This window comes from Lolium perenne, chromosome 5 (assembly GCF_019359855.2).
Source record: "Lolium perenne isolate Kyuss_39 chromosome 5, Kyuss_2.0, whole genome shotgun sequence".
In the NCBI taxonomy this organism is placed as follows: domain Eukaryota; kingdom Viridiplantae; phylum Streptophyta; class Magnoliopsida; order Poales; family Poaceae; genus Lolium; species Lolium perenne.
In genome coordinates this window covers 190,551,601-190,623,689 of record NC_067248.2, presented here as the reverse complement: position 1 = coordinate 190,623,689, position 72,089 = coordinate 190,551,601, and the positions used below count along the sequence as shown (strand labels likewise).

Genomic DNA, 72,089 nt, shown 5'->3' with positions numbered 1-72,089 from the left:
TTGGGAACTTGTGAATTGAAATGACTTTAAAAACCTTGGAATGATGAGTCATTCTATTGAAATATCTTGAAGGTGAACATGACTTGTGAATGACTTGGTGAATTTTACCAAAACTGATGGTTGGGTTCGGATGCGATACCATTCCAATCTTACAAGTACCCCCACAATATCTGAATCTGGGTAAGGCTTAGCTGGAAACTTAGGTATTTTAGTATGGGTTCCCTCTTAACAAGCGTCATAGGGGTTATGCCGAGGCTGCCTCCATTGAATGTGAAATGACGTGAAATGAGGTGAATGTACTACCCAAGCCCTGTGCAGTTCCCGGGTTGACGGTTTGTTTTCACCGGGAGGCCAAGCTCATGGGGAGAGGTGCCTATACTAGAGTATGTAAATGAAAGGTTAGGATTGGTAGTTCGCGTACTGCGTACGATAAATCAGGGCCAGTTACCCCTGACGAACTATTGCAATTGTTGTGGCACAAGTGTACAACCTCTGCAGAGTTTAACCTATTCGAATAGCCGCGTCCGCGGTTATGGACAGTTGGAAAGGCCATACTGTTCTGTCATCAGAACTTTTCGAAAAATATGAATGGTGACTTGTGACTTGAATTTGAAAGGTGACTTTGACTTTGAATCACAACTGAGTTTTGGGAATGACACTAATGTTCTCACTTGAGTTAGTTAAGCAAATGAAGAGTTTTGATTATTAAAGTGTTTATGAAATAAAACTGGCTTTATGCAAATGAAACTAGAGCTTAGAACCCCCTTACTACAGTTCATAGTATTTACCTTAGTATTAGTTTGCGAGTACTTTAAAGTACTCATGGCTGTGTCCCTGGCTATTCAAATGGCCAGACTATGAAGACGAGTATCAAAACCCGGAAGAAGGACAGCAGGACATCTACGACAACTAGGATCACTCCTGACGTCAACAGTTGCCTGTGAAATAGATGGACTACTGCTACGCTATTTCGCTTCCGCTATGTGTTATGTAATTGATCAATAGAACTTCTATTATTGTAATGAGACTGGATCATGTGATCCTTTATTTGTAAGACGATTATGTGTTGTAATAAATGATGTGTTGTGATATCAATCTATTATGTCTCGCAAAAACAATATTCCTGGGATTGCGAGGAATGGCATAATAGGCATCTGGACTTAAAAATCCGGGTGTTGATAATATGCCTCTAATGGAGAAGGTTGTGATGAATGCAGAGATGAGAGATGTTTCTTCTAGTGCAGGTAAGTCGTTGCCTCCTAAGTTTTCTATTGTTAATATACCTGATACGGAGATTATTCATAAGGCCGAACGGTTGGGTATTTCTTTAGGACAATCTGAAGGTGAGGTAGTGAAATCTATTAGGGGAATTAAGCTACTTGAAGAGGAACGGATATTAACTATTTTGCAGAAAAATGTAGATGAGTATGTGAATAAGGAGGAGGATCCTTCGACACTTGTGATGTCTAAAGTTTCTACCCTCCGTGATGATTTGGTTGAGGATGATTGCATCCCACTGGATTTAGATGATTATTTGGAACATCTGAACCCGGTAGTTAAGGAAAAGAAGACTAGGGTGAGGAAAACCTATGATACTAATAATATTCGTAAAAGTACTAGGAGAAGAATTAAAAAACAATTTTCATGATGCAGAATCTAAAAGGAATGAATTGGAATCCTGGTGGTTTTGGGGGTACCGCTAAGCATTTGTTTGTAAAAGAGGAAATTAGGGAACACAAATTAGATTTGTAGCCTTATTGGAGACTGTAAGATCTAATTTCTCTATTCCATTTTTAAATCAATTGCCGTTGGGATATAGCTATTCCTGGTTTTGTTTACCACCACATGGTCGATCAGGAGGCATTTTGGTAGGTATAAATTCTGACACACTCGAAGTGCTCAAAGTGAGTACTGGAGACTTTTGTGTCAAGCTTCATATTAAGTGTAAAAGGGATGGTTTTGAATGGATTCTAGTGCCAGTCTATGGGGCTACCCAAGACGCACATAAAGCTGAATTCTTAGCAGAATTAGTCAGAATATGTGAGGCTGAAACATTACCTATGTTGGTAGGTGGTGATTTCAATATTATTCAAAAGCGTGAAGAAAAAACAATGATAAGTTTAAAGCTCGTTGGCCTTTTGTTTTTAATGCCATTATTGAACATTTGAATCTGCGTGAAATTGCCCTATCGGGGAGACATTTTACGTGGGCAAGTCATCGGGATGTACCAACTTATGAGAAGCTAGATCGGGTGCTAGCCTCCATTTTTTGGGAACAAAAATTTCCCTTAGTCACTGTGCGTGCATTATCAAGGGCGGACTCTGATCATACACCGATTCTTATTGACTCAGGGGTGAAAGCACATTTGGGTAATAAGCCAAAGTTTTCCTTCGAGCTGCATTGTTGCGACAAGAAGGTTTTTTTGATATGATTGAAAATGAATGGAATTCTGTGTTAGTGGGTTTGAATCTGATGGATGTGTGGTTGAATAAACTAAGGCATATCAGACAGTTTCTTAAAGGGTGGGCAAAGAACCAAAGTGGGCAATACAAGAAAGAAAAGGATAGATTAATGGGTATTATTGATGTATTAGATGTGAAAGCTGAAACGAATAGCTTGTCGGTGTTGGAAAGAGAACCGCTTAAAAATGCAAATGAAAAGCTAAATAAATTAAGAAGAGAGGAAGAGTCTAAATGGGAGCAAAGAGCTAAAGTTAAACATATCCAATAAGGGGGAGCAATACGAAATACTTCCATTTGATTGCAAATGGGAAACATAGAAGAAAGAAAATATTTCAATTAGAACAACAAGAAGGAACTATTGTTGGGGAAGACAATTTGAAAGTCTACATTACTGAATTCTATAAAAAAATATTTGGAGCACCGGTTTCAGATAATATCTCTTTGGTAGAGGAGGAGGTGCAGGACATTCCCCAGATATCGACTGTTGAGAATGAGATCTTGACAGCTCCCTTTTCTGAGGAGGAATTCCATGAGGCACTTTTTCAAATGGAAGGTAATAAAGCGTCGGGGCCTGATGGTTTCCCAGCCGAGTTTGATCAAAAATTTTGGGTAGTAATTAAGGATGACTTGATGGTGCTATTTAATCAGTTGTCGCGACCCCGGAGGTCAGGGCTAGACAAACCCAGATATCAGATCTGGCATAAGCCTAACCTAGATCTTTAGGGCCTACAGGGTGAGAATCGGTAACACAACAGTGACTCTACGACTGAAAGCAAATATATCACCACTCTTAGCATAGTTAAGATCCAAATTTATTACACGCAGAGGTCACTGACCACAATTCAACAAGCAACGGAAAGCAAATTATGTTATCTAGATAACAAGACTGCAAAGGGCCTAAGAGGCCATAACATAAGGCGACGTCCCAGCCCATAAGTCGCAGGCTGCCGCCTGAGGAACTCCGAACTACTCTTCGACGTCAAGGTAGAAGCCACCATCAGTTGGAAGAACTTCGTCTGAAACAAAGCATGTAAGGCTGAGTACAGGGACTCAACAAGACTTAGTACAACCTGTTAGCAAAGCGGGTATGCGAGGCTTTATGTGGAGCTTATTTTGCGGAAAGCCAGTTTTCCTTTGTAAACAGGAGGGAGCAGAAGCTCGTCTATTCAGACCATTTTCAAAAGGGATAAGAGAGCGATATCAACTCTAGCTCTAAGATCATCATGTTGAATCCACCGAATCTTCATCATCACCTGAACCTATCACCTAGGATCACCCCTCGACACCCTGAGAAGGGATCCTTATTCACACATAATAGATATCAAGTTTTACGATCAGGTTCAAGTTGTCTATGATCATCACGTCCTTTCCCAAGTCGTCCTTAACCGTGGACACGGCTTTTCGAAAAGATTTACCATGCAGGGGTGTACAACTTTACCCACACGCGCCGACCGACTCTTAATGCCAGAACGTTAGCACACTTCCTTGGTGTGCCGGCAGAGGGTGGTCGACCAAAACCTTTCCCTTACTTCGCCTATTCCATGAGTCAAACTAACTGGGGAGCTCCGTCATCGTAGGTAGCCATTCTCCGAGGCGGTCCCGGTCATTGTGCGCAGGGGATCCAGTTCAATGCCTCCAGCATCCTTCACCCCGGCCACGCCCTGTATGATGCATGATACGTCTCCGACGTATCGATAATTTCTTATGTTCCATGCCACATTATTGATGTTATCTACATGTTTTATGCACACTTTATGTCATATTCGTGCATTTTCTGGAACTAACCTATTAACAAGATGCCGAAGTGCCGATTCTTTGTTTCTGCTGTTTTTGGTTTCAGAAATCCTAGTAAGGAAATATTCTCGGAATTGGACGAAATCAAAGCCCAGGGGCCTATTTTTCCACGGAGCTTCCAGAAGACCGAAGAACACACGAAGTGGGGCCACGAGGTGGCGACACCACCTGGCGGCGCGGCCCAGGGGGGGCCCGCGCCGCCCTATGGTGCTGCCCCCTCGTCTGGCCCCCGACTCTGCCCTTCCGCCTACAAATAGCCTCCGTGACGAAAACCCCAGTACCGAGAACCACGATACGGAAAACCTTCCAGAGACGCCGCCGCCGCCGATCCCATCTCGGGGGATCCAGGAGATCGCCTCCGGCACCCTGCCGGAGAGGGGAATCATCTCCCGGAGGACTCTACGCCGCCATGGTCGCCTCCGGTGTGATGTGTGAGTAGTCTACCCCTGGACTATGGGTCCATAGCAGTAGCTAGATGGTTGTCTTCTCCCCATTGTGCTATCATTGTCGGATCTTGTGAGCTGCCTAACATGATCAAGATCATCTATCTGTAATTCTATATGTTGCGTTTGTTGGGATCCGATGAATAGAGAATACTTGTTATGTTGATTATCAAAGTTATGCTTATGTGTTGTTTATGATCTTGCATGCTCTCCGTTGCTAGTAGATGCTCTGGCCAAGTAGATGCTTGTAACTCCAAGAGGGAGTACTTATGCTCGATAGTGGGTTCATGCCTCGCATTGACACAGGACAAGGATGTGAAAGTTCTAAGGTTGTGTTGTGCTGTTGCCACTAGGGATAAAACATTGATGCTATGTCTAAGGATGTAGTTGTTGATTACATTACGCACCATACTTAATGCAATTGTCTGTTGCTTTGCAACTTAATACCGGAGGGGGTTCGGATGATAACCTGAAGGTGGACTTTTTAGGCATAGATGCAGTTGGATGGCGGTCTATGTACTTTGTCGTAATGCCCAATTAAATCTCACTATACTCTTCATGATATGTATGTGCATTGTCATGCTCTCTTTATTTGTCAATTGCCCAACTGTAATTTGTTCACCCAACATGCTGTTCGTCTTATGGGAGAGACACCTCTAGTGAACTGTGGACCCCGGTCCAATTCTCTTTACTGAAATACAATCTACTGCAATACTTGTTCTACTGTTTTCTGCAAACAATCATCTTCCACACAATACGGTTAACTCTTTGTTACAGCAAGCCGGTGAGATTGACAACCTCACTGTTTCGTTGGGGCAAAGTATCTTGGTTGTGTTGTGCAGGTTCCACGTTGGCGCCGGAATCCCTGGTGTTGCGCCGCACTACATCTCGCCGCCATCAACCTTCAACGTGCTTCTTGGCTCCTCCTGGTTCGATAAACCTTGGTTTCTTTCTGAGGGAAAACTTGCTGCTGTGCGCATCATACCTTCCTCTTGGGGTTGCCCAACGAACGTGTGAAATACACGCCATCAAGCTCTTTTTCTGGCGCCGTTGCCGGGGAGATCAAGACACGCTGCAAGGGGAGTCTCCACTTCTCAATCTCTTTACTTTGTTTTTGTCTTGCTTAGTTTTATTTACTACTTTGTTTGATGCACTAAATCAAAATACAAAAAAAATTAGTTGCTAGTTTTACTTTACTTGCTATCTTGTTTGCTATATCGAAAACACAAAAAAAATTAGTTTACTTGCATTTACTTTATCTAGTTTGTTTTATTTACTGTTGCTAAAATGGCCAACGCTGAAAATACTAAGTTGTGTGACTTCACAACCACAAATAATAATGATTTCTTATGCACACCTATTGCTCCACCTGCTACTACAGCAGAATTCTTTGAAATTAAACCTGCTTTACTGAATCTTGTCATGAAAGATCAATTTTCTGGAATTAGTTCTGATGATGCTGCTGCACATCTTAATAATTTTGTTGAACTATGTGAAATGCAAAAATATAAAGATGTAGATGGTGATATTATTAAACTAAAATTGTTCCCTTTCTCATTAAGAGGAAGAGCTAAAGATTGGTTGCTATCTCTGCCTAAGAATAGTATTGATTCATGGACTAAATGCAAGGATGTTTTTATTGGTAGATATTATCCCCCTGCTAAAATTATATCTTTGAGGAGTAGCATAATGAATTTTAAACAATTAGATACTGAACATGTTGCTCAAGCTTGGGAAAGAATGAAATCTCTGGTTAAAAATTGCCCAACCCATGGACTGACTACTTGGATGATCATCCAAACCTTCTATGCAGGACTAAATTTTTCTTCACGGAATTTATTGGATTCAGCTGCTGGAGGTACCTTTATGTCCATCACTCTTGGTGAAGCAACAAAGCTTCTTGATAATATGATGATCAACTACTCTGAATGGCACACGGAGAGAGCTCCACAAGGTAAGAAGGTAAATTCTGTCGAAGAAACCTCTTCCTTGAGTGATAAGATTGATGCTATTATGTCTATGCTTGTGAATGATAGGACTAATATTGATCCTAATAATGTTCCATTAGCTTCATTGGTTGCACAAGAAGAACATGTTGATGTAAACTTCATTAAAAATAATAATTTCAACAACAATGCTTACCGGAACAATTCTAGTAACAACTATAGGCCATATCCTTATAATAATGGCAACGGCTATGGTAATTCTTATGGGAATTCTTACAATAATAATAGGAGTTCACCCCCTGGACTTGAAGCTATGCTTAAAGAATTTATTAGCACACAAACTGTTTTTAACAAATCTGTTGAAGAAAAGCTTGGGAAAATTGATATACTTGCTTCTAAAGTCGATAGTCTTGTTGCTGATGTTGATCTTTTGAAATCAAAAGTTTTGCCTAATGAGAATCATCATAATAAAATTACTACTACAGCAAATGCCATTCAAGTTAGAATTAATGAGAATATAAGATTAATGGCTGAACTGCGTGCTAGGTGGGATAGAGAAGAAAATGAAAAACTAGCTAAAGAGAAGAATATAGCTAAAGTTTGGACTATTACCACCACTAGTAATGCTAATGCTACACATGTTGCTGCACCTCCTACTCATACTAATAAAAGAATTGGTGTTAGCAATGTTTCCACTCCTAATGCAAAGCGCGAAAAACTGCACTAACCGCTAAAGCTACTTTGAAACTGCCTGTGATAAAGCTGCTGAAATTTTTTCCAACATTGGGGATGATGATCCCATTGCTTTAGATTATAATGGTTTGAATTTTGATGATTGCCACATCTCTGAAGTTATAAAGTTCTTGCAAAAACTTGCTAAAAGTCCTAATGCTAGTGCTATAAATTTGGCTTTCACACATCATATTACAAATGCTCTCATAAAAGCTAGAGAAGAGAAACTAGAGCGTGAAGCATCTATTCCTAAAAAGCTAGAGGATGGTTGGGAGCCCATCATTAAGATGAAAGTTAAAGATTTTGATTGTAATGCTTTATGTGATCTTGGTGCAAGTATTTCTGTTATGCCTAAGAAAATTTATAATATGCTTGACTTGCCACCGCTGAAAAATTGTTATTTGGATGTTAATCTTGCTGATCATTCTACAAAGAAACCTTTGGGTAAAGTTGATAATGTTCGCATTACCGTTAACAATAACCTTGTTCCCGTTGATTTTGTTGTCTTGGATATTGAATGCAATGCATCTTGTCCCATTATATTGGGAAGACCTTTTCTTCGAACTGTTGGTGCTACCATTGATATGAAGGAAGGTAATATAAAATATCAATTTCCTCTCAAGAAAGGTATGGAACACTTCCCTAGAAAGAGAATGAAGGTACCTTTTGATTCTATTATGAGAACAAATTATGATGTTGACACTTCATCTCTTGATAATACTTGATACACACTTTCTGCGCCTAGCTGAAAGGCGTTAAAGAAAAGCGCTTATGGGAGACAACCCATGTTTTTACCTACAGTACTTTGTTTTTTTATTTTGTGTCTTGGAAGTTGTTTACTACTGTAGCAACCTCTCCTTATCTTAGTTTTGTGTTTTGTTGTGCCAAGTTAAGCCGTTGATAGAAAAGTAAGTACTAGATTTGGATTACTGCACAGTTCCAGATTTCTTTGCTGTCACGAATCTGGGTCCACCTCCCTGTAGGTAACTCAGAAAATTATGCCAATTTACGTGCATGATCCTCAGATATGTATGCAACTTTCATTCAATTTGAGCATTTTCATTTGAGCAAGTCTGGTGCCATTTTAAAATTCGTCAATACGAACTGTTCTGTTTTGACAGATTCTGCCTTTTATTTCGCATTGCCTCTTTCGCTATGTTGGATGAATTTCTTTGATCCACTAATGTCCAGTAGCATTATGCAATGTCCAGAAGTGTTAAGAATGATTGTGTCACCTCTGAATATGCCAATTTATAATGTGCACTAACCCTCTAATGAGTTGTTTCGAGTTTGGTGTGGAGGAAGTTTTCAAGGATCAAGAGAGGAGTATGATGCAACATGATCAAGGAGAGTGAAAGCTCTAAGCTTGGGGATGCACCCGGTGGTTCACCCCTGCGTATATCAAGAAGACTCAAGCGTCTAAGCTTGGGGATGCCCAAGGCATCCCCTTCTTCATCGACAACATTATCAGGTTCCTCCCATGAAACTATATTTTTATTCCATCACATCTTATGTGCTTTTTCTTGGAGCGTCGGTTTGTTTTTGTTTTTTTTGTTTTGTTTGAATAAAATGGATCCTAGCATTCACTTTATGGGAGAGAGACACGCTCCGCTGTAGCATATGGACAAGTATGTCCTTGGTTTCTACTCATAGTATTCATGGCGAAGTTTCTCCTTCGTTAAATTGTTATATGGTTGGAATTGGAAAATGATACATGTAGTAATTGCTATAAATGTTTTGGGTAATGTGATACTTGGCAATTGTTGTGCTCATGTTTAAGCTCTTGCATCATATGCTTTGCACCCATTAATGAAGAAATACATAGAGCATGCTAAAATTTGGTTTGCATATTTGGTTTCTCTAAGGTCTAGATAATTTCTAGTATTGAGTTTGAACAACAAGGAAGATGGTGTAGAGTCTTATAATGTTTTCAATATGTCTTTTATGCGAGTTTTGCTGCACCGGTTCATCCTTGTGTTTGCTTCAAATAAGCCTTGCTAGCCTAAACCATTGTATCGAGAGGGAATACTTCTCATGCATCCAAAATACTTGAGCCAACCACTATGCCATCTGTGTCCACCATACCTACCTATGCTACATGGTATTTTCCGCCATTCCAAAGTAAATTGCTTGAGTGCTACCTTTAAACAATTCAAAATTTATTACCTCTGATTTGTGTCAATGTTTTATAGCTCATGAGGAAGTATGTGGTGTTTAGCTTTCAACCTTGTCATTTACTTTTGACGGACTCTCATATGGACTAGTGGCTTCATCCGCTTATCCAATAATTTTGCAAAAAGAGCTGGCAATGGGATTCCCAGTCCCAAACTAATTAACAAAAATAGACACTCCTCCATGGTATGTGATTGTTGGACGGCACCCGAAGGATTCGGTTAGCCATGGCTTGTGTAAGCAAAGGTTGGGAGGAGTGTCATCATCATAATAAAACTAAAATAAAAAGGCACTCCTTCATGGTATGAGATTGTTGGCAGGCACCCGAGGATTCGGTTAGCCATGGTTTGTGAAAGAAAGGTTGGAAGGAGTGCCACCCAAAAAAATAAATAAAATGGGAGCCGCTCTTATAAGTCCGGTTGGCGAGGTAGTTAGTGTACCCATTACCATTCGTTGACAACAACAAACACCTCTCAAAATTTTACTTTTATTGCTCTCTACATGTTTTCAAAATCAAAGCTCTAGCACAAATATAGCAATCGATGCTTTTTCCTCTATGAGGACCATTCTTTTACTTTCAATGTTGAGTCAGTTCACCTATTTCTCTCCACCTCAAGAAGCAAACACTTGTGTGAACTGTGCATTGATTCCTACATACTTGCTTATTGCATTTATTATATTACTCTATGTTGACAATATCCATGAGATATACATGTTACAAGTTGAAAGCAACCGCTGAAACTTAATCTTCTTTTGTGTTGCTTCAATACCTTTACTTTGAATTATTGCTTTATGAGTTAACTCTTATGCAAGACTTATTGATGCTTGTCTTGAAGTGCTATTCATGAAAAGTCTTTGCTATATGATTCACTTGTTTACTCATGTCATACACATTGTTTTGATCGCTGCATTCACTACATATGCTTTACAAATAGTATGATCAATATTATGATGGCATGTCACTCCAGAAATTATCTGTGTTATCGTTTTACCTGCTCGGGACGAGCAGAACTAAGCTTGGGGATGCTGATACGTCTCCGACGTATCGATAATTTCTTATGTTCCATGCCACATTATTGATGTTATCTACATGTTTTATGCACACTTTATGTCATATTCGTGCATTTTCTGGAACTAACCTATTAACAAGATGCCGAAGTGCCAGTTGCTGTTTTCTGCTGTTTTTGGTTTCAGAAATCCTAGTAAGGAAATATTCTCGGAATTGGACGAAATCAAAGCCCAGGGGCCTATTTTTCCACGGAGCTTCCAGAAGACCGAAGAACACACGAAGTGGGGCCACGAGGTGGCGACACCACCTGGCGGCGCGGCCCAGGGGGGGCCCGCGCCGCCCTATGGTGCTGCCCCCTCGTCTGGCCCCCGACTCTGCCCTTCCGCCTACAAATAGCCTCCGTGACGAAAACCCCAGTACCGAGAACCACGATACGGAAAACCTTCCAGAGACGCCGCCGCCGCCGATCCCATCTCGGGGGATCCAGGAGATCGCCTCCGGCACCCTGCCGGAGAGGGGAATCATCTCCCGGAGGACTCTACGCCGCCATGGTCGCCTCCGGTGTGATGTGTGAGTAGTCTACCCCTGGACTATGGGTCCATAGCAGTAGCTAGATGGTTGTCTTCTCCCCATTGTGCTATCATTGTCGGATCTTGTGAGCTGCCTAACATGATCAAGATCATCTATCTGTAATTCTATATGTTGCGTTTGTTGGGATCCGATGAATAGAGAATACTTGTTATGTTGATTATCAAAGTTATGCTTATGTGTTGTTTATGATCTTGCATGCTCTCCGTTGCTAGTAGATGCTCTGGCCAAGTAGATGCTTGTAACTCCAAGAGGGAGTACTTATGCTCGATAGTGGGTTCATGCCTGCATTGACACCTGGGACAGTGACAGAAAGTTCTAAGGTTGTGTTGTGCTGTTGCCACTAGGGATAAAACATTGATGCTATGTCTAAGGATGTAGTTGTTGATTACATTACGCACCATACTTAATGCAATTGTCTGTTGCTTTGCAACTTAATACTGGAGGGGGTTCGGATGATAACCTGAAGGTGGACTTTTTAGGCATAGATGCAGTTGGATGGCGGTCTATGTACTTTGTCGTAATGCCCAATTAAATTTCACTATACTCTTCATGATATGTATGTGCATTGTCATGCTCTATTTATTTGTCAATTGCCCAACTGTAATTTGTTCACCCAACATGCTGTTCGTCTTATGGGAGAGACACCTCTAGTGAACTGTGGACCCCGGTCCAATTCTCTTTACTGAAATACAATCTACTGCAATACTTGTTCTACTGTTTTCTGCAAACAATCATCTTCCACACAATACGGTTAACTCTTTGTTACAGCAAGCCGGTGAGATTGACAACCTCACTGTTTCGTTGGGGCAAAGTATCTTGGTTGTGTTGTGCAGGTTCCACGTTGGCGCCGGAATCCCTGGTGTTGCGCCGCACTACATCTCGCCGCCATCAACCTTCAACGTGCTTCTTGGCTCCTCCTGGTTCGATAAACCTTGGTTTCTTTCTGAGGGAAAACTTGCTGCTGTGCGCATCATACCTTCCTCTTGGGGTTGCCCAACGAACGTGTGAAATACACGCCATCAATGCACTTCGAAAACCTTTTCCATCTTCCCCCCCATGCGTATGGCAAATGGAACTCGCAAACTAATTGACTCATGGGTAAGCTAGGTAAGTTCGGGCCAAGGGGTTCCCATGGGCCCCGTGTGGTTGTACGCTCAGTCTTGGTTCCAGAGGCAAGAACTCAGGTCCTAGTATCGGCGAGAACGAGTCAAATCACCACATCCCCATGTGGCGGCCCATCCAAGCCTTTAGCATGTTTATTAACATCATCACTGATCTTACCACGTCATCCTGTCAAACTAGGTTCATTCGTAGCTGTGATTCATCAACCGGATGGATCAGACTTCAACAGCTAAGCATGGCTAAGCATAACACATATACGGCTCTAGCGATGCGAACAAGCTCAGACCTAGTTTTGCTGGGAGCGGTGGATCAGTAACTCTGGGCTACAAGGATGGAATTATGCACACATAGGATATCTACAACTGCCGATAAAACATATTTGAAGTGGATGCAATATGTAAGAACCAGAAGTAAAGCATTTCGAAACCATATATGAACCAGGTTAGGGCTTGCCTTGTCCCTCGTTGTTCTGGTGCTGCTCTTCGGGGGCGTTGATCTCAGGCTCGCGTTCGGTCCCTATCGAGAAGAACCAAATACCAGAAAGGAAGAGCACAATCAAGACATGGTATAATGCAATGCACATACAATATGATGACATGTCATATTAAAGGGATTCGGTTAACCCTAGGTGCATCGACGGAATTTAGAGGGGTTCGGCATCGATCCCGACATAAGAGAGGGGTCGATTTAGGGTTTCTACAAAGGCTCACATTTAATTGGTTCAAACATGTATGAAACATGGATAAACAATTAGGAAATGTTTTTCTGATCATTTTGATATATTATTTTATATTTTTCTGAATTAATATGAATTATTTATGAATTACTGAAAATAAGACATAATTAAATAAAACAATTACTGCGTCACGCTGAAGTCATGCTGACGTCAGCGTGACCTTGAGCTCGCAGGTGGCGCGGCAATCGGCCGATTGAGGCCGTAATCGAGCGGGCGCTAGGGGGGAAACGGCGCAGCTCGACGAGGCGAACCGTTTGGTGGCGGCGCCGCTCCATTTGCGTCGCCGGAGCATGGCCGGCGGCGATGGAACGCGGCGGCCGGGGCAGGTGCCATGGTGCCGCGGCGCTAGAAGGCGAGGGGGAGCAGGGCGAGGGCACGGGGAGGACCGCCTGCTCACCGTGAGCACGGGAAGCTTGGCGGCGAGGCCGGAGGAGCTTGGAATCGGCGGCGAGCGGTGGTTGCCGGAGACGAGAACGAGGACCCGATTCGCGCGATTGAGGGCTCGCCGGCTTGCGCTGCTTGTCGGGGAAGAACCAGGACGTCGCGGTGAAGCTCCTGGGCCGGTCGGACGAGCGCGGGGAGGTGCTGAGCGGCGGCAACGGCGAGTTGGCCGGACCTAGGGTTTCAGGCATGCGCACAGAAGAGAGCCAGAGAGAGGGGAAGAAGAAGTGGCGGGCTAGGGTTTGCCTTGGCGGCGGCGTAGGGGGTCTTGTAGGCGTCGGCGGGCGGTGGCGCGAATCTTGGCGCCGGCGAGCATCTGAAGCTCGACAGCGAGCTGCTTCCCTCCATCGTGAGGTTGAAGACAGTTTGCACTTTTGCGAAAAACCCCCTGTGGGTGGGGTTGGGCTGGTGGGTTGTGATACGTCTCCGACGTATCGATAATTTCTTATGTTCCATGCCACATTATTGATGTTATCTACATGTTTTATGCACACTTTATGTCATATTCGTGCATTTTCTGGAACTAACCTATTAACAAGATGCCGAAGTGCCGATTCTTTGTTTCTGCTGTTGTCGCTTTCAGAAATCCTAGTAAGGAAATATTCTCGGAATTGGACGAAATCAAAGCCCAGGGGCCTATTTTTCCACGAAGCTTCCAGAAGTCCGAAGGAGAGACGAAGAGGGGCCACGGAGGGGCCACACCCTAGGGCGGCGCGGCCCCCCCCTTGGCCGCGCGGCCCTGTGGTGTGGGGCCCCCGTGCCGCCTCTTGACCTGCCCTTCCGCCTATAAAAAGTCTCCGTGACGAAAACCCCAGTACCGAGAACCACGATACGGAAAACCTTCTAGAGACGCCGCCGCCGCCGATCCCATCTCGGGGGATCCAGGAGATCGCCTCCGGCACCCTGCCGGAGAGGGTAATCATCTCCCGGAGGACTCTACGCCACCATGGTCGCCTCCGGTGTGATGTGTGAGTAGTCTACCCCTGGACTATGGGTCCATAGCAGTAGCTAGATGGTTGTCTTCTCCCCATTGTGCTATCATTGTCGGATCTTGTGAGCTGCCTAACATGATCAAGATCATCTATCTGTAATTCTATATGTTGCGTTTGTTGGGATCCGATGAATAGAGAATACTTGTTATGTTGATTATCAAAGCTATGCTTATGTGTTGTTTATGATCTTGCATGCTCTCCGTTATTAGTAGATGCTCTGGCCAAGTTGATGCTAGTAACTCCAAGAGGGAGTATTTATGCTCGATAGTGGGTTCATGCCTCTGTGAATCTGGAGGAGTGACAAGAACCACTAAGGTTATGGATGTGCTGTTGCCACTAGGGATAAAACATTAGTGCTATGTTCAAGGATGTAGTCACTAGTTACATTACGCGCAATACTTAATGCAATTGTCTGTTGTTAGCAACTTAATACTGGAGGGGGTTCGGATGATAACCCGAAGGTGGACTTTTTAGGCATAGATGCAGTTGGATGGCGGTCTATGTACTTTGTCGTAATGCCCAATTAAATCTCACTATACTCATCATGATATGTATGTGCATGGTCATGCTCTCTTTATTTGTCAATTGCCCAACTGTAATTTGTTCACCCAACATGCTGTTCGTCTTATGGGAGAGACACCTCTAGTGAACTGTGGACCCCGGTCCAATTCTCTTTACTGAAATACAATCTACTGCAATACTTGTTCTACTGTTTTCTGCAAGCAATCATCTTCCACACAATACGGTTAACTCTTTGTTACAGCAAGCCGGTGAGATTGACAACCTCACTGTTTCGTTGGGGCAAAGTATCTTGGTTGTGTTGTGCAGGTTCCACGTTGGCGCCGGAATCCCTGGTGTTGCGCCGCACTACATCCCGCCGCCATCAACCTTCAACGTGCTTCTTGGCTCCTCCTAGTTCGATAAACCTTGGTTTCTTTCTGAGGGAAAACTTGCTGCTGTGCCCATCATACCTTCCTCTTGGGGTTGCCCAACGAACGTGTGAAATACACGCCATCAAGCTCTTTTTCTGGCGCCGTTGCCGGGGAGATCAAGACACGCTGCAAGGGGAGTCTCCACTTCTCAATCTCTTTACTTTGTTTTTGTCTTGCTTAGTTTTATTTACTACTTTGTTTGCTGCACTAAATCAAAATACAAAAAAAATTAGTTGCTAGTTTTACTTTATTTGCTATCTTGTTTGCTATATCAAAAACACAAAAAAATTAGTTTACTTGCATTTACTTTATCTAGTTTGCTTTATTTACTGTTGCTAAAATGGCCAATGCTGAAAATACTAAGTTGTGTGACTTCACAACCACAAATAATAATGATTTCTTATGCACACCTATTGCTCCACCTGCTACTACAGCAGAATTCTTTGAAATTAAACCTGCTTTACTGAATCTTGTTATGCGAGAGCAATTTTCTAGTGTTAGTTCTGATGATGCTGCTGCCCATCTTAATAATTTTGTTGAATTATGTGAAATGCAAAAATATAAAGATGTAGATGGTGATATTATTAAACTAAAATTGTTCCCTTTCTCATTAAGAGGAAGAGCTAAAGATTGGTTGCTATCTCTGCCTAAGAATAGTATTGATTCATGGACTAAATGCAAGGATGCTTTTATTGGTAGATATTATCCCCCTGCTAAAATTATATCTTTGAGGAGTAGCATAATGAATTTTAAATAATTAGATACTGAACATGTTGCTCAAGCTTGGGAAAGAATGAAATCTTTGGTTAAAAATTGCCCAACCCATGGACTGACTACTTGGATGATCATCCAAACCTTCTATGCAGGACTAAATTTTTCTTCACGGAATTTATTGGATTCAGCTGCTGGAGGTACCTTTATGTCCATCACTCTTGGTGAAGCAACAAAGCTTCTTGATAATATGATGATCAACTACTCTGAATGGCACACGGAAAGAGCTCCACAAGGTAAGAAGGTAAATTCTGTCGAAGAAACCTCTTCCTTGAGTGATAAGATTGATGCTATTATGTCTATGCTTGTGAATGATAGGACTAATATTGATCCTAATAATGTTCCATTAGCTTCATTGGTTGCACAAGAAGAACATGTTGATGTAAACTTCATTAAAAATAATAATTTCAACAATAATGCTTACCGGAACAATTCTAGTAACAACTATAGGCCATATCCTTATAATAATGGCAACGGCTATGGTAATTCTTATGGGAATTCTTACAACAATAATAGGAGTTCACCCCCTGGACTTGAAGCCATGCTTAAAGAATTTATTAGTACACAAACTGCTTTTAACAAATCTGTTGAAGAAAAGCTTGGGAAAATTGATATACTTGCTTCTAAAGTCGATAGTCTTGCTGCTGATGTTGATCTTTTGAAATCAAAAGTTTTGCCTAATGAGAATCATCATAATAAAATTGTTACTACAGCAAATGCCATTCAAGTTAGAATTAATGAGAATATAAGATTAATGGCTGAACTGCGTGCTAGGTGGGATAGAGAAGAAAATGAAAAACTAGCTAAAGAGAAGAATATAGCTAAAGTTTGGACTATTACCACCACTAGTAATGCTAATGCTACACATGTTGCTGCACCTCCTACTCATACTAATAAAAGAATTGGTGTTAGCAATGTTTCCACTTCTAATGCAAAGCGCGAAAAATTGCCTAAAACTGCTAAAACTGCTGAAACTGCCTGTGATAAAGCTGCTGAAATTTTTTCCAACATTGGGGATGATGATCCCATTGCTTTAGATTATAATGGTTTGAATTTTGATGATTGCCACATCTCTGAAGTTATAAAGTTCTTGCAAAAACTTGCTAAAAGTCCTAATGCTAGTGCTATAAATTTGGCTTTCACGCATCATATTACAAATTTTCTCATAAAAGCTAGAGAAGAGAAACTAGAGCGTGAAGCCTCTATTCCTAAAAAGTTAGAGGATGGTTGGGAGCCCATCATTAAGATGAAGGTTAAAGATTTTGATTGTAATGCTTTATGTGATCTTGGTGCAAATATTTCTGTTATGCCTAAGAAAATTTATAATATGCTTGACTTGCCACCGCTGAAAAATTGTTATTTGGATGTTAATCTTGCTGATCATTCTACAAAGAAACCTTTGGGTAAAGTTGATAATGTTCGCATTACCATTAACAATAACCTGGTTCCCGTTGATTTTGTTGTCTTGGATATTGAATACAATGCATCTTGTCCCATTATATTGGGAAGACCTTTTCTTCGAACTGTTGGTGCTATCATTGATATGAAGGAAGGTAATATAAAATATCAATTTCCTCTCAAGAAAGGTATGGAACACTTCCCTAGAAAGAGAATGAAGGTACCTTTTGATTCTATTATGAGAACAAATTATGATGTTGACACTTCGTCTCTTGATAATACTTGATACACACTTTCTGCGCCTAGCTGAAAGGCGTTAAAGAAAAGCGCTTATGGGAGACAACCCATGTTTTTACCTACAGTACTTTGTTTTTATTTTGTGTCTTGGAAGTTGTTTATTACTGTAGCAACCTCTCCTTATCTTAGTTTTGTGTTTTGTTGTGCCAAGTTAAGCCGTTGATAGAAAAGTAAGTACTAGATTTGGATTACTGCACAGTTCCAGATTTCTTTGCTGTCACGAATCTGGGTCCACCTCCCTGTAGGTAACTCAGAAAATTAAGCCAATTTACGTGCATGATCCTCAGATATGTACGCAACTTTCATTCAATTTGAGCATTTTCATTTGAGCAAGTCTGGTGCCATTTTAAAATTCGTCAATACGAACTGTTCTGTTTTGACAGATTCTGCCTTTTATTTCGCATTGCCTCTTTCGCTATGTTGGATGAATTTCTTTGATCCACTAATGTCCAGTAGCATTATGCAATGTCCAGAAGTATTAAGAATGATTGTGTCACCTCTGAATATGTCAATTTATAATGTGCACTAACCCTCTAATGAGTTGTTTCGAGTTTGGTGTGGAGGAAGTTTTCAAGGATCAAGAGAGGAGTATGATGCAACATGATCAAGGAGAGTGAAAGCTCTAAGCTTGGGGATGCACCCGGTGGTTCACCCCTGCATATATCAAGAAGACTCAAGCGTCTAAGCTTGGGGATGCCCAAGGCATCCCCTTCTTCATCGACAACATTATCGGGTTCCTCCCTGAAACTATATTTTTATTCCATCACATCTTATGTGCTTTTTCTTGGAGCGTCGGTTTGTTTTTGTTTTTTGTTTTGTTTGAATAAAATGGATCCTAGCATTCACTTTATGGGAGAGAGACACGCTCCGCTGTAGCATATGGACAAGTATGTCCTTGGTTTCTACTCATAGTATTCATGGCGAAGTTTCTCCTTCGTTAAATTGTTATATGGTTGGAATTGGAAAATGATACATGTAGTAATTGCTATAAATGTTTTGGGTAATGTGATACTTGGCAATTGTTGTGCTCATGATTAAGCTCTTGCATCATATGCTTTGCACCCATTAATGAAGAAATACATAGAGCATGCTAAAATTTGGTTTGCATATTTGGTTTCTCTAAGGTCTAGATAATTTCTAGTATTTAGTTTGAACAACAAGGAAGACGGTGTAGAGTCTTATAATGTTTTCAATATGTCTTTTATGTGAGTTTTGCTGCACCGGTTCATCCTTGTGTTTGTTTCAAATAAGCCTTGCTAGCCTAAACCTTGTATCGAGAGGGAATACTTATCATGCATCCAAAATACTTGAGCCAACCACTATGCCATTTGTGTCCACCATACCTACCTATACTACATGGTATTTTCCGCCATTCCAAAGTAAATTGCTTGAGTGCTACCTTTAAAATTCCATCATTCACCTTTGCAATATATAGCTCATGGGACAAATAGCTTAAAAACTATTGTGGTATTGAATATGTAATTATGCACTTTATCTCTTATTAAGTTGCTTGTTGTGCGATAACCATGTTTACGGGGACGCCATCAAGCTGTTCATTGTTGAATTTCATGTGAGTTGCTATGCATGTTCGTCTTGTCTGAAGTAAGGGCGATCTACACTGAGTTGAATGGTTTGAGCATGCATATTGTGAGAGAAGAACATTGGGCCGCTAACCGAAGCCATGTTCCATGGTGGAAGTTTCAGTTTTGGACAACAATCCTCAAATCTCTAATGAGAAAAGAATTAATTGTTGTTGAATGCTTAAAGCATTAAAAGAGGAGTCCATTATCTGTTGTCTATGTTGTCCCGGTATGGATGTCTAAGTTGAGAATAATCAAAAGCGAGAAATCCAAATGCGAGCTTTCTCCTTAGACCTTTGTACAGGCGGCATAGAGGTACCCCTTTGTGATACTTGGTTAAAGCATATGTATTGCGGTGATAATCCAGGTAGTCCAAGCTAATTAGGACAAGGTGCGGGCACTATTGGTACACTATGCATGAGGCTTGCAACTTATAAGATATAATTTACATGATGCATATGCTTTATTACTACCGTTGACAAAATTGTTTCATGTTTTCAAAATCAAAGCTCTAGCACAAATATAGCAATCGAAGCTTTTCCTCTATGAGGACCATTCTTTTACTTTCAATGTTGAGTCAGTTCACCTATTTCTCTCCACCTCAAGAAGCAAACACTTGTGTGAACTGTGCATTGATTCCTACATACTTGCTTATTGCACTTATTATATTACTCTATGTTGACAATATCCATGAGATATACATGTTACAAGTTGAAAGCAACCGCTGAAACTTAATCTTCTTTTGTGTTGTTTCAATATCTCTACTTTGAATTATTGCTTTATGAGTTAACTCTTATGCAAGACTTATTGATGCTTGTCTTGAAGTGCTATTCATGAAAAGTCTTTGCTATATGATTCACTTGTTTACTCATGTCATATACATTGTTTTGATCGCTGCATTCACTACATATGCTTTACAAATAGTATGATCAAGATTATGATGGCATGTCACTCCAGAAATTATCTGTGTTATCGTTTTACCTGCTCGGGACGAGCAGAACTAAGCTTGGGGATGCTGATACGTCTCCGACGTATCGATAATTTCTTATGTTCCATGCCACATTATTGATGTTATCTACATGTTTTATGCACACTTTATGTCATATTCGTGCATTTTCTGGAACTAACCTATTAACAAGATGCCGAAGTGCCGATTCTTTGTTTTCTGCTGTTTTTGGTTTCAGAAATCCTAGTAAGGAAATATTCTCGAATTGGACGAAATCAAAGCCCAGGGGCCTATTTTTCCACGAAGCTTCCAGAAGTCCGAAGGAGAGACGAAGAGGGGCCACGGAGGGGCCACACCCTAGGGCGGCGCGGCCCCCCCCTTGGCCGCGCGGCCCCGTGGTGTGGGGCCCCCGTGCCGCCTCTTGACCTGCCCTTCCGCCTATAAAAAGTCTCCGTGACGAAAACCCCAGCACCGAGAACCACGATACGGAAAACCTTACTGAGACGCCGCCGCCGCCGATCCCATCTCGGGGGATCCCGGAGATCGCCTCCGGCACCCTGCCGGGGAGGGGAATCATCTCCCGGGGGGCTCTACGCCAGCTTGGTCGCGTCCGGGGTGCTGTGTGAGTAGTCTACCCCCTGGACTATGGGTCCATAGCAGTAGCTAGATGGTTGTCTTCTCCCCATTGTGCTATCATTGTCGGATCTTGTGAGCTGCCTAACATGATCAAGATCATCTATCTGTAATTCTATATGTTGCGTTTGTTGGGATCCGATGAATAGAGAATACTTGTTATGTTGATTATCAAAGCTATGCTTATGTGTTGTTTATGATCTTGCATGCTCTCCGTTATTAGTAGATGCTCTGGCCAAGTTGATGCTAGTAACTCCAAGAGGGAGTATTTATGCTCGATAGTGGGTTCATGCCTCTGTGAATCTGGAGGAGTGACAAGAACCACTAAGGTTATGGATGTGTTGTTGCCACTAGGGATAAAACATTAGTGCTATGTTCAAGGATGTAGTCACTAGTTACATTACGCGCAATACTTAATGCAATTGTCTGTTGTTAGCAACTTAATACTGGAGGGGGTTCGGATGATAACCCGAAGGTGGACTTTTTAGGCATAGATGCAGTTGGATGGCGGTCTATGTACTTTGTCGTAATGCCCAATTAAATCTCACTATACTCATCATGATATGTATGTGCATGGTCATGCTCTCTTTATTTGTCAATTGCCCAACTGTAATTTGTTCACCCAACATGCTGTTCGTCTTATGGGAGAGACACCTCTAGTGAACTGTGGACCCCGGTCCAATTCTCTTTACTGAAATACAATCTACTGCAATACTTGTTCTACTGTTTTCTGCAAGCAATCATCTTCCACACAATACGGTTAACTCTTTGTTACAGCAAGCCGGTGAGATTGACAACCTCACTGTTTCGTTGGGGCAAAGTATCTTGGTTGTGTTGTGCAGGTTCCACGTTGGCGCCGGAATCCCTGGTGTTGCGCCGCACTACATCCCGCCGCCATCAACCTTCAACGTGCTTCTTGGCTCCTCCTGGTTCGATAAACCTTGGTTTCTTTCTGAGGGAAAACTTGCTGCTGTGCGCATCATACCTTCCTCTTGGGGTTGCCCAACGAACGTGTGAAATACACGCCATCAGGTTGCTGTTGGCTGGGCCGACTTGGGCCAGGCCAAAGAGAAAAGAGAGAGAAAGGGGATGGGCTGCGCCCAGGGAAGAGAGAGGGGAGGTTTCTCTCTTTTGTTTTTTTGGTTTTATTTCCTCCAATTCAAAACCAAATTCAAATCTGTTTTTTTGAATAGAGTTTGAAAACTCAATTTTTGCAGAAATCAATAGAAACACATGGCTTATTGAGATAACAACAAGGCCATGTTGCTTATTTTGAAAACTTGAGAGATTTTGAATGAGATTGAATTACAGGGATTTGCATAATTGAAAGTGGAGATGCAAACTTTGTTCAAACTCAAACTACATGCATGAGATGCACATGAACACTCATTTATTTATGATAACAAGGTTGGGATGTTACAACTCTACCCCCCTTACAAGAATCTCGTCCTCGAGATTCCTAGATTTTAGAAAAGAAGGAAGGGTACTCAGATCGTAAACGATCTTCTCGTTCCCAGGTTGCTTCTTGCTCAGAATGATTAGACCACTGAACTTTCAGAAACTTGATGCTCTAACATCGAGTTTTACGCTCGGCTTCATCAAGGATACGAACAGGATGTTCTCGATAAGTCAGATCCTCTTGAAGGTCAAGAGTCTCGTGATCAACACCACGGATAGGATCTTTGAAGCAACGCTTGAGTTGGGACACATGAAAGACATCACGAACTTCAGGAAAATTGGAAGGTAACTCCAACTTGTAAGAAACATTACCACGCTTGGCAAGGACGCGGAAAGGACCAACATAGCGAGGTGCTAGTTTTCCTTTGATACCGAAACGACGGACACCCTTAAGAGGAGTGACTCGAAGATAAGCTTGATCACCAATTTCATACTTCTCTTCTTGATGATGGCGATCATAATAGCTCTTTTGATGTGACTGAGCAGTTTTCAGACGCTCGCGAATGATGCGAACTTGATCTTCTGCTTCATTGATTATATCTGGTCCAAAGAACTTTCTTTCTCCAGTTTCGGACCAGTTCAAAGGAGTTCTACACCTTCTGCCATACAAAGCTTCAAAAGGTGCCATGCCCAGGCTAGATTGGAAGCTGTTGTTATAGGTGAACTCGGCAAATGGAAGGCACTTTTCCCAATCTTTACCGAAGGATATAACACAGGCCCTGAGCATGTCTTCAAGAATTTGATTCACTCTTTCGGTTTGACCACCGGTTTGAGGATGATAGGCAGTGCTGAAGGAAAGACGAGTTCCCATAGCTTTCTGAAAACTTTCCCAAAATTTGGAAGTAAACAAGCTTCCACGATCAGAGATGATCTTCTTGGGAACACCATGAAGAGTGACTATCCGGGACGTGTATAGATCGGCCAGTTGATTAGCACGAATATCTTCCCGAATAGGAAGGAAATGAGCAACCTTGGATAGACGGTCAACCACTACCCATATAGCATCTTTTCCATTTTTGGTCTTGGGGAGACCGGTAATGAAATCCATGCCAATTTCATCCCATTTCCACTCTGGAATTGATAGAGGTTGCAGAGTGCCAGCAGGTCTTTGATGTTCAGCCTTTACGCGACGACAAACGTCGCATTCAGCAACAAACTTAGCGATCTCTTGCTTCATCCCAGACCACCAGAATCTTTGGCGAAGATCCCGATACATCTTGGTACTACCAGGATGGATGGAGAGTGGTGATTCATGAGCTTCTTTAAGGATTAGCTCTTTGAGATCCGATTTATCCGGCACGACTAGACGCTTACCGAAATAAACGGTACCTTGATCATCGATGGAGAAACATTTAGCAACTCCGCTAGCAATGTTCTTCTTGATCTCGGTAATGCCAGAATCTTGCTTCTGAGCCTTATTGACCTGGTCTTCAAGAGAGGGCTTCACCTCTAGATTAGCAAGGTATCCACTAGGAACAATCTCAAGGTTGAGTTTTGCAAGTTCCTCATAGAGAGAAGGTTGCTCTTGCTTAACCATCAGATTGTTGCAATAGGACTTCCGACTTAGCGCATCAGCAACGACATTGGCTTTGCCGGGTTTATAGTTGAGACCCAAGTTATAATCTTTTATGACTTCTAGCCATCTTCTCTGTCTGTTATTCAGATCCGGCTGGGTGAAAATATACTTCAGACTTTGATGATCTGAGTACAACTCGCAACGATTACCATAAAGGTAAGGTCGCCATTGCTTAAGAGCATGGATCACAGCTGCAAGCTCGAGATCATGAGTGGGATAATTGAGCTCATGTGGTTTCAACTGTCGAGAGGCATAGGCCACCACATGGCCATCTTGCATCAACACACATCCGAGCCCTTGGAGAGAAGCATCGCAATAGACAACGAAGTCTTTGCTTGTGTCCGGAAGGACGAGCACAGGAGCAGTAGTCAGCTTGGTTTTCAAAACCTGGAAACTTTCTTCAGCCTTTTCTGACCATTCGAACTTCTTATCTTTCTTGAGAAGATCGGTCATTGGTTTGGCAATCTTGGAGAAATTTTCAATGAATCGGCGGTAATAACCCGCCAGACCAAGAAAACTCCGAATCTCCTTAGCTGACTTAGGTGTCTTCCAGTCAAGAACGGCTTGAGCTTTACCTGGAATGACTGCAACACCTTTTTCAGAGATAACATGACCAAGGAATATGAGCTCTTTTAACCAGAACTCACATTTGGAGAATTTGGCGTAGAGACGGTGCTCACGAAGTTTGGTTAGCACCAGACGGAGATGTTCCTCATGTTCATCTTCGGTTTTGGAGTAGATCAGAATATCATCGATGTAGACCACGACGAACTTGTCAAGATACTCCATGAAAACAGAGTTCATGAGCCGCATAAAAGTGGCTGGAGCATTTGTAAGGCCAAAGGACATGACAGTATACTCGTAAAGACCATAACGAGTTGTGAACGCTGTCTTCGGAATGTCCTCCTTGCGGATTTTGATTTGATGGTACCCTGATCTCAAATCCATCTTTGAGAAGACGGTGGCACCGGACAACTGATCAAAAAGGTCATTGATTAGAGGAAGAGGGTATTTGTTCTTGATTGTCACTGCGTTGAGCGGACGGTAATCAACCACCAGCCGCGGAATGTTGGTATCTCTCTTCTTGACAAAGAGGGCAGGGCAACCCCAGGAAGAAGTACTGGGTTGTATGAAGTTCTTCTCTTCTAACTCCTCTAACTGCTTCTTCAGTTCAACCAGCTCTTCCGGAGGCATACGATATGGTCTCCGGGAAACGAAGGCGATTCAGGAACAAACTCAATGACAAAGTCCACACTTCGATCAGGTGGCATGCCAGGTAACTCTTCAGGAAAGACATCTGGAAAGTCACGGACCACCCAGACATCGGAGATTTCTGGTTTAGGTAGGGCTTCAATGGCATATAACTCGGCTTCAGGAGTAAACCTTGCCGATGGAGGTATTGCGGATGGAGCCCAGTACAGAACACTTTTGCCAGAAAGATTGGTCAGCACAATAGACCTAGCTGCGCAATCAATGACTGCCTTATGCTTTACTAGCCAATCCATGCCCAAGATGACATCAATGTCAGTTGACTTGAGGGCAATGAGAGAGGTGGGGAACCATACTGGCCCTATACTGATTATGACCTCACGGGTAATCCAAATGGTTTGCCAACGAGACCCGGGAGTTGTGATCTCTAGAGGGGAGGGCATTGTCTCAAAGGGTATATCATGCTTTCTTGCAAACTCTTGAGATATGAATGTATGCGATGCTCCGGAATCAAACTGAACTGTAGCTACGATTGAGTTTATATAGAGCGTACCCATTAGGACGCTTGGATCCTCTTCAGCCTCATCAGCAGAGACATGGGTCAGACGGGCACGGCCAGAGGAATATTTGTCATCCTTCTTGGGCGGAGAATATCCACGACCAGCAGACTTCTGGGGGCACTCCTTTGAGTAGTGGCCAGGCTGACCACAGGAGTAACAAGCACCACTAGGCACAGTACCCATGGCAGGACGATAGCTTGAACCACCAGAGGGTGGCTTAGAGTTATTGCCAGAAGACCTTGGTGCATAGGGAGCACGAGGTACAGCACTGTAAGGGATCCAGACTCGACGCTTCTTGTTGTGAGAGAAAGACGCACGAGAATCACCTTCTTCACGCTTCTTGGATTTTTCCATATCCTTCCTCCCGTTCTCCATCAGAAGAGCACGGTTATGTAGGTCTTGGAATGACTGGAAGGTGAAAGGTAGCATCTCATAGCGAAGCTCAGGGTTAAGTCCCTTGCGGAACAGATCTTGCTTGTCAGCATCATCAACCACATCACGGGGTGCATAGCGAGACAGCTGAATGAACTCACGTCCATATGTCTCCACATCCAGCTTCCCCTGACTGAAGTCCAGGAATTCCCTCCTTTTGATGTCCATGACAGTCTTGGGGATATAGGCTGCACGGAAAGCTGTGACAAACTCCTCCCAGGTAACATCATGTCCTGGCACTTGAAGAGCCAAAAAACCTTCCCACCAAGAACCAGCTGCACCTTCTAACTGGTAGGTGGCGAAGTTCACGCGTTCACCTGGTGGAACATGAAGAGCGTTGAACTTGCGTTCGATGGTGCGAAGCCAATCATCAGCATCAAGAGGCTCCTTGGGGTGGGTGAAGACAGGAGGCAGTGCACGGATGAAGTCCCCAAGTGTGACACAGTTGTCGGGACGACGCTCTGTGTTTCGAGCTACATGCTCCAGGAGTTGTTCATTCCTCAGGCGGTTGGTCTCAATGTTGTTAAGAACCTGCGCCATTGTGGGAGGTGGCGGCAGTTCCGGTTCAGCATTGTTTTGTCCACGTCGGTTACGACCACGACCACGACCAGCCATCCTGAAGAGAAAGACAAAGACCATGAGAAGTAGATTCCTTGGAAAGGATTCAACGGAATGATAACATTCACTGAATGGAAGGAACAAGATTCATATCAACTGAGGTAACTTTAGGAACACTGAGCTAAGCAACCAAGTACGGAGTACTTTTTAGAGAAAACAACCCAAACCCGTAGATCCTATAAGTTTGGAAATAACAGGGTAGAGGTAAACCTTTTTCAATCAAAGCAAGGTAAGATGACTCAGCATTAGAGTGACACCAGATAAGGAGTAAAAAGAATCCTATTCAGATATTTTTGCAGATACTTTTAGGTTTCAAATAGTTTTCACAACTACTAGACCCAACATCGACCAGTTGAAAGGGTTCCTATAGGCAGTCCTGCTTTGATACCAAAACCTGTCGCGACCCCGGAGGTCAGGGCTAGACAAACCCAGATATCGGATCTGGCATAAGCCTAACCTAGATCTTTAGGGCCTACAGGGTGAGAATCGGTAACACAACAGTGACTCTACGACTGAAAGCAAATATATTACCACTCTTAGCATAGTTAAGATCCAAATTTATTACACGCAGAGGTCACTGACCACAATTCAACAAGCAACGGAAAGCAAATTATGTTATCTAGATAACAAGACTGCAAAGAGCCTAAGAGGCCATAACATAAGGCGACGTCCCAGCCCATAAGTCGCAGGCTGCCGCCTGAGGAATTTCGAACTACTCGTCGACGTCAAGGTAGAAGCCACCATCAGTTGGAAGAACTTCGTCTGAAACAAAGCATGCAAGGCTGAGTACAGGGACTCAACAAGACTTAGTACAACCTGTTAGCAAAGCGGGTATGCGAGGCTTTATGTGGAGCTTATTTTGCGGAAAGCCAGTTTTCCTTTGTAAACAGGAGGGAGCAGAAGCTCGTCTATTCAGACCATTTTCAAAAGGGATAAGAGAGCGATATCAACTCTAGCTCTAAGATCATCATGTTGAATCCACCGAATCTTCATCATCACCTGAACCTATCACCTAGGATCACCCCTCGACACCCTGAGAAGGGATCCTTATTCACACATAATAGATATCAAGTTTTACGATCAGGTTCAAGTTGTCTATGATCATCACGTCCTTTCCCAAGTCGTCCTTAACCGTGGACACGGCTTTTCGAAAAGATTTACCCTGCAGGGGTGTACAACTTTACCCACACGTGCCGACCGACTCTTAATGCCAGAACGTTAGCACACTTCCTTGGTGTGCCGGCAGAGGGTGGTCGACCAAAACATTTCCCTTACTTCGCCTATTCCATGAGTCAAACTAACTGGGGAGCTCCGTCATCGTAGGTAGCCATTCTCCGAGGCGGTCCCGGTCATTGTGCGCAGGGGATCCAGTTCAATGCCTCCAGCATCCTTCACCCCGGCCACGCCCTGTATGATGCACTTTGAAAACCTTTTCCATCTTCCCCCCCATGCGTATGGCAAATGGAACTCGCAAACTAATTGACTCATGAGTAAGCTAGGTAAGTTCGGGCCAAGGGGTTCCCATGGGCCCCGTGTGGTTGTACGCTCAGTCTTGGTTCCAGAGGCAAGAACTCAGGTCCTAGTATCGGCGAGAACGAGTCAAATCACCACATCCCCATGTGGCGGCCCATCCAAGCCTTTAGCATGTTTATTAACATCATCACTGATCTTACCACGTCATCCTGTCAAACTAGGTTCATTCGTAGCTGTGATTCATCAACCGGATGGATCAGACTTCAACAGCTAAGCATGGCTAAGCATAACACATATACGGCTCTAGCGATGCGAACAAGCTCAGACCTAGTTTTGCTGGGAGCGGTGGATCAGTAACTCTGGGCTACAAGGATGGAATTATGCACACATAGGATATCTACAACTGCCGATAAAACATATTTGAAGTGGATGCAACATGTAAGAACCAGAAGTAAAGCATTTCGATACCATATATGAACCAGGTTAGTGCTTGCCTTGTCCCTCGTTGTTCTGGTGCTGCTCTTCGGGGGCGTTGATCTCAGGCTCGCGTTCGGTCCCTATCGAGAAGAACCAAATACCGGAAAGGAAGAGCACAATCAAGACATGGTATAATGCAATGCACATACAATATGATGACATGTCATATTAAAGGCATTCGGTTAACCCTAGGTGCATCGACGGAATTTAGAGGGGTTCGGCATCGATCCCGACATAAGAGAGGGGTCGATTTAGGGTTTCTACAAAGGCTCACATTTAATTGGTTCAAACATGTATGAAACATGGATAAACAATTAGGAAATGTTTTTCTGATCATTTTGATATATTATTTTATATTTTTCTGAATTAATATGAATTATTTATGAATTACTGAAAATAAGACAGAATTAAATAAAACAATTACTGCGTCACGCTGACGTCATGCTGACGTCAGCGCGACCTTGAGCTCGCAGGTGGCGCGGCAATCGGCCGATTGAGGCCGTAATCGAGCGGGCGCTAGGGGGGAAACGGCGCAGCTCGACGAGGCGAACCATTTGGTGGCGGCGCCGCTCCATTTGCGTCGCCGGAGCATGGCCGGCGGCGATGGAACGCGGCGGCCGGGGCAGGTGCCATGGTGCCGCGGCGCTAGAAGGCGAGGGGGAGCAGGGCGAGGGCACGGGGAGGACCGCCTGCTCACCGTGAGCTCGGGAAGCTTGGCGGCGAGGCCGGAGGAGCTCGGAATCGGCGGCGAGCGATGGTTGCCGGAGACGGGAACGAGGACCCGATTCGCGCGATTGAGGGCTCGCCGGCTTGCGCTGCTTGTCGGGGAAGAACCAGGACGTCGCGGTGAAGCTCCTGGGCCGGTCGGACGAGCGCGGGGAGGCGCTGAGCGGCGGCGACGGCGAGTTGGCCGGACCTAGGGTTTCAGGCATGCGCACAGAAGAGAGCCAGAGAGAGGGGAAGAAGAAGTGGCGGGCTAGGGTTTGCCTTGGCGGCGGCGTAGGGGGTCTTGTAGGCGTCGGCGGGCGGTGGCGCGAATCTTGGCGCCGGCGAGCATCCGAAGCTCGACAACGAGCTGCTTCCCTCCATCGTGAGGTTGAAGACAGTTTGCACTTTTGCGAAAAACCCCCTGTGGGTGGGGTTGGGCTGGTGGGTTGCTGTTGGCTGGGCCGACTTGGGCCAGGCCAAAGAGAAAAGAGAGAGAAAGGGGATGGGCTGCGCCCAGGGAAGAGAGAGGGGAGGTTTCTCTCTTTTGTTTTTTTGGTTTTATTTCCTCCAATTCAAAACCAAATTCAAATCTGTTTTTTTGAATAGAGTTTGAAAACTCAATTTTTGCAGAAATCAATAGAAACACATGGCTTATTGAGATAACAACAAGGCCATGTTTCTTATTTTGAAAACTTGAGAGATTTTGAATGAGATTGAATTACAGGGATTTGCATAATTGAAAGTGGAGATGCAAACTTTGTTCAAACTCAAACTACATGCATGAGATGCACATGAACACTCATTTATTTATGATAACAAGGTTGGGATGTTACATCAATTCGGTATTGGGGAATTGCCTCTTTACAAATTGAATTTTGGCGTCATTACATTATTACCAAAGAAAGAGGATGCGGTGCAAATACAACAATATAGACCAATTTGTTTGCTGAATGTGTGCTTTAAAATATTTACCAAGGCAGGTACAAATCGTATAACAGGGATTGCCCCAAGAGTTATAAAACCAACACAACCTGCTTTTATGCCGGGAAGGAATATTTTAAAGGGGGTGGTCATTCTTCACGAAACTATTCATGAGTTACATAATAAGAAGATGGATGGGGTTTTATTTAAGATTGACTTTGAAAAGGCATATGATAAAGTGAAATGGTCATTCTTACAACAAACTTTGAGAATGAAGGGGTTTGCTCCTGAATGGTGTAGGATGATCCAACAATATGTCCAAGGGGGAAGTCTAGGAGTAAAGGTAAATGATGACATTGGTCATTATTTCCAGACAAAAAAATATTTGAGAGAAGGTGATCCACTGTCTCCGATTCTTTTTAATATTGTGGTGGACATGCTTGCCATCATAATTGAGAGAGCAAAAAATGATGATCAAGTAGGGGGGCTTATTCCTCATCTTGTTGAGGGGGTCTCTATTTTACAATATGCCGATTATACTATCCATTTCTTGGAGCATGACCTACAAAAAGCTGTGAATATGAAACTAATTCTATGTCTTTTTGAAGAACTCTCAGGGCTCAAAATTAATTTCCACAAGAGTGAGATTTTTTTTGTTTTGGTAAGGCAAATGATGAGGTGAACCTGTATAAACAGATATTTGGATGTGATGTTGGGTCCTTACCCTTTACATACTTAGGTATTCCTATCCATTTTAGAAAGCTTCGAAATTCTGATTGGTACCCAGTGGAGACCCGATTTGAAAGCAAATTGGGATCATGGAAAGGAAAATTACTGTCCTATGGGGATAGACTTGTTCTTATCAATTCAGTTTTAATAAGCTTACCTATGTTCATGCTATCTTTTCTAGAGATACCTGTTGGGGTAAGGAAAATATTAGATTTTTATAGATCTAGATTATTTTGGCAATCTGAGGAAAATAAAAGAAAATACTGACTTACCAAGTGGAATATCGTCTGCAGACCCAAGGATCAAGGGGGTCTAGGTATTGAGGTCCTTGAACTAAAAAATAGATGTTTATTAAGTAAGTGGCTTTATAAACTTCTTAACGAACATGGGGTGTGGCAGGAGTTGCTATAGAATAAATACCTAAGACAAAAGACCTTATCTGAGGTACAAGCTAAACCAACATACTCTCCCTTTTGGGTCATTTCAAGATAGGTAATGGAGCAAATACCCATTTTTGGGAAGATACCTGGTTAGGTAAAACACCACTAGGCCAACAATATCCATCTTTATACAACATTGTGCATCACAAGAATGTAACAATAGCTCATGTGTTATCTCAAACGCCTCTGAATATCAGTTTCAGAAGGCTGTTGGTGGGAAACAAATGGACTTTATGGTTACAATTATGTCGAAAGCTTATGAGGATTAATTTATCTGATGAGAACGATCAGTTTGTTTGGAATTTGTCAACAAATGGTTTGTTCACAGTGAAATCTATGTATGAGGATCTTATGAATGACCATACACCCTTCCTGCGAAAATATCTTTGGAAAGTTAAAGTTCCTCTAAAGATAAAAATATTTATGTGGTTCTTGAGCAATAAGGTTTTGCTTACTAAAGACAATTTAGCTAAAAGAAGATGGAATGGATGTACAAAGTGTGTTTTTTGTGGTGAGCAGGAGACTATTGAGCATTTTTTCATCACTTGTCCGTTAGCTAAGATACTTGGGCGTACGATTAATTTTACTTTTGCTCTCCCACCTCCAACCAATATTACAAATGTGTTTGGTAATTGGCTAAATGGAGTTGATAGACAATCTAAGGCCTTCACCCGTCTTGGGGTTTCTGCCTTATGTTGGTCTATATGGAGGGCAAGAAATGATATTATTTTTAACAAAAAACATTCTTTTCACTTTTTGTGGGTTGTCCATATGGTGTCACATTGGTCCAGTTGTGGGATCTTCTGTCACCGGAGGGACAGCGGGATGCTATGGCTACTGGATGCACACGACTCCAGATGGTCGCTCAGGATATCTTGTGCCAGGCTGGCTGGCGGCACAATAGATGGCTACAATGATGTGTAGTCTGGCTTTTTTGTTTTCTTTCGCTGGTTGATTCGTGTATCAATTCTGGACGATGCCTGAGATGTTATAACCTTGTACTCATAAAATTTTAATAAAAGGTCGTGTGCATCATCATGATGCAGAAGCCGGGGTTCCATTCCCCATTTCGAAAAAAATCTAGCTTAGCCCTTCCCTTTCCCTGTCCTTGAACTTGGGCCTCCAGAGCTGCAGAAAAATGACAGTTTTATAGATAATGTCAGCAGGGTGGGAGATCACTTTTCTTTCGATGGTTAGTTTGTTACGAGTCGTCCAAAGCGCCCAAGATTGCGCGAGAAAAAGGGCCTAGAGGATACGACGAGTAAAGCCCGTGAAACTAGAAAGAATTGCAAGGAACTGTGGGAAGTTGGCTGGTCTCCAGTTACATCCCAGCGCATCACTGCCCAGGTGAATTGTACCGTGGAGCAGGAGAAAAAGATATGTGAAGCATCCTCCGGCGCCGCAAAGTGCACACCCTCCCAAAGACGGACCGCGACGAGTTGCGATTTGCAGGTTGGAGGGGAGTTTATCCAGGGCCAGTTGCCAGGAGAAGATTTTAATCTTAAGCGACACATTGTCCTCCCACATGTCTTTGAAGTGAGCAACCGTCGTCCCTTGTGAAATCTTGAAGTAGAGTGACTTGACTGAGAATTTTCCGGAGTTCTCCAGGTGCCAGCTGACCTGGTCCTTTCCCTGGGCCAAATGTACTTCATCAACCAAGTCACCCAACTCTCTCCATTGTCTGGTTCCTTCTTGATCCAGGGATCAGCGAAAACGGATACCTAGCCCTTCCCCTTGAAGGGCCGAGGCTACCGAGATCGCCTCATCGTCACAGATACAAAGAGAAGAGGGAAGTTGTCCTTGAGTGGCATCGTGCCTATCCACCAGTCCAGCCAGAAGCTGGTGCGGGCCCTGTCCTGCACCAAGCGTTTAGCCCCCACTTTGAAAATATGTTTGACTCTGTGTAGGCTCTTCCAGAACTACGATCCTCCTTGGCCGGACCCGCTGAAGATGTCGTCCGCGTCTTGGTATTTGGCTCTGATTAATTTGGACCAAATGTTGTCTTCCTCCTGGTAAATCCTCCACGCCCATTTGAGAAGAAGGGCTAGATTCATTTTCTTGGTATTTAGGAGACCTAGTCCCCCATCTTCTTTAGGTCGGCACACCGTGGGCCAACTGACCATGTGATATTTACGTTTCGGGCCCACCCATTCCCAGTAGAACTTGGATTGGTGGGAGTCAAACCTTGCATGGATCCCATCATGCAGCAGGAACAACCCCATCGCAAACATCGACAAATTATCCAGACATGCGTTGGTAAGGATGAGACGTCCACCCGAGGATAGCAATTTCCCTAGCCAGGGTTCAACTTTGACCGCTAGCTTCCTTACTGAGAAGAACCACTGCTCTAGCGTCAGTTTCCGGTCTGAGATAGGGAGCCCTAAGTAGATGAAGGGGAAGGCCCCCTGTCTATAGTTCAGTTTGTTGGCGATCCTGACCTGTTCATCCCTCTGTTGACCCATGACGATCACTTCGCTCTTGTGGTAGTTAATATTTAGGCCAGGCATGTCCTCAAAGCACATAAGAGGGAACTTTAGGTTTGTGATGTCTTCGTCCGTGTTTTGGATAAAGATAAGCGTGTCATCGGCCTACTGTAGGTGAGAAATTCCCCCAGGAATTAGGTACGGGACGACCCCATGTATGTGCCCGGCCCTCCCGATGGTAGAGAGGATTGCAGAGAGGGCTTCTCCGATGAAGTTGAACAGCAGCGAAGAAAGTGGGTCCCCTTGACGCACCCCTCGCTTGTTCCTGAAGAACAGTCCAATCACTTCGTTAATGGAGATAGCTGTCTGACCTCCGGCAACTAATTGAGAAATACGGTGAATATATCCATCCTCAAAGCCTTTCGCTCTGAAAACCTCTGCCAGGAAGTCCCAATTTACCCGGTCGTAGGCTTTCTCGAAGTCAAGCTTAAGAAGGATCCCTCCCAGTTTCTTGGTTTTTAGCTCATGTACGATCTCTATGGAGCGCAAGAGGACCATCAAGAATGTTTTTGCCCTTAATAAATGTCGTTTGGTTTGAGCTGATGATTATGTTGGCCACCAGGTCCAAGCGAGCAGCGTACGCCTTGGCGACAATCTTGAAGATGACGTTGATGAGCGCAATGGGTTTGTATTGCGTGATTTGGTCCGCTCCCTGAACCTTGGGTATGAGCGAGAGAATCCCAAAGTTAAGTCGAACAATGTCGATGCGCCCCAGCACAAAGTCATTGAGAATATGTAGGATTCCCTGTTTGACCAAGGGCCAGAAAGTCTTGTAGAAAATCACTGGAAGGCCATCCGGACCGGGGGCAGTGTTAGTTTTCATGTCCTTGACTAGGCCATCAAGCTCCTCTTCCGAGAAAGTGAGTGCCAACGAATCGTTCTCTTCTTGCGACACCCTTTGTCGCCCAAGCCAAGTATCTGGAGCAAGTCCGCAACCCCTTGTTGCGGTTGTGCCCAGCAACTCACGGTAGAATTCGTAAACGTGTTGTTGGCTCAACCTCTGATCTGTGATCGGTCCATTTATAGTGTTGAGCCTCGCGATGTGGCACTTACGACGCCACCCATTCGAAATCGCATGAAAGTAGGCCGAGTTTGAATCTCCATGTAGAGTCCATTGTGTTCTCCCTCTTTGCTTCCAGTACTCCTCCTCTACCCTATAGAGGTGGAGAAGTTGTTCTTCCAGGTGGTATCTCGCTGCCCACCCCTCTTCGTCGAGTCATGCAGTATCGGCCTGTATCTGAGCGAGCAGCGCCGCTTTCGCTTCTTTGGAGTCACGACCCAGATTGTGGCTCCAACCTCTGAGGTGTTGTCTGAGCCCCGTGCTCATGAAGTTCCACCAATATAAGATGTCTCTGCCTCCAACTTTGTTGCTCAGAGCTTCCCAAGTTGTTTGGACTAGTGGTCTGAACTCCGGCCGCTCCAACCAATTGCTACGGACAGGGAACCCTTCCCCTGTGTCAAAAACCAAGGGATTATGATCAGACCACAGACTTGTTTCAGCCGCGAGTGAACACAAGGGGAAGATGGCTTCAAATGTTGGCGACAGGAAGATTCTGTCGAGTGCAGAGCGGACCGGTTTTAGCTGCCGATTTGTCCAAGTGAACCTCGCCCCTGTGCGAGGTATTTATCTAAGACCCCAACCTGCAATATTGTTATTGAAAAGGTCAATCAAAGGCCAGTTAAGGTTGCCGTTGTTTTTATCCTCCGCAGTACGAATGAGGTTGAAGTCACCTCCCATGATTAGTAACCTAGTTAAGGCGGCAATCTTGTCAGAGACTTCTTGGAGGAACGCCCTCGAACGGCCGTGGTCCGCCGGGCCATAAATCCCGATGATATCGAGCGTGCGGTTCGACACCCTATGTAGAACCGCAACACTAAGGAAAAACTGGCGTCTGCTGATCGCGCCCACCTCAAACATGCTGTCACGAACACAATTGAGCATCCCGCCCGATTGGCCCGATGCTGGTAGCCAGTCCCAAAAGAATTTGTCCCCAATTTCTAGACTTCTTAGCTCAGTGTCGGAGAAGTCTTGCTTGATGGTTTCTTGGAGCAGGACTACGTCGATACGATGAAGGCGCAAGTATTCCTTGAGGAGGGTTTGGCGCCCCTTCCTGCCAAACCCTCGGATATTCCAGAAGAGGAACCTCATTGGGGCACCTGTTGTTGCGCCCGTGCTCGGCGGGTAAGAGGGCGTGATCCCATGGGGTTTGGCCTAGCCGCAGCTCTTGTGCGCTTCGCCCTGATAGGTGAGCATCTGGAATTCTCTTTCTTCTTCGAGAGAGTCCCCCTTGGACTCTCTCGAGGCGGATAGGTTGCCACCGTTTGGTTTTTGGTTCCCTTTAGCGCCTCTTCTTCCTTGCGCTTGTCTTCTTCCTCTTCCACCTTCTTTTTGGCGGCCGCTAGCGCTGCTTGGGCTAGTTCCTTTGCTTGGATTAGCGCAACTAGTTGGGCCGGGGATTTCTTGACTGACTTGAACAAGATACAACTATCTTTCGCCACATGCAAAAGATGTTCTACAGAGGAGTCTTGAAAGGCAGTAAACTCGGTGAGAGAGGATGTACCTAGTATTTGTGGTGAAGAAGAGGTGGTTGATGTAGCCTTGTCCGCCGCTGGTTTGATCATCGCGTTCTTGTCGGCGGTGAGCCGAACTGCGCGCTCCTGGACAGGGCCGTCTGTGAGGCCCCTGCCCCGGGCACTCTTGCGCTCCGTGTGTGCTGGCACAACCTTGGACCGTGGTGCTCGTGCGACTGCACCGCCCAGTTCTGGTATAGGGGAGTCATCAAGTAGAAGCTGGCGGACCGTGGGGTGGCACGAAATAGCTGGAGCCTGGTGTAGACCAAGGTTACTAGCAGGGGAGTTCTAATCCACCACCGCAGTGTCTGCCGCCATAGCTGCTTCCAACATCAGCCGCCGCGAAGGCCTGTCATGGTTGCCTTTGCTCCTCTTCTCACTGTCTCTGAGTAGCTGTTCCTTGGTTGCATGTGGCGGGGTGCTGTCAAGTCCTGCCGCTTCCCTGTCAGCTTGGGACAACCACATCGCTTTACCAGGAGTAGGATCACTTTGCCCCACATCCATGGGGTCGTCTGGAGTGTCGCAGATGATAGATAGGGAAGCTTGGAGAGTATCCGTGTCAATGGAGTCGGAAGGCGTTTGCGGCTGCGGCTGGTCAACAACATTGTTCATAATCTTGGCCATCATCAGGAAAATATCCCCAGCTTCTGTAAGGTTTGAGCCATACTGTGAAAACAGCGAGGCGAGCAAATGTATTGGGGAATGCATCAGGCGAGTAGATGGAGGGACTGGTGCCTAATACTTAGGCGCGGGTGGCTCCAGGGTCACAGACTTACGGCCTGGGCCCCCAGCCCCTCCTGCCGGGGCCGAGGACGCTTCTTTGTCGCTCTTGCGGTGCCGTCCTCTGCGGCCGTCCCAACGGTCCTCATCCGTTTCTTCATTCTCGTCGTCTTTGTCATCATCTCCTCCTTTAGCCGGGGCCGGGGGCGGGGCATGCGGCGGCGAGTCTCCTCTGCTGGGTCTTCACGTTCGATGCGTATGCGGTAGCCTTGCATGTTAACAAACAGGGTAATGTATTCTTGTATTTGGACGGGTGCCTGGCATCCCACCGACATGCGAATGGGGGCAGATGGGTGTGCAAGGGAGTCCATGTCTATTCCAATCGGGCGGCCCAGCTCCCTTGTGCTAAGGAGTAGTCTATCAGCATGTCGTAGCGGTGGAGGGACTCCGATGAGACGGACCCACGTCTCCACCAGAGTTTCCGACGCCAGAGGGTCACCGACTTGCACGGTGATGAGCACTTTGAGTTTGCTGGTTGGAAGGGTCAGGCCTCCCCCACGGATAGCAATCCTTAAGCTCTCCTTGGACGGGAACATAACGGCGAAGTTCGAGGCGCTGATCTGGCGGACCTTCCAGTCCCAGTTCTCATCAACCAAGTCTTTGAATTCCTCCTCTACCTCTTCTGCCGTCAATCTCTCTTGTTCGATTATCACTGTGGCGGAATTAGCCGTTGGTTATTGCAGTTCTTCCGGTGGGACTTCACAACACACGAACCCTTGGCGTCCGCCCCCATAGCCCGCCCAGAAGGGAGCCAAGGCCCTGGAGAACTCGGCGCACATCGCTGAGAGGTGCCCAGATTTCTTGCAGTTGACGCAGAAGGCTTCTTCGGTGCAGTCGGCCTGGATGTGACCCTGCTTACCACAACTATAGCAGGTAATGTGCGCCGCATCGGGATTGGCAGGCCCCGCCACCCCAGAGGCAGAGGCATCCACAATCATCGCAGGGGGGCCCGACCCTTGCGGAGGGCGTTGTTGGCGAAGGGAGCGCTTGGACGGTGCCCTGCCTGGGTCGCGCCCTCGCGGCCCAGGAGGGGGAGGGAGGCGTTCCTGCCGGTAGCGATCGTCGTCGTGGCGCCAGGATGAGCTGCCCGCGCGATCCCCATCGCGGTCAGGGGATCTCTGATGTCTGCGCTGTTCTTCTTGTTCACGATCCAGCTTCTGTCTGAGATCTTGGTCACGGCTACGGTGGTACCCTCCCTGGCTTTCCTCGAAGGAGCGTTTCCTGCAGTACGAGCTTCGATCCATCGTGGTGAGGACGGGGAGGGGATGGTCGGTGTCGTTGGCTAGGGTTAGGGTTTTTTCGAGGAGCGGTTGCAGCGGACGTCGCGAGGGGGAGCGAGGAAGACAAGACTGAGATCTAGGGTTCCCCGAGGGAGCCACCACCACTTAAGTACATTTTGCGGGAGGGTAGATTCGAGAATACCACAAATAGCATCAGCGTCTGGCCATTGGATCGCAGGTGAGGCCACGTGGAGCGAATCCATCGTCTCAACTCTTCTTTCGGCCGTGCCCCTGCAACAGCTTGTCTCGAGGCAGCCCACTTCGGGCGGCCCAACAGGCCCCTGCCCCCCTTAGCCTAAGGAGGCCCGCTAGGGTTTCGTCCCCAGCCGTCGGACCAGGCTCCCGCGCTGGAGCAGAGAGCGGCGGCGCGAGCTCCGTCGACGACGCCCCCGCCGTCGGCAGGGGGATCGCCATATCTCCGACGCGGAAGGGCGCTCCGTCCAGGTGCTCGGGTTCCCACTGGGCAGGCAAAGAGGGCAAGGGCCCATGCCGTGGCATCCCCCAGGATGGCAGCGGTGGGAAATCAAGCTCCCCAAGCAGCGGCGGCGATGGTGCTGCGTGGCTCGACCCTGGAGAATTCTGCGACGGCGTGGCTTCTACCGTGCCCGCGATGGACCACGGAGGGTCGAGGAAGCTTCCCAAACATACGACGATGGGTGAGGATCCCTCCTCTTCGCCCACGGCATCTGCCCAATCGCGCTCCAGATCTGAGGCGCCCTCCACCTCCAGAAGGCGCTCCGGCATCTCGACGGCGGCCAAGGGGGAGAACCTACTCCCCGTCGGCGTGCCGCGCGTCGCTGAGTCCGGTCGCCCCCATGGGCGCGGGACTTACGGCGCCGGCGGTGGAAAGGCGCAGTGACCTCACAGTCGCCAGCCTTGTCGCCAGAGCGAGAGCGATGTGTTAGACACATCCACCACGCCATCCCCGAAGGCAGATAAGATGGACCTCCAAGTCGCCCGTCTTCCAACCGGCTAGATCATGCAATTACACATGTTTTTTTCTCTTCTGTTCGTCTCCTCTGTCTTCTACTCCAACTGCATCGATAAAGCAAAGTCCTTGAGGATGGATTTATGTGTTCTCTTCCTTTGTTCCTTTTGCTCCTCTGATAGTTTTCCCCTTCTTTTGCTTATTTTCCTTCTTCTTTGTTGTTCATTTCTCCCGTTTTACTACTACAAAATAAAGAAAATCAATTGACAAAGTGTCCTACACCTTTTCCCCCTGTCGCCCTCCTGTGGTGACAAGGGGGGAACCCTTGCCGCCGCCACCCCTAAGCTCCCACCCTCTCTCTCCCTTGCCTCGCCGCCGCCGGAGGGGGGCCGGCAAAGCCGCGCGCACCCCGGGGAAGATAGCGGCGGGGCGGTTTCTTCCCTCCCGCGACCCTGGTGAGAGGGAGCTCACTCGGGCGCGGCGACGGTCGGCGGACGCGGCGGCGTCAGGCGACGGGCACGGCTGGTTGCGGATGGCGCGTGGTGGCCGTGCGGGGTCGTGCCACCGCGATGGTGGCGGCGGGCGGAGCGGGCCATCCGGGCCCGATCCGGGCCGCGATGGGAGGCGCGGCGGGCTGCGCGGCGGAGGATGGGCGCGGCGGCAGCACTGTGTCCGGGGCGCGGTGGTCGTCCTCGCGTTGGGTGGTGCTGTTGGGCCTCTCCGGCAGCTCGCCGAGGGCAGCCGGTGGTGCTGCCCATGGCCGGGGCAGGTGTGGAGATGGGGATTGAGGGATGAAGGTGGGTCTGGCCAGGAGCACGAAGCAGGATGGCGGGACAGATTCCGGGCTAATGCCTTGTCCTCGGTGGCTGGCCGGCCGAGGCCGGCGATGGCGACGGTTTCGGGCGCCGCTTCCTTCTTGAAGGCATCGCCGAGGTGATGTTTTGTCATCCTGTCTGGTAAAGCTCCGGGGAAATCCCTAGATCTGTCGTGATCGGTCGATGGCGGCGCTCTTGTGTCATTTTGGAGCTGCTTAGGTCAGAGGGACCCGTGGAAGATGGTTGGTGTTGGCGTCGTGGGCTACGTGGCAACGATGACAATGGTGAGCGGATCGGAGTTGCGGCATGTCCTTCGTGACCCCTGCCGTGATGGTGAAGTCGGAGCTGCGAGGCGACTTGTGGCAACGATGCCACTTGATTGGTGCTTGCGTCGGTGCAAGGCGTGCAACTTCCTCCTTTGAAGGTCGCGGTTGAAGTCGGAGCTGTCTCCTCCTTGACGTGCTTGGGGGTCGACTGTTTGGCATAGGCTTACATGGGCTATGATGTCGTTTGCGGCGAGGGTCTCGGCGACGGTCGTCTAAGGTGAAGTCGGAATCGCTGGCTCGTGGAGGAGTGACGACGATGACGCTCGATGACTTCCTCAACGATGGTCTTTCTTCTCGATGGGGTGTGTGCTTCATATGGGTAGCCAGGTTGGCTGGGTGCTTAGTGTGTGTTGTTGGTTTTCGCCCGATTTTCTCCTAAAAATTGGGCACTATCTCCTTAATTAATGGATGAGGCAAAACTTTTGCCTCCGTTTCAAAAAAAAAATCTCCCGTTTTCTTCTCTGTTTAGCGCTGTCGGCTCTATATTTTCTGCAAACAATCAAATATTACTCTACATTCCGTTGTCTGCTTGCTAATCTTCGCTGCTTAGCTTGCCTATCTCTGTTAAAGATTTTCACTTATGTGCAGGTAAGGTGAGGGACAGCATGCAGGCTTCACTGGTCAAGGGTGTGTCGCCCAAATGCAAAATCCTTGCACGTATTACCTGCATCTGGGAGAGCAGAGACCAGCAAATAAGACAGAACATCTATTAGAGAGTCGTTTGGTCCGTGAGGCAGGCAATAACAAATGTGTTTTCCTACATTATTACAACATTTTATCAATGTTTCTTCCGCCGCAACGCATATTTAATGGTTGAGAAAGACCGAGAGAAAAGAGAAATGGGAGGAGGGAGGGATGCCCACAAGCAGGAAAAGGACAAGAGGTGAGGCTGTGCGCTGGTGCAAGGTGGTACTGTTCACCTCTACTTTGTCTACTGCAGGTTAGAGAATCCGGAGCGGAAGGGCGGGGAGGCAGCGCTGCAGTGAAAGGTGTGGTGTGCTGCTGAATTTATCTCACGGTTTGGTGGGGGACGAAGGGAATAAGTCACCGGGGTTTTCTTTTGGGAGGTCAGACGGTTTGGTCTCAAGATTGCTGGGTTTTTGAACCAGTAGGTGGAAGCTGTGGTCCACTGTTGAAGTTAGAACGAAGATTAGTGGATGTTAAAACGAAGATTAGTGGAAGTATGAAGGGAATGAGCGGGTAAGGTGTCAGGATTGTTGGTTTTGCATATTTGAGTCCCCACATCGCTATATAGTAGTATTTGTCACCCACCCTCGACGATGATGACAGATAAGAGAAGTGCCAATACGGATAGTTTTGCTAGTTTTATATAAAAGCTTGATCATAGATACTAAATTGACTTTCAAAAATACCAATACATCTCGCAAAACGGAATCACGATTTTGAAGATACACAACACACCAACGACTCATTGACTTGTTCATGTGGCTGTGAGCCGACGAACCTTTTACTCGACCAAACGAGCGCGCGTCCACATTCTGTAGCACAAGTTAAGCGGCGCCGCCCTGCAGGTGGCTGCCGGCGACGTCGATGACGAAGCGATACCTGACGTCGTTCTTCTCTAGCCGCTCGATGGCGGTGTTGACGTAGTCCATCTTGACGACCTCGACGTCGGCGGTGATGCCGTGCTTCCCGGCGAAGTCGAGCATGGCCTGGCAGTGTGCGACGCTTCCCGTGCCGCTGCCGGCCAGGCGCTTGCCGCCGCCGATGATGGCGAAGGCCGGGAGCTCGAGCGGCTTGCTGGGCGCGCCCACCACCACCATCTGCCCCATGGGCTTGAGCAGGTCCAGCAGCGGCACGATCGGGTGGCCCGCGGACACCGTGTCGATGATGCCGTCCATGGTGCCCGCCGCCGCCTTCATCTGGTCGGGGTCACTGCTGACGAGGAAGGCGTCGGCGCCGAGGTGGCCGAGCGCCTCGTCGCGCTTCCTGTCGGAGGAGCTGATGACGGTGACGGTCATCCCGAAGGCCTTGCCGAACTTGACGGCGACGTGGCCGAGCCCGCCGAGGCCGACGACGCCGAGGTGCTTCCCGGGGGCGTTGAGGCCGTACTCCACCATGGGGCTGTACACGGTGACGCCGGCGCAGAGGAGAGGTGCCGCGCCGGCGAGGGGGAGGCCGTCCGGGACGCGGATGACGTAGTCCTTGTTGACGACGAGGACGTCGGAGAATCCGCCCTGGGTGGTGGCGCCGCCGCCGTCGACGCCGTTGGAGGTGAGCGTCAGGGTGGGGCAGAAGTTCTCGTACCCCTTGCTGCAGCTGTAGCAGGTGCGGCAGGAGTCGAGAAAGTAGCCCACGCCCACCGTGTCGCCGGCCTTGAAGTTGCTGACGCCGCTGCCGACGCTGGTGACGACGCCCACGATCTCATGCCTGCGCAGACCAGCAAGCATAAATAATAATTAAGAAATAAGAATCCACACACACAAATGCAACCCCGCCATGGTTCCGTTGTTGATTTGGTGTTGGTGTGCTCACGTACCCTGGGACGATGGGGTAGAGGGCGTTGCCCCAGTCGTTCTTGATGATATGGAGGTCGGTGTGGCAGATCCCGCAGAAGAGCACCTTGATCGTCACATCGTCGTCCTTGGGAACGCTGTCGAGGCATCACGAGGAGAGGATTCATCAGATATTCAGATCGGCGCAAGAAACATATATATGAGACAGGTATGATAGGGGCTGGGTAGAGAAAGACCTTCTTGAGAAGCTGTAGGGAGAGAGGTGACCGGAGACGTCCCTCGCAGCCCAACCGAGCGCAGGCAAGCCTTCCGCCATTGGTGCTCTGCTTCTTCACTCCCAGCTACTACTTTGATTCCGTGTTTTGAAATCAGAGTGGTACTGCCAAGCCCAAGCCCGGAGATGGGTATTTAAATAGACAGGCAAACGAGTTGGCTTGGACGTCAGATACTACGCATCTCCGGCATGACAACGTCAGGCACTACGCATCTGCATTCTCCACTCTCCGGCTGCTGCGGCATCAGATCCAGAACGGAACCAGATCCTCTGACGTCAAGAAGCGAAGTCAGGGAACTACAGTGCATAACTAGTGTAAAATGAAGAAGTAAAGTCAGAGTACTGTAGCAGACACTGTTTAGTCTGTACTGTGGTAATTTACTGTACGTAATTACTGTTCATACAAATCTCCTAAACCGGAAAATAGCCAATCATAATTTTATTTATAAGTAATTACTCTAAATGGATACCACATATTTACTGTGTCCAAATTAATTTAGATCAAAATAGGCTTAATCATATGGATATAAAGAAGCCAAGTTAGAGACTGTAGCTTGTGTGACTTTTCTTCCTCACGTTAGAGGATCTCGTTACATCCAGAGGAACCAGATCCTCTGATGTCAAGAAGCGAAGTCAGGGAACTACAGTGCATAACTAGTGTAAAATGAAGAAGTAAAGTCAGAGTACTGTAGCAGACACTGTTTAGTCTGTACTGTAGTAATTTACTGTACGTAATTACTGTTCATACAAATCTCCTAAACCGGAAAATAGCCAATCATAATTTTATTTATAAGTAATTACTCTAAATGGATACCACATATTTACTGTGTCCAAATTAATTTAGATCAAAATAGGCTTAATCATATGGATATAAAGAAGCCAAGTTAGAGAACTGTAGCTTGTGTGACTTTTCTTCCTCACGTTAGAGGATCTCGTTACATCCAGAGGAACCAGATCCTCTGACGTCAAGAAGCGAAGTCAGGGGACTACAGTGCATAACTAATGTATGTTAAGTGGTGTTTCCTTCAACAAACACTCAACACTCACAATGAAAGATTTTCTGACGACTGGTCTAATTCATAATTTCATTTTCGGAGAAAGTGTAGCTATCAAAATAAATGATGATGTTGGCAAATACTTCTAAACGAAAAAAGAATTAAGGCAAGACGATCCAGTATCACCAATGCTATTTAATATAGTGATGGATATGTTAGCCATAATCATAGAGCTTGCAAAAATGATGGTCAAATATGTGGTAGTCCCACACTTGGTGGATGGTGGACGTTTGCTTTTTCAACATGCCGATGATACAATTTTCTTTATGAAACATGACCTTAAAAAATAAAAAAATCTTAAATTAATGTTATAAGCCTTAGAGCAACTCTCAAGTCTAAAAAAAAATCCACACAAGTAAGTTATTTTTCATCGATGAGGCCCAAGACGAGGCTACTCAATATGCTGAGTTATTTGGTTGTGGGCAAGGAAAATTTTCAATCAACTATTTAGACATCCTGATACATTATCGGGGACTCACAAATGCTGAAAGGAAAAAAACGTCAAGGATAGACTACAAAAGTGGATAAATAGGTGGAAAGGAAATTAGTATCACTGGGCAGAAGATTGGTGCTCATTAATTCAATACTAAGTAATATGGTATTGTATATGATCTCTTTTTTTCAGTTACCAAAATGATTCTTACATCGATTTTACTATTTTTGCTCAAGATTCTTTGCAAAAGATTTTGAGAAAAAGAAATATCAACAGGCGAAATGGAATATGTAGTTTGCCGCCCAAAAGATCGGGGGTGAGGACATGGGATTCCTGACCTCGAGATCAAGAACACGGCTCTCTTAGGAAAATGGCTGTTCAAACTTCTTACCGAAGATGCGGTTTGGCAGAATTTACTAATGAGAAAGTGCATAGGCGCATCGGCATTGTCTCAGGTTTATTGGAAACTGGGGAACTCACACTTCTCGGCTATCCTAACGGTGACAAAGAAATTCTTTTTCCCATATGGATCTTCCTCTATTAAAGATGGTTCAGAAATAAGGTTCTCGGAGGATAAATGGATAGGCCATGCAATGCTCGAGAAAAATATCCGGCTCTGTACAGTATTGTACGTCACAAAACTGATACAATCGCTAAGGGTTTGAAAAGTTCACCACCAAATATGAAATTCAGGGAGATCTCATGGGGTCCAAGGCTAGCATCATGGAATGCGTTGCCATACCGCCTGACTTTTGTCCAGTTGATACATGGGACCCATGAGTTTCGATGAAATCTACATGAGAATGATAAATTCTATATGAATTCAATGTACAAAGCACCAATCCAGCTAAATGTGCTGGTTGATAATAATATATATTTTTTGGAAGATCAAGATTCCGCTAAAAGCGAAAGTTTTCGCATGTACCTTCGTCGAGGTGTAATCCTCACTAAAGAGAAGGTTGCTAAACGCAATTGGCACGGATATAAAAGATGTGTCTTCTATCAACAAGACGAGACTATCAAACATTTATTTTTCCATTGAAAATTCATTAGATCTATATGGTCAGTCATAAAAATAGGTTCTACCTTATATTCACCACGTAGTGTTGAAAATATAGCTGGCAATTAGCTAAATGATGGATATGGTGTTTTTGCATCCGGGTGCATATGCACCATTTATTTAAATGGCAGGTTGAACTTATTTAAAAATATCAAACAAATACAAAAAGATCTCTCATGTATATCTTGACATGTTACATGCTCACAAAGTTGTTTCAACAAAAAATCAACATGTTTTTCTCTTTTTTTTTTCTTTTTTACACAAGGCACACAATATGTCGGTTTTACGTGAAACTTTACGCGCGCACATAGAACAAGTCCCTTTTACATGCGATTTTTTTCCTAATTTTTTTTAACTTCGAAATATATTTTATACATATCATGTGCCGGGATCAGTTTTCAGTTTTCGCTAAACGGTGTGAATTATATGTTTAAACTATATATTAGGGTGGGAGCGGTTGCATCATTTGGTCGCTTTGGCTATGTAGAAATGACAAGGTTTTTGATGGTAAAAAATCTTCTCTCATGCACGTTATCTACCAGTGTACATCTACGCTCCGTTCAGGGTCGCCTCTTCAACGTGTGAATCATCATAAGTTTACAAGTTTACAGAGGTATCTACACGGTTAGATGACATGTCGATGGATGATTTTTCCGAACGTGAATGACATCATAATGTATAGATAGACCCTCCATCACCTTAGGCGATTTTTACAATTTCTCAACGTTGATATGTATTCCACCATTTGAGTTTGTACTTTGACTTGGTTTGGTAATGTGCATCTAGCTATGCAGATGCCGGATGTAATGCTTAGTTTTTTTTAAGTAATAAAATGTTCTCTATAAAAAAAACTCTCTAATGGATCAATCGTTACTATTATTGGTCGTGAGCAGAATCTTGTAAGCCATTTGTTGGCAAATTTAGGCCGTACTAGTTCTAGATCTCAGGTCTGGTCTGGTTCAGGCCCTGAGCTTTTTTTGGCTCAATGTCACACCGACTGTTCCCATGTTGAGTGATTAATATATTTTCCCATTTGCAAAAAAAAAATCATGCTTCCATTTATACTCACGGAACCTTCCAAACATAATTGACAGCGCTCGTGCGCGAGGGTGCCAATTTAAGCACCACGGCCTGACATCCTGTGCGCCACCCATCCAAGCATCGGCGGTAGGGCTTTTTTTTTGGAAAGAACATGAAAGTTGCAAGGCTTCACAAGTAAGTTGCCATGGCAACTTACTAGGGCGTGGCGCTGAGGGACTAGGGAGCTGACGTTTTCACAACATAGATTTCAAAAATAATTGACAAGTGGGGGTAGATACCGAAAAATTGGCAAACCAATTCTTACCAACATTTCTCATTGGGTTAGGGAAGTTCTTATTAACATTTAGTGGAATCAGTTTAGCCACTAACCAAACACACCCTAGTACCCTACCACGATAGACTGCATGTAGTCGGGCCAGGGTTGTCGCGGGATCGGCATTTCTTAAAACCGTGAAGATATGTGTACCACACATTCGAGCAAAAGATAAATGAAGCATGCTATATCCCTCAAAGCATTGGACCAATTAGGCTGTCCACTCAATGTGGGGCTGGGAACGGATAAAAAGAACCCAATTTCTAATAATTGCCATAGCACTGCCTTGTCTTAGCCGGTGCCCACCCGTCCACTCCGTCCGATTAACATCCTACGGCTCGATCCATTTTCCGACACGTATCAGGTAACCGAAGCGAACCCCCCTCCTCACCCCGTGATTCTCTCCGCTCGCGCTTTCTCTTCCGCTCTCTCCTCCGCCGTTCTCCCCCGTGTCGCCCACACCAAATCGAGGCTCCCCGTCGGCGAGTTGGTCTCCGGGAAGCCGTCTGCGAGGTCTCATGTAGCATGGGGCACTAAGGGGAGTGCAGAATCGGTGGTGGGAACCAGTGGATCGGCTCGTCCTCGCCCGATTTCGGTGCATTCGAGGTGGTGTTAGGTTGGATTTGGTGTCTTCTGCCAGATCTCTGGATTCTGCGTCTGCTTCTCGTCGGTGTTCTTCGTCAAGTGCTGGTGAGTGCTTCGATTCAGCGCATTTGAGCCTCTCATGTTTCTGATTTGGACGATTTCGCGTTTTCCTGTGATGCGCGCTCGGTTTTTTTGCGGTGGAGGTACATCTGGGTTGTAGTTTTCAGTGCTGGTACATCCCCCATCCCCGGCTAGGGTAGAAATTCATGTCGCCCGTGAGTCCGTTCTAGTTCCCCCACCCACGAACTTTTGATTATAATGTTTAGTTTCCCACCCTATGAACTGTTTCATACATGCTATCCGTGTGTGTCCGTACTTGTTTCGTTTTTGTTGTTGTTGATTATGTGAACGAATAATCTCCAGAGTATATTGCTCAGCTTTCAATTCAGTTTTTGTTCAGGTTGTATTCAAATAATTTTGAGATTCATATGGCAGACTAGTGACTGGACATCAACAGATTCATATGGCAGACTAGCTACTAGATTCACATGTTGTAGATCTGGTTTGTAGGTTTTGATAGGTTTTTTTGATTTTGCACTCATGTGTTTCATTGTAGCATGTATAAAACCTTGTAGCTAAGTACTTCTCTATATTTGTTAATTTTTGTTGTTGCATGGCATAGGATGTATATTTTTCATGCATGTAATGTATATTTTTAACTGTCTGTTTTTCCAGTGTATATTCATCTGCAAAATATATATTCCCAATTGTAGGATGTATATCCTTATACTTATGATGTATATCTGCGTGTGGTATTGAAACCTTGTACTACCTTGTTTGGTTTTAGGAAAAAATTAGAGAACAGAGGGAGTAGTACTTGTATTTCTGAATCTAGTACAGTAACATTTTCGTACATGCTCGAATGTTGCTGGATATGATCAAATGTTGATTGAAAGCAGGGTGATAGCGCAAGTGGAGCACAAACAGGGGAGGGGGTAGCACGCCCATTTGCTGCTTCTTTTGATCACCCACACTAAAGTTGGTTGTCATTAGCTGTAGTAAAGGGTTTAGCTCTTGGTCACCCAGAAGTCGCACAGCCAAACCATACAGAAAACTGAACCCGCCGCCGCCACGGCGCCACCGCCTCCATCCCATCGCCATTCAACTAGGGTTTGTCTTGCAGATGTACATCATATTTTCTGTAGATGTATATTTTTTGGGGTAGCATGTACAACTTGTATGCTTAGGATGTACATTTTCATATTATTACATCATGTAGGATGTATATCCTTATACATATGATGTAGATTTTCATGTACATGAATAATTTTTTTGTTCATCTGCAGAATGTATATTCACTTTCTATAGGATGTACATCCTATAAATAGCTGACCACAAAGTATTGAACAATGTTTATGCTTAGGATGTATATTTTCCCAACTTTCTGATTTTACTCAAGCTTTTGTAGTAAACTATTTTTGTCTAAGTGTTGTATATTACAACTGCATAGGATGTAATAATATGTAGATAACTTCTGTTTTGATCTATGCAGGGTTTGTTCATCTAAGTTGTAATGAAACCAGTCAATCCAATTGTAAGTTCTGTTCCCTCAGTTTATTTTTCCATTCAAATGTTGACTAGGATGATTTAGGGGGGGTCTAATACTTACGGTGCTTTTGTTTTGTTTTCTTTTTCTTTTCTCTTTGCAGATACGTTCTAAGACTCCAAAGAGCCGGCAGAAAAGTACCACTAAATTCAAAAGGATGAAGCAGAGGTTACAGTATAAAAATGTGCCTGCGGGTAACGGGCATGAAGAACAATCACCATTGCATAGTGTCCCTCCTTTGCATGATGTGCACCCAATTGCAGTTGAGCCAGCTGAAACAGTGGATTGTCCATCAGCTGAAGAAGAAATCCCTGGGCTAGAGACTACTATTGCTTCCAAGAAACCGGTACATGATAACAAACTTGCTTCTACTTACCGTTTCCTTTTTTTATTTATTTTGCATGCATTTTGGTGGGTGTGCTCTGATGTGAAGTTTATATTTGATGCAGGTCAACTTATTCAACCGTTCTTCTCCAATGAAGGTTGTGAGGGTTTGCAAGGGAATGACGAGCAAGCAGCGTACCTTGATCAGTGAAGCAGAATTTTCCGCCATCCTAAGCATGAAATGCTCCAAGCTAATACCTGAGTTATGCATTTACCTGATGGAGCACTTCGATCCAGTTGCCCGTGTTCTTGATTTTGGTGATAGGGGGAAGATATCTGTTGATGTCCAGTCTGTTGTCAATGTAATGGCAGTACCCATGGGTAATTTCCCTGTCCCATACAAGCAAAATATTGAAGCAACAAGTTCTGTTCTCGAGATGATGGGGATCAACAATGGCAAGCAACCAACTGTCGCAGCTCTGGAGTTTCAATTAGGGGAAACATATCCTGCTGATGCTGCTTACTTGAGGAAATTTATCATTTACCTAATCTCTTCTGTGTTTGCTCCTACTACTGGAATATATGTCAGTCCAAAGTGTTACCCGGCGGTTATTAACACAGAAGCAATCCCAAGGTTGAACTGGGCAAGATTTATTATTGACATCCTCATTCAGACCGCGAATGCCAAAGGAAGCAAGAACTGGTTTAAGGCTTGCATGCCATACCTCATGGTTAGTTTTGACTGTTTTTTCTTTTTGCACACATTTCTCAATGGCTGTAGATAACACATACTGATTTGCACTTTCTAATTTGGTTTCTAGGTCCTATATGTTGATTCATTACAAACAGATGACGTAAAGGTACCAGTGGGTGGACCTCGCATATGTGTCTGGACAAACAAGCTCATAAAGCATGTCGTAGAGCTGGACACTAACACGGATGGATCGTTTGGAAAATTACCGGTACTACCCCCGCTTTTTTCCTTATTCTGGTGAAATTTTCTTATAGCATAAGATTCTGGAGAAAAGTATCTCTCTGTTTTTCCATATTTGTTTTGCCTGCATATGATGTATATTTTTATAGGACTTTTCTGATTTTGTACATGTAGCTAACAAATCTGTTTCGATATATTTCATAAGAAGCTAACAAATGCTTTATACATTTTGATGTTTTTATTTTTGTACCTTTTAACCCTATAGCTAATTTGTGTCTCTGGTTTCGATTTATACATAAGAAAGAGAATTTGATCCACATAAAACTATAGCTATTTTTTTCACCTTTTTGCATTTGGGAGAAATATACACTGAAGCTTCAAAATAAGTTCCAATTGTTACCCTTTTTGCAAATTTACATATAAACTGTGCTGTTCCATTGGTTTTTTACCCTCCATACGTCCCATCATATGATAATTTATAATTTTTATTGATAGCATGTATTGTTTATATCACTTGCATGATCTCATTTGTTGACCATTTTTCTTTATACGTCCCAGCTCAAGGCTTGCTTCAGGAACAAGCCATTTTTGTTCTCTGCTGAACCCTCTGTTGTAGACATGTTCATCAAACGACATGCACCAGTATCTCCAAATGATGAAGTAAGGCTTTAACATTTTCTTGTTACTTCTAGCGGCATGTTCTACTTGTTATTACAAATACACTAGATTTTTCACTATCTTTTTTTATCTTTTCTTATGTAACAGCAACTGGTAATATACAGAGAAGCTGTTTCTAGCATGTGCAATGTGTTTGAAGATGGTCTTGCAGAATTTGTGAGGTCGTTTGCAGTTAATCAAGGGAAGGAAAGCTCTGAACTTCCTCACCAGGCAGAGGAAGATGTGCAGATCATTAGCAAGAAGAGACGTCGCACAAGGCAGAAGGTGACAGAAGCTAGGAATGAGGAGGAGGTGTTACCGGACCACATGGCAGGTACCACAGAAGTGGAGGTTGTTCCAGAAATGGGGATTGCTGCAAAGTCTAAGAAAAGAAAGCCAGATGACAGAATTATTGCTGCTGCAAGGCCTAAGAAGAAGAAGATGAGAGGCTCTGAAATTAATCCGGAAGAGCATGTTGTCATTGAAGATCATCAGGATATTTCTTGCACTAAAGTGCATAAGGAGGAAGTGACTGCAAAACTGTTTGAAGAAAAGGCAGTTGGTTGTCAAAATGACCACATAGCAGGAAACACTGAACTTGCTGAAGATGAACAACAAACACGCAGCAATGTACAAATGGAAGAACCTACAGAAGTCAACAAGGATGTGTCAGCTGTAGCTACTCAGGAAACAGAAGTATCCCTCCAACAGACCAACATTGGTGATGCACTGAGGAATCTCCAAGTTTACGGTACAGGATCTCAATCAAGCATTGAAACTCCTCCAGCTGTTGATAATATGGAAGGAAGTAAAGGGAGCCAAGAGGAAGAGGGTACCCAAGGTTCAGGCCAACTTAGAACAAGGAGGAAGAAAACAGAGTCTTGTAGCCCGATTGGCAGGAGGCCTGTCACAAGATCAATGTCACCCATTAAGCAAGATGTTTCCGCCAGCCCGATTGGGAGGAGGCTCACAAGATTTGCTACTGCTGAAGCACGGGCCAATGCTAGCATGAACAAGGTTTACAACTCGCCATCAAGCGATCAAAGTCACAACCATATTCACGCTGCAAAGCTTGACACAGAGAAAACCAAGGAATTGATTGTTCAAACTGCGAATGAAACAGATTATCAGAGAAAGGTGAGAGAGCTGGCGGAACATTGCCCATCGTTTGATCTTGGTTTCAGTCAAGTGGAAGAAACAGTGGGTCAGCAACCAGTAGCTGAGCAAGCACTAAGTGAGCAAGAACTAACTGAGAAGACAGTTGGTGACCAAACACTAACTGAGAAGACACTAGCAGAGGAAACCATACCTCAGAAAACAGTAGCTGAGCAAGCATCAGTACCTAACCAGCAGAATGTTATGGAAATACCGGGAGAAGATTCGGAGCTTCAAGAACTTGTTGTTATTTCCAGCAATGATAGTGGTGACTCACTGGATAAAATATATGCTTCTATTGAGATGCCTTCCTCATCAGGGAAGGGCATTGTGTTGCAAAATGTAAGAAATTCTCCAACGACGCCTGGTAGCACCACACCTATTCCGCAAACGAGGAGGATAGTCAAGCTAGGTCCACATCAGAAGTCTCCATTCATTGCAAACGCAAAGAAACCGTCTGTTCCTAAGTCAGATTCTGAGTTATACGACAAGGTTTGCATGTATGGAGGGAGAACTAAAGATACATTGAATGATGAAAGGATTATTGATTATGGAGACTTCTTCATTTACCTCCGTGATTTGGCTGACTCTGTAAAGCCTGGGGGTTGGTTAAGTAACTCCACTTGCGAGATCGCGTTGCAAGCACTTTCTACAGAGATGGCGAAGCAGAAGAAATTTGTCATGCCACTTAGGATTGCGGTTAGTGCACTACCACACTTTTTGTTTCATTTCAATGTTTTGCATTTTCCAGTACTGCCATTTGGCATCAGTAGTGCCCTTTGTTTCAGTTAGTGCCATTTTCCAGTACTTTTTGATTGTGTTCTTCAATGAAGTAGTGCCATTTTGCAGTAGTTCCATTTTATCAGTAGTTTCACTTTTTTCTAAACGTGTTATCTTCTTGTTTCCTTCCACATGCAGACAAAACTCAGAAGTGCCGCCACTTGTTTGACGGATAGATCAGTGAAGAAAGTATTCGAGTGTTCTCCTAATCACCGTCTTGATCACAAAGACATGGTAAGTCCCAAGTTGTTTCTTCAACTATTACTTTTCACATATAAACTGTAGTTTTAGAGGAAATAGTTTTAGAGAAAAAGATGTACTTACTGCCTGGTTCACTTCGTTCTTTTTGGTGAATCTTTTTTGCAGTGTTTGATGTTTTATACATTTAGGCTTTAATTAAAATTGAGTTGCAAACCTCTTTGTTTTAGAACAATTTGAGGTATTCATGTTTTTTCAAAACCATGCAGGTAATGTTCTCAGTATTGCAAGACTTGACACCTGACTTGGATGTCATGACTGGACACTACTACCTTATCGTGCTGAATTTGAAGTCCGGTAGGTTTGAAGTGATGGACTCAATGAGACGTGAGAGTGATCGTGGACTCATGAAAGATTCTCGAACAATCATCGGAAGTATAAAGCATTTGTGGGCAAAGAACTACAGTCAGTCAAAAATTGATATCTCAAAATATGAAACAGTACACATAAGTACGCCAATGCAAGACACTTTGTAAGTTCTAACATATGCTTTCATCTCAATGTATTCTATTACTTCTTTCTACAGGAAAGTACATTCAGCTTACTAACATTCTTTTTTTTTCAAGGTATGACTGTGGGTACTTTGTTCTAAAGTTCATTGAAGAATGGAATGGGAGAAAGATGCTAGCATTTAGAGGTTCGGACATGCCAGCTCTCAGGAAGCTTAACTTGAAGAAATGGGTGGACTTTCACAAGAACACAATCAACTGGGAGGAACTTCTCTTCTCATAAGAAGTTAACCAGTGGTACATTCTTCATGTATGGCTCAAAGGTACTACTTGTGGAGTACAAAATGTATCTTTTCATGATTCTCATGTAAATTCAGAATCATGTTTTTTTCTCTCCATGATTTTGTGATGACCAATCCATCAAGTACAAAGCATGTATTTTTCAGCATGCAAATTCAGATTTTATGAATGTTTTTAAGCATAATCAGTGTGAATGATTGATGTCCACGATTTAAGCACCAAAATTACATGAATGTAATTAATTAACAGAACTTGGATATGAGACACCAAATCATAATTCCCAGTGCAACAGATAGCTTAACATTTGGGCAATGTATAAAATCAATCTTACACAAAGAACAAATCCACCAGTACTTGATAACATGAACAAAATACGAATTCCCTTATGTGATTACACCATTTCACGGAAGAAGTCAAATTCTTTGGGCTCTGGTGATGGTGTTATCTTATCTTTGCACATAGCCGCAGTGTGTTGATTAGACCCACAAATGCTGCATTTGACAACTTTGGATGATTTCAAATGCAAACCAGACTGTTTTCTTTTCTCTGCTGGACGACCTTGCTTTGGAACATATACTGGATCCTCAACATGAGCAAACTGCGGAAAACTATCAAGCCCACCATCATTTGCCCCTTCTGCATCTTGAGCAGTAGTAGCATTTTTTCTTTTCTTACGTTTAGCAGACTCCGAAGCTTTCATGTCTAACAATTCTTTCTCTAAAGCTTGCATGTATTTATCTGCTAGCGCCTTCCCTTTATCAGATGTTGATGCAATTTTGGCTACTTTAGTGAAATCATTGCACATAGTTCCATAACGTAGCTGCTGCCTTTCTTTGTTACTCATTTTTCTGTCTACTGGTACCTTTGGCAATTCCAATTTCTCCTCCACAATAATTTCTTCTGGAATTCTCCACCTCTTGAGGATGTACTTCTCTGGAATTCTGTCAATGTTACCCAATTGCATCATGACTCTAAAAATATGGCAGCACAACAACCCATCCCTGCTGAATTTGCAGCACTCGCAGTTGTAGTTTTCAGCTTCCAAATTAGCCTCTACCTTGTAGCTTCTACTGCCATAGCCATAAACATATTTCTTGATAGGGCTAACATCATACGTTCCATGACCAACATGCTGTACATTATAAGATGTCACTTTACGAAGCTCCGCACGAAAGCGCAAGTAAATGGGCCGTGTATACACCTGCAAGGCTTGCTCTTCAACTGGAAAATCTCCCCACGCCCTAAGAGTCTTGTCTTCATCCTTGAATTCAACTGCATCCTCCGCTACATCAATCTTTTCTTGCAACTTCATGTACTGAAGGAAGAAATGATGCAAATTGTTGTGCGGGTCCATGTAAGTTTTCAAAACAGCGTTGAACCCCTCACTACGAGCAGTAGTCTGTAGGAACGGAAAGAACCTTTCTTTGAAGTAGGCTGGCACAAAAGTGGCTCTAATATGATATAGATCATAGATATGGGGGTTGTCCACTACATTGTGTTTGGTAATCATTTGTGCCCACCTAGTTTCGAACTCTTCAACCGACATGCTGTAATCAATTATCTCGTTCAACTCTGTCCTTAACTCCTCATGTTTTGACAAGAAGTTGCCCAAAACGGCCTGCGCATTTTGCATAATGTGCCACCTACAATTTCTGTGGCAGCAATTTGGAAATGAGACGAGAACTGCACTTCTCATTGCAGCATCTTGATCAGTTATGAAGTTATCTGGCTGCAGACCACCCATAGCCTCAAGAAACTCCTGAAACAACCAGACAAAACTCTCGATGTTCTCATTCTTTAGGAACCCACATCCCAGCTGGATTGTTTGACAATACCTATTGATTCCAATGAATGGTGCGAAAGGCATATTGTACATGTTGGTCATGTAGGTGCTGTCGAATGAGAGGCAATCACTGTAATTCTTGTAAGCAGCAATCGCTGGCCCATCTACCCAGAATATGCGGTCCACTTTGTCCGCATGATCTGTATGTATGTTGAAATAGAAATCTGGGTCTTCTTTTTTTATCCTTGCAAAGTGAGCTAGCAACAGGGACATATCTTTGTGCGTGTGTTCTTCATCAATTTTAGCCATGAAATTGCTCACATCCTTACTGTCATAGGGTACATTTGCGAGACCGCCATAGACCTCTCCCATAATCCTCATTACCCTGCCAGCAGATAGATTCACCTTATGCAATAGCTGAACAAAATCCTTCTCTTCCTTAGGTATACCTTTATGAGATCTCAAATACTTTTTCAAGGAAAACTTCTTCACCAAATTGTGATTGTGTTCTTCGATGAAGTATGTGACATACCACTTTGTTCCTCTCCTTTTAATCCTCAATCTTGCTTTGCATTCAGTTTTCTTGGTGATGCTTCTGTTCCTTTGCCTAACAGGTGGTGCTTCCAACTTGTTGATGTCTTCATTTTTTCCACTCTTGTTGCAAACAAATAGCTGTTTGTCTCTTTGATCATCAATTTTCGAAACCTTGGATGTACTGCATTTGATGGAAAAACCAATCTTCTTAGCATATCGGTTGTACTGCATCTTCGCATCCTCCCATGAATCATAGATCTTCCCTTTGAAAGGGGTTTCGACTTCAGTTTGGCTGCATGGCGTTGACTGGACTTCACCCTCATCTTCATCACCGCCGGAATCATCAGTTGACAGTGTTTCACCAGTTTCCGGGTTTGTGTCAACAGAAGCACCAGTGTTGCTTCCACTCACATGCTTGCTATGTTCTGAGCTTTTGGTCACATCTGGATTGCTCAAGGTCCTTTGTATGCTGCCTGTTACTTCTATTTGCAAATCATTGAACAAACTGACATCTTCGATTACCTTGTCAACTTCAATTGCTGGTTCATTTAGATCTAGTGCTCCTGTAGAACATTTTGGATCCATATCTGCAATCAAAGTTGTATATGCCTTAGTTCATATTTGTACAAAATGTTTAAGTCTGCCAAAATCACTTGAGCATAGCAATTACATTTAAAAAACCAGTGTTCCATAATTTGTTTTTGAGCATTTTTCACTTGAGCATTTTTAGATGTAAACTAACCAGCTTATTACAATCAAATACACAGGTTCTGGAGTGGTGCTGCATGGATTTTTGGAGTGCTCAAGTTATCAAGCACTGAAACCCCTTTCAAAGGGAAGATCTATGATTCAGAAATGCTTCTTTTTTATGTCCTGCTCCCAACTGAAAAACTCCATGGAATTATGCAAACAAGCAGATGTATAAATCATGCAAAGCAGAAGTGCTCTTTTGGGTGTATAAACCTAGTTTCTGGATCAGTATGTTTGCTATGGTAAGTATGACACCTATCTATCTTAGTTTTTCCATGTTTCTTTTGTGTTCTGGATCAATACACCTGATGCATGCACTGGTATGTACATGCCAAGTTATCTCTGGGTGTATAAAATTACATCCAATGCAAAGGTTTGGATCAATTTTATGCTATCTTAAGTTAGGCAGGTCAGTAGCTTAGCTATTTTTTGCATGTTTTTTGTTCATGTTTTCCTACGAAAATAACATGCTTTTTCCTGAACATGAGTAGAAGTTTTTCCATCCGAAATTCCTGATGGCTCAGGTGTTCTAGATCTTGGGCAATAGAAGTAAGAAACACATGGGAGTTTTGGGGAGAACAGGGGGTGAGATAAGAACAATTTGTTACCTCCAGGTTCTGCCCAGGTTTTTTCTTCAGATCTGCCCAGGTTTGTCCTGTTTCTTCAAATCTTGTAGAAGTATTTTGGGAGGTGGATGGAGAAGTACTGGGAGGTCCTGTTTCTTCAGATCTTCAGATCTTGTAGAAGATCTGTAGAAGTACTGGGAGGTTTGCCCAGGTTTGATGAACTTTTGGAGGAGGAAGATGTATATTCATGTATTGCTGGAAGAAGTTTGTCCTCCAGCAATGTTGGTGCTCTTTGGTAGAAGAGTTGGCAGCAATGGAGGTAAGATCTGTAGCCGTCGTGAGGAGGAAGAAGGTAGGAGCTAGGGTTTCAGGGTGGAATTGGTCGGGGGATGTATGTTTCTCCTGCTGGCATGTATATTTTACTCTGTCCTGAAGCGTTATGTGGTCGTGGGTTTCTGTCCCTGGGCCTTGTGTTGTCGTTTTTTCCTGCTGACCGAGTCAAAAAAAACGGCGCGCAAGGTGGCATGTGAGGCCCAGGGACCACTTTCTATTTCGGGACAGGCTTGGCGGGACCACATGCTGTTTTGGGAAAAAAACGATTCGGACATGGGGGGCACTGTGGTAGCCTATATGGTGCTATAGCACTGTGTAGCCACGTCCTAAAAAGAATGCATGGAAGCGATGATCGCCGCCAGTGACGACTGACGATGACCGGCGAATATATGGTTCCACATGTCTGGATATAACCGACGATCAAGTGGAAAAACCTCACCTACCACACAAGCAGCTACCGACCCGACTCACCACAACGGAAGCACTATCAGATTCGTCTCATAGCCACTGGTCGGCAGTACAGAGTTCTTCCACACAGACTGTTACGACTCATCATGAGACGGTTCCTCGCCTATGCGAACGCTGCCTTTTTTTCCTCTCTTGGGAGCACCTGGCCCAGGCTTCTTCCGACGCCGACGCAGCGTCGGTCGCCGGCGTTCACATGAGCTGCTACGACTACCTCTGCGCAAGTTGTGTGTATCGTGATTCTCATATGTGGAGTATTTGTTCTTAAGCTGTTTTTCTTCAATGGGTAGCTGTCACCCTGGCTTGCACGGGCTCTTGAAGTCGATATAAAACTAAGCTAATCATTAGTAGAAAGAGGTTTTCGTTCGGAACTTTAGTACCGATCATGTTTGGTCTGGCACTAATATGAGTATTAATATTAGTTCTGGTTCTAACAGCTAGAACGCCGCATGAGCATTAGTTCTGGGTCAAATGGGACATTTAGTCCCGGTTAAAGATTACCAACTGGAACTAAAGAGTTGTGGCAAGCTGCTGGTGCGAAAGTATTTAGTCCTGATTGGTGTTCTCAACCGGGGCTAAAGGTAGACCTTTAGCCTTGGATTGGGACACCAACTTGAACTAAAGATTTTCTGGGATTTTTGCCTCCACACCCCTCGCCTCTTTTTAGCTTTGTAAAATATAAAAGAAAATAAAAGATAGTTTAAAATTGAAAATCCTTTGAGATGTAGGTAGCTTAGGTGATCTAGTTATTATGAAAAATAATAAACATGAAAAATGGTAACAGTTTTGCATATGAACTCGAAGTGCCAAATGGAAATATGAAAAAAAATCAGATTTTAGGTTTTGACAAAACAAAAATATAAAAAAAAAATTATTGTTATTTATTTATCCAATATTATTATTACTTCATTATTTTTATTGTTTCAAATAATTATTTGAAATTCAAACAATAAAGAAGTGTGAAATCGTGACCAAGAGATTAATATGATTGATATGATACTAATATTAAAAGGTGTGCTGGTGTACTTGGAAGGTTGTTCGGAAGAAACTCAAAAGTTAAGTGTGCTTGGGTTTGAATAGTTCGAGGATGGGTAACCGATCGAAAAGTTTGACCACGATCCACGAGTAAGTACTTTGATTAGAGATTAAGTGTAATTGAAGATTAAACTGGTCAAATAATTCAAATACTAGAATTTCTGAAAAAATCTTCAAGTTCCATGAATTGTTGATCCTCGTCGCTTTCTGAAGTAGGATCTTTATCCATTTTCATCTTCTTCTTGTGATTCTGCAAGCGATTAACTTCGGGCACTACCGCTTTACAACATGCCTTACTCTTCATAATAAATACATTCTTACTAAAATGTTCTTGACACTACCAAAAAATATGTTGCAGAGTTTCATCATAAATTTTTAAAAGAAAGCCATCTTCGCTAGTCATGTGTGTTATGGTATGTATTAGCAGCTCATGGGCACCTTCGAAAATAACATACTCCAACGATTTACTAGTAGCATCACCATTATTATAAGATACTAGAGATTCATCATATGTATGAGAGCAATGAAAATAAAAGTGCCCAAATTTCAGACACTGAGGACATATTATTGTATCTGAAGGTATAATAGCTGCCCCCCCATGGGGGCTTCACAGCGCTTTGAGTTACTGACCGTTGGATCTCTCCTTAGAATCCATCTTAGCCGTTTGTTTTTTTACTGTGTGGTATAAAAGGCACTCCACACTGGAAAACCCTAGCAATGTGACGAGCTGCTCCTCCCCAATCCCCACACAGCCGCCATCCACCCAATCGGCAAGCTCCTCCTCTCCCGTCCCTCCCCTCCTCCTCCCTTGCCGCCTCTCCCTCCTTCTCCCGGCGGCATGGACGTAGAGCCTCCACGGCCGCCGTCACGCCGCATCCCCTCACCGGGCTAGCAGGGGCGAGCAGCAACATGAGGAGCCCCAGCTGCGACGGCCTCTTCCAGTAGCCCGACCTGCCCTCTCCTCTGTTCCTCCGGGCCTCCCACGTGAGGTGACGGCGAGGGTAGGTGATTTCGTGTCGGCGTGGAGAATTTCCTGGCCGGATGCTCCTCGGTGCTGCTCCGGCCGTGCACGCCATGGAACTCGGGCGGTTCATCCCCGGGAGCGGCCGTACGAGCTCCACGACCTCCATCCCCTGCCGGAAACGAAGGATGACCACTGGTGCAGAGACAGGAGCCTCGCTTCGGGGAGTCGCTGGTGAGCTCCGTACATCCTGCACATCTCCTACTGTTCCTAAACTAGGCTGTGTATTTTTTTAGGAAGATTTTGCACTATCACGTCCTAATGTATTCTGATGAATTGCATAGGAGAATTTTAGTTGGAGTAGACTTATGATATCACTCCATTATGACATTTGGGTGGAGCCGCAGCGGGCTGTACGGCCGCCGCGGACAAGCAGGTGGTGTCCAGCCGGAGCAGCGAAGGCTGCCGCTCGCACGTCCGCCGCTTGGAGGAGTGGCTGGTGAGCTCTTTCCATCCTGCACGCCTCCTATTGTTTCTAAACTAGATAATGTATTTTCATATGAAGATTTTGCAGCAACAACAGGGACATTGACATCTGGGATGAAGACAGCGGGCCAAAGAACTGCCTGCCACCAACAGTACCAATTATTGTGATTAGAGGAAAATTCATAGGATGCAATAATTTTCGTGCCCTGTATCTATAGACTTGGAAGAAGCCTGTTGTATCTATAAACTGTGGCTGCTGACCCCCTTCTTACCACAGGCTGACCAATTTTGCAGCATGCAATCTAAAAAATAATTTTCATGCAGCACACATTGCTAATGAATTTTGTTAGATTGATTCCCCACTGCTTGACCAGGCTAGAGGACTGCGGAATCATCGTTGCCGCTCGATGGAGGACGGGGTGCGCGGGTTTCAAATGGAGGTGCAGCGTTTAGGGTCTCTGGTGTGTCGCCACCACCTGGAGTCGCCTCGCCATGGTGATCGTTACCATTGCCTAACAAGGTACCTTCTCATAGTTCCTTGTTGTGTGCGACCTGTGTGCTGGTTTCTATATATGCATGTGTTCTTGCCTAGCTATCTGCCTATTTGGTTGCTTGTGGGGTGATGTTCATCTGCTGGCTTGCTTGCCTAGCCGTTTCCCTATTTGATTGCATGTGGGGTGATGTTGATCTACTGGCTTGCTTGCTTCCTACTAGGTTGGTGATTGATGCAACTGGTATTTAACTTGAGGGATGCATAATTCAGGATGGATTTCTGGTTTGGGTGATCTGCTTATGGCCATTGGTACATCTGCAGGTAAATTGGCTAAATGAGATTGGCTGAGCACAACGAATGTCTGTTCCATGCCATGTCTGTGTTTCCCTAGACTAATGCACACCATCCCATGTTTAATTCTTGTGAAGCTAAAGTGGCAGTTTTTGTTTGTTCCTAGGTCTACTTGATTAGATTATGATAGTTGCTTCGAAAAAATGCATATGTTAGGAAATAAGTAAAAGTATTTTGTATTTAGAACAGGAGCAATGTTTTTTCTCCATTATATCCACATGAGGTTTATGATTTGGAGGGTTAATCTATTGGCATGACAGTACATATTTTCAATGATGAATCTTTGGGTTATACTTTAAATATCAAGGACCTCATCAATTTGGACATGACCAACAGATTCCGCTATGACACCGTTGGGCAACACGACGACGGAGGCCTGAAGTTGTATGACCAGCAACAGCATCCGTGGGCAGCATCTGCTGGCACAATGAAGGAAGTATGCAATGTTTTATTGTAACTTGGTTAGTTCGTTATAGTTGTAACCTATGGATTTGGTTTTGCCTTTGCAATCTCTTATATTCGCTCTACAGGTAATTCTGAATTTGGTTTTAGTTACTTAAGGGGAAAATGTGCATTGCCTATAGATTGTATCAAAACAGCAGAATGTAGCATATGTAGAAAAAAGAACGATTTCTAACCAAGCGAGTTTGTTTATTTTTTGGGCATTCAAATGATGCATAGCATTAGTTGATGAAAGATGCATGCTGTTTTTTATGTTCAGAAGTATTTATTAAGATGGCCGCCTACCATTTTTCATTTACTTTTTCACATCTTATATCCATTAAGTTGCTAGATCCAATTTCTGTTATGGATATCTTCTATGCCATCCATGGTTAGTGCAGATTTTGTCATCCAATTGTTCTCTTCCTCTATGTGACAGGTTTAGTACTTGGTTTTCTTTGCAGCTGCTCAACAATGGATTTCTATCCTGTGAATTGGTGTAACAAATAAATTTTCCAATGTCAGCTGCAGCAAGATATAGGTGTTGTACCCTCGGAATGTTTTATCTTCGGAAAAAATAATTGGTAAACCATTATGCGAGGTATTGTTTGCCATGTGGTGTGGAGTGTCTTCATCTCATTTTTATTTGGCTAGCTGTAGTCTAGAGCGTTTCTCAAATAATTTTAGAATGGATTTTGTGAAGATTTGCAGAGAAGTAAGTCGAAACCTTCTTTACCGTAAACTAACTCAAAACCTCATGTTTAAAAATTTTTCACCGTACATAATAATTCTTATATACCTGCTACTTATAATGTCAATCATATTTAATTTTAATTCATTGTTTTACAGACCATCATATTTGCCTAAAGATGGTATTTCAGTTTCATGAAATAATTGTTTCCCATCATATAAGAATCAATTACTTTATTCAGTTACTAAACATTCCAAATGGACTATGAATATGCAGATTGGCATTCAAGTCCCTCCGGGATTCCTTTGCTAAAGAAGCATCACTACCTTGCTAGCTTTATGCAGACCAATCAGCTCATTCTTGGCTTATTCTGAAGGCAACTATCGGTTCTTTTGCAGCTGATGAAGCATTTTATTGGATCTCAATTTGCATGAAAAGCTTAACTGATTCAATCATGGCAGTCGTGTATCTTCCAGATTTGTAATGCTATTCTGTAGTGTAAGGATTTCTTCATCCCTATGAGTTGATTGCTAATTGCTAAGCTACTATCTCAAGCTAAGTATAGTTACCTCTTGCTAATGTCATTATTAGTTACTTTCTAATTGCTTTCCAGCTCACAAGAGGATTTTTTTAAAATCTGCGAGTTGTTCCTTTTATCTTGCAGCTTTTGAACAGAAACTACAACCTTAACTCAACTAATATATAAACAATATTCAGAGGAGTAAGGTCAATGCTTTGATTTGTGCTAGCTTTATCCACCGAATTCAGTAGTGTATTACTTTTGTTAGCATTTTTTAAATATAGATGTTGATGTGGATCTTCAGATATGTTTCCGCCCTTTTTGGACAATGCTAAACGCAATAAGTTACTAGATGCCTAGAAGGACTACAAACTAGATGCGGCATGCCTTATTGATCAGTATTCACAGTAACGCAATGTTGTGACTGCATGTTTAGTTTTTGTTGCTAAATTGGATTTTTTACCTGAGTATATCTTTGATCAGTATTCAGGCCTCTAATTCTTTGCTCAACTACTGATTAAGTAGGGCATGTTGAGCCAAGAAGTACTAAAATATATCTTCTTTGTTTCTTCTCATGTTTGTTCTCGTGTGGTGTTCATGCCTAGCATCGCAAAAATCTGCTACACTTCCACTTACAATGAGGTTAAGTAATCACGGCTTGCTCTTAATTTCCTAATTCTTTGGTGAACTATATACCATCCAATTATTAATTGTAATAATTGTGGTTGAGGGTTTTCTATTGTGCAAAACATCTTGTGTGGCTCCTTCAGGGTGCTCAATAGGAGGTTCATGGATTGCCCCTGCTGCCTCCTCCTCGGTGCACATTAGGGGGAGCACGAGGTGGCGCCAAAAACTGCGCTAGACGATAACATAGTTTGAAAACCTTCCCCATGAAGAGGTGGGGTTATTGTCCCTTTTCAGATAGCAAAGAAAGCATCCTCTGGTCATTTTCCGAAGTTATAGGTTACCTTAAGAATCTATGTGCACCAAGTTATTCATTGCAGGAGATACAATGACATTTAATAAAAGCCAAGGGCAGATATTTACCAAAAACTACTCTTTCTCATGGCTAGCTTTATATTTCTATATCAAGAGTGACTTTGAGAAAAGGGTTGAAGGTACATGCACTTGATGAAAATGGAAGCAACAACACTACAATAGAAACAAGAAATATAGTATATCAAGAAGTACTTAATAATCTCTAGAATACATGTGCATCCGCATTTATTTGTATATGTATATTTGTGGTGCATTTTTCCTTGATCATGTATTGTACTTTTACATGTCTAATTTCTGTCCTTAATTTTGCCATTTTTAGGATGTTTCAGAACTAAAAAGAACTTTTTATTTGATGCAATCTGTGTGCTCCAGCTGGCATGTTAAGTTTCTGTATCACATATATGTAGGCAACTTTATTAGTCTTATTTGTGTTGTGCACCTTTCTAAATATATTGTACACTCAATGAATTGTATTTTCTTTTTGTAGGGATTTCTCTTAGCGTCAAGTCCATTTGTTTGTAGCTATATGTGCCGACTGTGAGAACGGCTTTATGTTGTCCATGCTAAGAGGCCAAGGTTCTTAACCACGATTTTCGTCTGCCGGTGCAAGGATGTGTCCACAAAATCCTCTTCAGTGTTCTTCGATGTTGACTGCTGATATTTAGTGTTATACCTTCCTAGAACAGTCAACCAAGTATAGATACGCGTTTGTGGATTAGTCCATGTACTTCCACATCATGTTAGATTATGTGTTGTTAGTTTGTCACTGTGTGGTTGCAATCAATGTACTAAGTGGCACTCTTGATCTTACACATCTTTATGTTATTTCTAATTGACCAGTTAACTTAATAGTGAGAGGCGATCTTCCTGTACTAGATTTTTGTTTTCTCTTTACTATTTGGCTTCACTTTTATGAGAAAAAAAATAAGGTTTCGATATACTGAAATTAAACTACCTACTTTGGAAGGAAATTAGCTCTATACTTCAAAAAAAATATTTGAAGCATACCGATATATTAGCTAGCACAAGCAAAAGAAGCTCACTCTTAGTAAATTTTGCCCAGAAAACCATACCTGTTAATAGTCATAGTCAGAACGCATGTGAAATGCTCCCGAATTAACTTGATCCTATGATTTTGACAGATGTAACATCGGCATGTTCATCCATTCTCCAACATAGCCTCCAAGCTCTTCTCCTTCATGTGTACCCTGCTGGGACAAAATAACATAGAATTTCTGCAAACTGAATATTGGAATATACTTTTGTAATGAATTTTAAGTGGTTTGAAAACGGAGTGTTCTGCACAGCTAATCACTTGATAGCACATAGAAGATAAAAGTAATACCATGCGAAATGCCATATTGCAGAGTATCGCTTCGGCAATCCCATATTGCAGAGTATGGCTTCGGCAATCAGCACCATAATTCATCCCATCAGTGGCACCAGCTTCTCGAGCTTTCGTTGGGACATGCTGGCCTCCAAGTTGGCAAAAAATCTTTGTGCATAGAAGCCTGAATACTAGGGTGGCAGCGTATGAGTGATAATGCACTAAAAAACGTGAACATTTACATAATCCATAGCACATGGTCTCCTAACAGGTACTTTGGCATCTTCATTTCTGATAATCAAAGATTAAGAGGGGAAACCAACCGAGCCTGAACATAACGACCAACAAGAGTCTAATCTCCAGAGTACAGAGAATCATCAGCACTCACCCAACGAGCTCGAAGAGGCGGAGACGGGCGGCGGGCAGAGCGGCAGCCTCTTGGAGGCATGGGAAGGGAGCAGGGTAGCGCGGAGGAGGAGGTCCGGCGGAACTGCCGGCCCTGCACGACTAGCCGCCGTCGCGGACCGCGCCGGAGCCTACATCAGCTGGCAGGGGTGACGCGACAGCATGACCGCAACAGAGGCGGAGCAGGCCTGCAACGCCGTCAATGGTGCAGAAGCTTTTCGATGGGAGGAACGCTGTGAACCCATTGGAGCAGCTGCCTCCCCCGAGCTCCCTCATGAGGCCGCACATTGGCGCAATTCCATGCAGCCTCGGGAAATCGCCGCGATGCTGCTTCTCCCTGCATGCTGATCCCCTTTCTGCTATCTTGCCGATGAGGCCAGGCCTGGAACACAACGGCACGTGTTCTGGAGAGACGACGAAAGACTTGCCACCAGGAGATGGGAAGCATTGTCAGTTAGCGAATGAAAAAGGGGATTCCCATCACAGTATTTGCCGATGAGCTGTGCAATTCTTTTTTTTTTCTACGGCTAGCTTCTTTCTGATTCTCTTCATCTCTTGTGCTGAACGGAAGAAGGGACTCATCCCGGCCCAATCAATATGGTCTATCAACAGATATAGCAGATAAGAAGACCCAATATTACTATGGCTAGGCCACTTTATTATAGGATAAAGAATAATATTAGCCCTTCTTGTTTATTTTTATCATTAGTTAGTTCTTTTTAATATAAATATTCACCACTGCATATTAAAATGATATACACTTAATACCAGGCCAAACCACACCTTATTGCTCAATTGTTTGTGCACTTCCTTTGGAATGACTAGGTTATGTGTATTTTTCACTTACAGCTTACACAAAATAGATTTCCGTGCACAATTAATATAGCAGCCGCTGAATTGTTTATCATAGCGGAAGCCGAGAAATGTGCGCCAAGCAAAGATATATTCACAGTAACGCAAACTAAAGGCCTGAGTTATATAATTGTAAACCTCCTATTATTCAAATCCAAGATTACGTATCAGTATGTGCTCCTATTATTCAAATCCAAGATTTTTCTGTAACTTTTTAATAAAGATAAATGCTGAAGCGACTATTTTCTTGCACTTATATACTTCTGCCTCACCCCTGAGCAATGTTGGCTACTCTGCCTCGACCCTGATTTCCATGGCCGGTTGGTGGCCCTCGTCCAGGAGCTCAACCTCCTTTGGAGGCCCTCATCAACCCTGCGCTGGAGCTCACCGTTGCTTCTCCTCCAAGTGGTTCGTCCCCGGAGCTGTAGAGATGGCCGACGCGGTAGATTCTTCGTCCGAATGGAGAACACCCCGAGCTGCTTCCTCTCTGATCTCGGTGCTTTGCATCTTGAGGTCACCGGCATGCGGTGGAGATGGAGCCCGAGCACTTGATTGCTTTTCCTATTTTATTGCTAGGGTGCTTTTTGTATATTCAGTGCCTTTACTTTCTAATTTTAGGTTTTCTAGGGCAAAACATGCTAAAGGGCATCATTGTAATTTATGTACCCACCGCTTTTAATCTGGCTTTTCGAGGATGACTTTGTTCAAAAAAATCATAATTTCATCAAATTGACTTTATTTTGTAAAAACTTAAATGTACTACAATTTACCTACTTGATTTCTTATCGTTACTACTGTAATTCTATGTGGATTTCACGGGGTCGTGCGCCAAGGCGCACATCTAAATCTAGTCACTTATTATATCCGAAGAACTTAACCTTTGAGCATATTCCATTACATCGCAATACATTTTTTTTACGGTCATTTTACTATTGCTCATTTTTTTCTTCGTACCACTCCTCATCCTCCTCCATTGATGATTCATGTATCTCATTAACAACATCATAATATTCATAGAAAGATTTCATCTCTAGTTCCTCACCAAAGTTTCTAAAATCATTATCTAGCACAAAGCCTCCTCGAAATAATTATCATAGGTTTGGATCTTATCGGAATCATCATTAGAGAACAGGACATCATTAACAAGGATACTATTTGTGTGTGTAAGTTTATTTTCGAAAGTAGGAAATTCAAGCAGGTGATCAAATCGTTCCTCTTCGTTCTTGCTAAGGTAATCAACCATTAGCTTAGTGGTAGTCTTACCTTTTGATCTACCTTCCACTAGTAAAGAGAGTGCAACGTCGAGTGCCACCTTTTTATTAGCAACATGTTCCGGTGGTTTAGATGAAGGTTCTTCAAGTGGAGCTGATGGGATTCGTAGCATAGAAAACAAAAAATTTCCTACCGCGAGAACGCAATCCAAACCAAGATGCAATCTAGAAGATGGTAGCAACGAGGGAATGAACGAGACTAACCCTTGAAGATTTCCAAAGCCTACGAGATTAGATCTCGTTGTTGCAGAAGATGATCACTTGCCGCTTTCAAAAGCGCGTAGAAGATCTTGACGGTGCCACAATCGGGCAGCACCTCCGTACTTGGTCACACGTTCGGTGTTGATGAAGACGACGTCCTTCTCACCGTTTCAGCAGGCAGCGGAAGTAGTAGATCCTCCTCTGAATCCCGGCAGCACGACGGCGTGGTGGCGGTGGTGGTGGAGAACTCTGGCAGGGCTTCGCCTATGCGCTGCGGGAGTATTATGTGGAGGAGGAGAGGCTAGGGTTTGGGGAGAGGGGGTGGCTAGGGCGCCGGCCATGGGCACCCTTTGGTGGTGCGGCCAAGAGTGGGCTGCCCCCTCCCTCTCCTCCTCATTATATAGGTGGAAATCCCCAAGAGTTGTAGTCCAAGTCTTCGAATAAGACCCCAACAACAAAAACTCCCATAGGTGGGAAACCTACTCAAGGGGGGAGTCCTACTCAAGGTGGGACTCCCACCTTTCCTTGAGGTGGGGTGGCTGGCCACCTTAGGTGGAGCCCACCCGGGACTCCTCCCCTTAGGGTTGGCCGGCCTAGCTAGTGGAGTCCCTCCGGGACTCCGCCTTCCATAGTGATTTCTTCCGGACTTTTCTTGAACCTTCTAGAACCTTCCATAAATGCACCAGATCATTTTCAAACTTATAAAATGACTTCCTATATATGAATCTTATTCTCCGGACCATTCCGGAACTCCTCGTGATATTTTGGATCCCATCCGAGACTCCGAACAAAACTTCAAACTCCATTCCATATTCCATATCTACTTAAACGACATCAAACCTTAAGTGTGTCACCCTACGGTTCGCGAACTATGCAGATATGGTTGAGACCTCTCTCTGACCAATAACCAATAGCGGGATCTGGAGATCCATAATGGCTCCCACATATTCAACGATGACTTAGTGATCGATTGAACCATTCACATACGATACCGATTCCCTTTGTCACGCGATATTTTACTTGTCCGAGGTTTGATCATCGGTATCTCTATACCTCGTTCAACCTCGTCTCCTGACAAGTACTTCTTTACTCATACCGTGATATGTAATCTCTTATGAACCATTCATATGCTTGCAAGCTAATTAGACGACATTCCACCGAGAGGGCCCAGAGTATATCTATCCGTCATCGGGATGGACAAATCCCACTGTTGATCCATATGCCTCAACTCATACTTTCCGAATACCTAATCCCACCTTTATAACCACCCATTTACGCAGTGGCGTTTGATGTAATCAAAGTACCCTTCCGGCATAAGTGATTTATATGATCTCATGGTCGAAGGACTACGTAACTATGTATCGAAAGCTTATAGCAAATGAACTTAATGACGTGATCTTATGCTACACTTAATTGGGTGTGTCCATTACATCATTCACATAATGACATAACCTTGTTATTAATAACATCCAATGTTCATGATCATGAAACTATGATCATCTATTAATCAACAAGCTAGTTATACAAGAGGCTTACTAGGGACTCCTTGTTGTTTCCATAACACACATGTATCAATGTTTCGGTTAATACAATTATAGCATGGTATGTAAACATTATCATAAACACAAAGATATATAATAATAACCATTTTATTATTGCCTCTTGGGCATATCTCCGACAGTCTCCCACTTGCACTAGAGTCAATAATCTAGTTTACATATGTAAAGATATAACACCTTGGCCTTCCGGTGCTTTATCATGTTTTGCTCACGGGAGAAATTTTATTCAACGGATCTGACATGCTCAGAAACGTATGTATTTTGCAATTCATTTGCGTCTCAACGCATCACTCATTTTCCAAATGAGTCGGCATTAAATATGTTTGGTCTTCTGGTGGAACCTTAATTCCGCGGTCTGAAATATGTCACTAATATTGTCACACACAATATAGCTTCAAAGTTCTCACACTATCGGAACTACACCAAGTTCTCAAAGAACCTCTTGATTTAACATCCTCAGTCATTATCAAAACAATGACATATTCTGTCTTCATTTGTAGAATCCGTCACAATATTTAGAATTCATCTAAATCTAGCATAGACAACTTCTAGCTCACTATGCTACCTTTTAAAACAACACTTAGCCTAATTTGAGATTGAAATTTTATATGTGACAAAACCAATATCGGTGCAACATCTTACAGCGATTTGTTTGTCATTTCTCCATACAAAACTATATTTATATATCCTTGGTTCTTCTTAAGTACTAAAGAATATTCTTACTGTTTTTCAATGATCATCACATGAATCATTCTGGTACATGCTCATAACATTTTAGAGCACATGACATCTGATTTTGTACATATTATTCGTGATCTAAAATCACTCATGTGTTTTTACTCATCGAGTGTTAAATACACTCAAGTCTTGTGAAACTTTCACATGAAAAGAACACCTTCTTAATATTTTTATATTGAACTACTTCAATATCCATTCTATGTACTTTAACTTAAACTTATTATGTGTTTCAATCTATCTTCATAGATTTTGACACTAAATATGTTTCAGTTCATACCCTTTTCATTGAAGTTAATTCTCAATGAAACCTTTTATAAACAAGTATATAATTACATCATTTATAACCAACTATATGTCATCTACATAAAGTATTATAAATATGTCTCAGCGCTCCCACTTAATTTCTTGCAAATGCAAGCATCTTCATCGTTTCTAATGAAATAAAAAACTCTTTGACTATTTCATCCGGTGAAGATTCCAACTCCGTGATACTCACTTCATCCAATTGAAGTTCGTATACCTATCTAGTATTCCACGGACTAGCAAAACTCTTGGTTGTATCTAGTATACACCTTTACTACTTCTGTTAAGTAATGTATTTTGCCATCCTACTAGCATATCTCATAAAAGAAATATGTAGCGATTACTAGAATATTCCACATAGACTATAAGCATTGCTATGGAAGATCTAATCTTATCGTAGTCAACTTTTTGAATTTTGTCATAAACAACTTTTCGACAAGTCGAGCTTCTTCAAGGATATTCTATCCAAGTCCATCAATTTTATAGATCCAAAAAATTATTCATCTATCTTGGATTTCATGGCGCATAGCCATTTTAACGGAG

The 72,089-nt window shown here is 43.8% G+C and overlaps 2 protein-coding genes and 2 long non-coding RNA genes across 7 annotated transcripts; 2 read left to right on the top strand and 2 right to left on the bottom strand.

The window, feature by feature from the left end:
- Positions 1 to 42,105: 42,105 nt before the first annotated feature.
- Positions 42,106 to 43,654, bottom strand: LOC127301293 (probable cinnamyl alcohol dehydrogenase 8D). Its single transcript, XM_051331508.2, has 3 exons — positions 43,495 to 43,654; positions 43,282 to 43,395; positions 42,106 to 43,172 (listed from the first exon to the last, which is right to left on the bottom strand). Exons 1-3 carry the CDS (start codon positions 43,572 to 43,574, stop codon positions 42,293 to 42,295), a joined length of 1,074 nt encoding a protein of 357 aa, XP_051187468.1. The 5' UTR covers positions 43,575 to 43,654; the 3' UTR covers positions 42,106 to 42,292.
- An 11,219-nt stretch (positions 43,655 to 54,873) lies between these two features.
- On the bottom strand, positions 54,874 to 57,384 carry LOC127303936 (protein FAR1-RELATED SEQUENCE 5-like). Its single transcript, XM_051334649.1, has one exon. The coding sequence runs from the start codon at positions 57,382 to 57,384 to the stop codon at positions 54,874 to 54,876; it is 2,511 nt and encodes an 836-aa protein (XP_051190609.1).
- Positions 57,385 to 60,652: 3,268 nt separating this feature from the next.
- Positions 60,653 to 63,232, top strand: LOC127301291 (uncharacterized). 3 transcript variants are annotated; one of them, XR_007851981.2, is made up of 5 exons: positions 60,653 to 61,143; positions 61,254 to 61,915; positions 62,110 to 62,209; positions 62,576 to 62,675; positions 63,145 to 63,232. It is a non-coding gene; the product is annotated as an uncharacterized lncRNA (long non-coding RNA). The 3 variants fall into 3 exon arrangements; XR_007851980.2 differs by lacking the exon at positions 63,145 to 63,232 and having other exon boundaries at positions 60,654 to 61,143; positions 61,254 to 61,408; positions 61,770 to 61,915; positions 62,576 to 63,138; XR_007851979.2 differs by lacking the exon at positions 63,145 to 63,232 and having other exon boundaries at positions 62,576 to 63,138.
- Positions 63,233 to 63,602: 370 nt separating this feature from the next.
- LOC127298124 (uncharacterized) lies at positions 63,603 to 65,734 on the top strand. 2 transcript variants are annotated; one of them, XR_007849622.2, is made up of 2 exons: positions 63,603 to 64,789; positions 65,378 to 65,734. It is a non-coding gene; the product is annotated as an uncharacterized lncRNA (long non-coding RNA). The 2 variants fall into 2 exon arrangements; XR_011746041.1 differs by having other exon boundaries at positions 63,603 to 65,293.
- The last annotated feature ends 6,355 nt before the right edge of the window (positions 65,735 to 72,089 follow it).

Bases quoted from the DNA above. Each gene is read 5' to 3' on its own strand.
- LOC127301293 (XM_051331508.2), bottom strand. From the start codon at position 43,574: ATGGCGGAAGGCTTGCCTGCGCTCGGTTGGGCTGCGAGGGACGTCTCC. The intron at 43,396-43,494 runs GTCTTTCTCTAC...ATGCCTCGACAG, and splicing joins CCCTACAGCTTCTCAAGAAG to CGTTCCCAAGGACGACGATG. The intron at 43,173-43,281 runs GTACGTGAGCAC...TGGTCTGCGCAG, and splicing joins CTCTACCCCATCGTCCCAGG to GCATGAGATCGTGGGCGTCG.
- LOC127303936 (XM_051334649.1), bottom strand. From the start codon at position 57,384: ATGGATCCAAAATGTTCTACAGGAGCACTAGATCTAAATGAACCAGCA.